The sequence below is a fragment of the Haliotis rubra genome, unplaced genomic scaffold (assembly GCF_003918875.1).
Source record: "Haliotis rubra isolate DU_JTF1 unplaced genomic scaffold, ASM391887v1 Scf445, whole genome shotgun sequence".
In the NCBI taxonomy this organism is placed as follows: Eukaryota; Metazoa; Mollusca; class Gastropoda; order Lepetellida; family Haliotidae; genus Haliotis; species Haliotis rubra.
In genome coordinates, this window is record NW_025767130.1 from 2013 (window position 1) to 74101 (window position 72089).

A 72089-nucleotide genomic window follows, 5' to 3' on the forward strand; every position below is an offset into this window, starting at 1 on the left:
TACGGCATAGGCCAGCTCAGTGGCAGTTTCCCTGAGACACTGTGACACACTACAACATAGACCAGCTCAGTGGTACTTTCCCTGAGACACTGTGACACACTACAACATAGGACAACATAGACCAGCTCAGTTGCAGTTTCCCTGAGACACTGTGACATACTATAACATAGGCCATCTCGGTTGTAGTTTCCAGGAGACACTGTGCGCACACTATAACATAAGACAAGCCTCTCAGTGGTAGTTTCTCTGAGGACACTGTGACGCACTACAGCATAGGTCAGCTCAGTAGTTTCCTGAGACACTGTGACACACTACACGCATAGTCCAGCTCTGTGGCAGTTTCCCTCAGACACTGTGACACACTACAACATAGTCCAGCTCAGTGGCAGTTTCCCTGAGACACTGTGACACACTACAACATAGTCCAGCTCAGTGGCAGTTTCCCTGAGACACTGTGACACACTACAACATAGTCCAGCTCAGTGGCAGTTTCCCTGAGACACTGTGACACACTACAACATAGTCCAGCTCAGTGGCAGTTTCCCTGAGACACTGTGACACACTACAACATAGGACAACATAGTCCAGCTCAGTGGCAGTTTCCCTGAGACACTGTGACACACTACAACATAGACCAGCTCTGTGGTAGTTTCCCTCAGACACTGTGACACACTACAACATAGTCCAGCTCAGTGGCAGTTTCCCTGAGACACTGTGACACACTACAACATAGTCCAGCTCAGTGGCAGTTTCCCTGAGACACTGTGACACACTACAACATAGTCCAGCTCCGTGGCAGTTTCCCTGAGACACTGTGACACACTACAACATAGGACAACATAGTCCAGCTCAGTGGCAGTTTCCCTGAGACACTGTGACACACTACAACATAGACCAGCTCAGTGGTAGTTTCCCTGAGACACTGCGACACACTACAACATAGGACAACATAGACCAGCTCAGTGGCAGTTTCCCTGAGACACTGTGACACACTATAACATAGGCCAGCTCTGTGGTAGTTTCCCTGAGACACTGTGACACACTACAGGATAGGCCAGCTCAGTGGTTCTTTCCCTGAGACACTGTGACACACTACAACATAGACCATCTCAGTTGTAGTTTCTCTGAGGCACTGTGACACACTACAACATAGTCCAGCTCTGTGGCAGTTTCCCTGAGACACTGTGACACACTACAACATAGTCCAGCTCAGTGGCAGTTTCCCTGAGACACTGTGACACACTACAACATAGTCCAGCTCTGTGGCAGTTTCCCTGAGACACTGTGACACACTACAACATAGTCCAGCTCAGTGGCAGTTTCCCTGAGACACTGTGACACACTACAACATAGTCCAGCTCGGTGGCAGTTTCCCTGAGACACTGTGACACACTACAACATAGTCCAGCTCTGTGGCAGTTTCCCTGAGACACTGTGACACACTACAACATAGGACAACATAGTCCAGCTCAGTGGCAGTTTCCTGAGGACACTGTGAGACACTGTGAGTTTCCCTGAGACACTTGTGACACACAACATAGACCAGCTCTGTGGTAGTTTCCCTGAGACACTGTGACACACTACAACATGGACCAGCTCAGTGGTACTTTCCCCTGAGACACTGTGACACACTACGGCACATAGGCCAGCTCAGTGGCAGTTTCCTGAGACACTGTGACACACTACAACATAGTCCAGCTCAGTGGCAGTTTCCCTGAGACACTGTGACACACTACAACATAGACCAGCTCAGTGGTAGTTTCCCTGAGACACTGTGACACACTACAACATAGACCAGCTCAGTGGCAGTTTCCCTGAGACACTGTGACACACTACAACATAGGACAACATAGACCAGCTCAGTGGTAGTTTCCCTGAGACACTGTGACACACTACAACATAGACCAGCTCAGTGGCAGTTTCCCTGAGACACTGTGACACACTACAACATATACCAGCTCAGTGGTACTTTCCCTGAGACACTGTGACACACTACAACATAGTCCAGCTCAGTGGCAGTTTCCCTGAGACACTGTGACACACTACAACATAGACCAGCTCTGTGGTAGTTTCCCTGAGACACTGTGACACACTACAACATAGACCAGCTCAGTGGCAGTTTCCCTGAGACACTGTGACACACTACAACATAGACCAGCTCAGTGGCAGTTTCCCTGAGACACTGTGACACACTACAACATAGTCCAGCTCAGTGGTAGTTTCCCTGAGACACTGTGACACACTACAACATAGTCCAGCTCAGTGGTAGTTTCCCTGAGACACTGTGACACACTACAACATAGGACAACATAGTCCAGCTCAGTGGCAGTTTCCCTGAGACACTGTGACACACTACAACATAGTCCAGCTCTGTGGTAGTTTCCCTGAGACACTGTGACACACTACAACATAGGCCAGCTCAGTGGCAGTTTCCTGAGACACTGTGACACACTACAACATAGACCAGCTCAGTGGCAGTTTCTGAGACACTGTGACACTACACTACAACATACACTGTGACAGCATAGTCCAGCTCTGTGGTAGTTTCCTGAGACACTGTGACACACTACAACATAGGACAACATAGACCAGCTCAGTGGCAGTTTCCCTGAGACACTGTGACACACTACAACATAGGCCAGCTCTGTGGTGGTTTCCCTGAGACACTGTGACACACTACAGGATAGGCCAGCTCAGTGGTTCTTTCCCTGAGACACTGTGACACACTACAACATAGGCCAGCTCAGTTGTAGTTTCTCTGAGACACTGTGACACACTACAACATAGTCCAGCTCAGTGGCAGTTTCCCTGAGACACTGTGACACACTACAACATAGTCCAGCTCAGTGGTGGTTTCCCTGAGACACTGTGACACACTACAACATAGTCCAGCTCAGTGGTAGTTTCCCTGAGACACTGTGACACACTACAACATAGTCCAGCTCAGTGGCAGTTTCCCTGAGACACTGTGACACACTACAACATAGGCCAGCTCTGTGGCAGTTTCCTGAGACACTGTGACACACTACAACATAGGACAACATAGTCCAGCTCAGTGGCAGTTTCCCTGAGACACTGTGACACACTACAACATAGACCAGCTCTGTGGTAGTTTCCCTGAGACACTGTGACACACTACAACATAGACCAGCTCAGTGGTAGTTTCCCTGAGACACTGTGACACACTACGGCATAGGCCAGCTCAGTGGCAGTTTCCCTGAGACACTGTGACACACTACAACATAGACCAGCTCAGTGGTACTTTCCCTGAGACACTGTGACACACTACGGCATAGGCCAGCTCTGTGGCAGTTTCCCTGAGACACTGTGACACACTACAACATAGGACAACATAGACCAGCTCAGTGGTAGTTTCCCTGAGACACTGTGACACACTACAACATAGACCAGCTCAGTGGTAGTTTCCCTGAGACACTGTGACACACTACAACATAGACCAGCTCAGTGGTAGTTTCCCTGAGACACTGTGACACACTACAGCATAGACCAGCTCAGTGGTACTTTCCCTGAGACACTGTGACACACTACAACATAGGACAACATAGACCAGCTCAGTTGTAGTTTCCCTGAGACACTGTGACACACTACAACATAGACCAGCTCAGTGGTAGTTTCCTGAGACACTGTGACACACTACAACATAGAAACCAGCTCAGTACCAGTTTCAGTGGTACACTGTGACACACTACAACATAGGCCAGCTCAGTGGTAGTTTCCCTGAGACACTGTGACACACTACAACATAGTCCAGCTCAGTGGCAGTTTCCCTGAGACACTGTGACACACTACAACATAGTCCAGCTCTGTGGTAGTTTCCCTGAGACACTGTGACACACTACAACATAGTCCAGCTCAGTGGCAGTTTCCCTGAGACACTGTGACACACTACAACATAGTCCAGCTCAGTGGCAGTTTCCCTGAGACACTGTGACACACTACAACATAGTCCAGCTCAGTGGCAGTTTCCCTGAGACACTGTGACACACTACAACATAGTCCAGCTCAGTGGTAGTTTCCCTGAGACACTGTGACACACTACAACATAGGACAACATAGTCCAGCTCAGTGGCAGTTTCCCTGAGACACTGTGACACACTACAACATAGACCAGCTCTGTGGTAGTTTCCCTGAGACACTGTGACACACTACGGCATAGGCCAGCTCAGTGGCAGTTTCCCTGAGACACTGTGACACACTACAACATAAACCAGCTCTGTGGTAGTTTCCCTGAGACACTGTGACACACTACAACATAGACCAGCTCAGTGGTACTTTCCCTGAGATACTGTGACACACTACGGCATAGGCCAGCTCAGTGGCAGTTTCCCTGAGACACTGTGACACACTACAACATAGACCAGCTCAGTGGTAGTTTCCCTGAGACACTGCGACACACTACAACATAGGACAACATAGACCAGCTCAGTGGCAGTTTCCCTGAGACACTGTGACACACTACAGCATAGGCCAGCTCAGTTGTAGTTTCCCTGAGACACTGTGACACACTATAACATAGACAAGCTCAGTGGTAGTTTCTCTGAGACACTGTGACACACTACAACATAGACCAGCTCAGTGGTACTTTCCCTGAGACACTGTGACACACTACAACATAGGACAACATAGACCAGCTCAGTGGCAGTTTCCCTGAGACACTGTGACACACTACAACATAGTCCAGCTCTGTGGTGGTTTCCCTGAGACACTGTGACACACTACAGGATAGGCCAGCTCAGTGGCAGTTTCCCTGAGACACTGTGACACACTACAACATAGTCCAGCTCAGTGGCAGTTTCCCTGAGACACTGTGACACACTACAACATAGTCCAGCTCAGTGGTAGTTTCCCTGAGACACTGTGACACACTACAACATATGACAACATAGTCCAGCTCAGTGGCAGTTTCCCTGAGACACTGTGACACACTACAACATAGTCCAGCTCTGTGGTAGTTTCCCTCGGAGACACTGTGACACACTACAACATAGTCCAGCTCAGTGGCAGTTTCCCTGAGACACTGTGACACACTACAACATAGTCCAGCTCAGTGGTAGTTTCCCTGAGACACTGTGACACACTACAACATAGTCCAGCTCAGTGGTACTTTCCTGAGACACTGTGACACACTACAACATAGGCCAGCTCAGTGGTAGTTTCCCCTGAGACACTGTGACACACTACAACATAGACCAGCTCTGTGGTAGTTTCCCTGAGACACTGTGACACACTACACTACAGCAGTGGTAGTTTTCCTGAGACACTGTGACACACTACAACATAGACCAGCTCAGTGGTAGTTTCCTGAGACACTGTGACACACTACAACATAGTCCAGCTCAGTGGTAGTTTCCCTGAGACACTGTGACACACTACAACATAGTCCAGCTCAGTGGCAGTTTCCTGAGACACTGTGACACACTACAACATAGACCAGCTCAGTGGCAGTTTCCCTGAGACACTGGACACTGTGACACACTACAACATAGACCAGCTCAGTGGTAGTTTCTCTGAGACCTGAGACACTGTGACACACTACGGCATAGGCCAGCTCAGTGGCAGTTTCCTGAGACACTGTGACACACTACAACATAGACCAGCTCAGTGGTAGTTTCCTGAGACACTGTGACACACTACAACATAGACCAGCTCAGTGGTAGTTTCCCTGAGACACTGTGACACACTACAACATAGACCAGCTCAGTGGTAGTTTCCCTGAGACACTGTGACACACTATAACATAGACAAGCTCAGTGGTAGTTTCTCTGAGACACTGTGACACACTACAGCATAGGCCAGCTCAGTGGTACTTTCCCTGAGACACTGTGACACACTACAACATAGGACAACATAGACCAGCTCAGTGGCAGTTTCCCTGAGACACTGTGACACACTACAACATAGTCCAGCTCTGTGGCAGTTTCCCTGAGACACTGTGACACACTACAACATAGGCCAGCTCAGTGGTAGTTTCCCTGAGACACTGTGACACACTACAACATAGACCAGCTCAGTGGCAACATAGTCCAGCTCTGAGACACTGTGACACACTACAACATAGTCCAGCTCAGTGGCAGTTTCCCTGAGACACTGTGACACACTACAACATAGGACAACATAGTCCAGCTCAGTGGCAGTTTCCCTGAGACACTGTGACACACTACAACATAGTCCAGCTCAGTGGCAGTTTCCCTGAGACACTGTGACACACTACAACATAGTCCAGCTCAGTGGCAGTTTCCCTGAGACACTGTGACACACTACAACATAGTCCAGCTCAGTGGTAGTTTCCCTGAGACACTGTGACACACTACAACATAGACCAGCTCAGTGGTACTTTCCCTGAGACACTGTGACACACTACAACATAGACCAGCTCAGTGGCAGTTTCCCTGAGACACTGTGACACACTACAACATAGTCCAGCTCAGTGGCAGTTTCCCTGAGACACTGTGACACACTACAACATAGACCAGCTCTGTGGTAGTTTCCCTGAGACACTGTGACACACTACAACATAGACCAGCTCAGTGGTACTTTCCCTGAGATACTGTGACACACTACGGCATAGGCCAGCTCAGTGGCAGTTTCCCTGAGACACTGTGACACACTACAACATAGACCAGCTCTGTGGTAGTTTCCCTGAGACACTGTGACACACTACAACATAGGACAACATAGACCAGCTCAGTGGCAGTTTCCCTGAGACACTGTGACACACTACAACATAGTCCAGCTCTGTGGTGGTTTCCCTGAGACACTGTGACACACTACAGGATAGGCCAGCTCCGTGGCAGTTTCCCTGAGACACTGTGACACACTACAACATAGGCCATCTCAGTTGTAGTTTCCCTGAGACACTGTCGCACACTATAACATAGACAAGCTCAGTGGTAGTTTCTCTGAGACACTGTGACACACTACAGCATAGGCCAGCTCAGTGGTACTTTCCCTGAGACACTGTGACACACTACAACATAGACCAGCTCAGTGGCAGTTTCCCTGAGACACTGTGACACACTACAACATAGACCAGCTCAGTGGTAGTTTCCCTGAGACACTGTGACACACAACAGGATAGTCCAGACCTGAGACACTGTGACACACTACAACATAGTCCAGCTCAGTGGTAGTTTCCCTGAGACACTGTGACACACTACAACATAGGCCAGCTCTGTGGCAGTTTCCCTGAGACACTGTGACACACTACAACATAGACCAGCTCAGTGGCAGTTTCCCTGAGACACTGTGACACACTACAACATAGGCCAGCTCAGTTGTAGTTTCCCTGAGACACTGTGACACACTACAACATAGACCAGCTCAGTGGTAGTTTCTCTGAGACACTGTGACACACTACAACATAGGTCCAGCTCAGTGGTACTTTCCCTGAGACACTGTGACACACTACAACATAGGACAACATAGTCCAGCTCAGTGGCAGTTTCCCTGAGACACTGTGACACACTACAACATAGTCCAGCTCTGTGGTGGTTTCCCTGAGACACTGTGACACACTACAACATAGTCCAGCTCAGTGGCAGTTTCCCTGAGACACTGTGACACACTACAACATAGTCCAGCTCAGTGGTAGTTTCCCTGAGACACTGTGACACACTACAACATAGTCCAGCTCAGTGGCAGTTTCCCTGAGACACTGTGACACACTACAACATAGTCCAGCTCAGTGGTAGTTTCCATCTGAGACACTGTGACACACTACAACATAGTCCAGCTCAGTGGCAGTTTCCCTGAGACACTGTGACACACTACAACATAGTCCAGCTCAGTGGCAGTTTCCCTGAGACACTGTGACACACTACAACATAGGACAACATAGTCCAGCTCAGTGGCAGTTTCCCCTGAGACACTGTGACACACTACAACATAGTCCAGCTCAGTGGTAGTTCCCTGAGACACTGTGACACACTACAACATAGACCAGCTCAGTGGTAGTTTCCCTGAGACACTGTGACACACTACAACATAGGCCAGCTCAGTGGCAGTTTCCCTGAGACACTGTGACACACTACAACATAGACCAGCTCAGTGGCAGTTTCCCTGAGACACTGTGACACACTACAACATAAACCAGCTCAGTGGTAGTTTCCTGAGACACTGTGACACACACTGTGACACACACAACATAGGACCAGCTCAGCTCAGTGGCAGTTTCCCTGAGACACTGTGACACACTACAACATAGTCCAGCTCTGTGGTAGTTTCCCTGAGACACTGTGACACACTACAACATAGGCCAGCTCAGTGGCAGTTTCCCTGAGACACTGTGACACACTACAACATAGGCCAGCTCAGTGGTAGTTTCCCTGAGACACTGTGACACACTACAACATAGACCAGCTCAGTGGTAGTTTCTCTGAGACACTGTGACACACTACAACATAGGCCAGCTCAGTGGTACTTTCCCTGAGACACTGTGACACACTACAACATAGGACAACATAGACCAGCTCAGTGGCAGTTTCCCTGAGACACTGTGACACACTACAACATAGTCCAGCTCTGTGGTAGTTTCCCTGAGACACTGTGACACACTACAACATAGTCCAGCTCAGTGGCAGTTTCCCTGAGACACTGTGACACACTACAACATAGTCCAGCTCAGTGGTAGTTTCCCTGAGACACTGTGACACACTACAACATAGTCCAGCTCTGTGGCGGTTTCCCTAGACCATAGTCCAGCTCAGTGGCAGTTTCCTGAGACACTGTGACACACTACAACATAGACCAGCTCAGTGGCAGTTTCCCTGAGAGACATGACACACACTACAACATAGACCAGCTCAGTGGCAGTTTCCCTGAGACACTGTGACACACTACAACATAGTCCAGCTCAGTGGCAGTTTCCCTGAGACACTGTGACACACTACAACATAGTCCAGCTCAGTGGCAGTTTCCCTGAGACACTGTGACACACTACAACATAGACCAGCTCAGTGGTAGTTTCCCTGAGACACTGTGACACACTACAACATAGACCAGCTCAGTGGTACTTTCCCTGAGACACTGTGACACACTACAACATAGACCAGCTCAGTGGCAGTTTCCCTGAGACACTGTGACACACTACAACATAGGACCAGTCCAGCTCAGTGGCAGTTTCCCTGAGACACTGTGACACACTACAACATAGACCAGCTCAGTGGCAGTTTCCCTGAGACACTGTGACACACTACAACATAGTCCAGCTCTGTGGCAGTTTCCCTGAGACACTGTGACACACACTACAACATAGGACCAGCTCAGTGGCAGTAGTTTCCTGAGACACTGTGACACACTACAACATAGTGACACCAGCTCCAGTGGTAGTTTCCCTGAGACACTGTGACACACTACAACATAGACCAGCTCAGTGGTAGTTTCCTGAGACACTGTGACACACTACAACATAGGCCAGCTCAGTGGCAGTTTCCCCTGAGACACTGTGACACACACACTACAACATAGACCAGCTCAGTGGTAGTTTCCCTGAGACACTGTGACACACTACAACCAGCTAGTGGTAGTTTCCTGAGACACTGTGACACACTGGCATACCAGCTCAGTGGTAGTTTCCCTGAGACACTGTGACACACTACAACATAGGACAACATAGACCAGCTCAGTGGTAGTTTCCCTGAGACACTGTGACACACTACAACATAGACCAGCTCAGTGGTACTTTCCCTGAGACACTGTGACACACTACAACATAGGACAACATAGACCAGCTCAGTGGCAGTTTCCCTGAGACACTGTGACACACTACAACATAGTCCAGCTCTGTGGTGGTTTCCCTGAGACACTGTGACACACTACAGGATAGACCAGCTCCGTGGCAGTTTCCCTGAGACACTGTGACACACTACAACATAGGCCAGCTCAGTGGTAGTTTCCCTGAGACACTGTGACACACTACAACATAGACCAGCTCAGTGGCAGTTTCCCTGAGACACTGTGACACACTACAACATAGACCAGCTCAGTGGTAGTTTCCCTGAGACACTTGACACACTACACAACATAGACCACAACATAGTTTCCAGCTCAGTGGCAGTTTCCCTGAGACACTGTGACACACTACAACATAGACCAGCTCTGTGGTAGTTTCCCCTGAGACACTGTGACACACTACAACATAGGCCAGCTCAGTGGTAGTTTCCCTGAGACACTGTGACACACTACAACATAGACCAGACCAGCTCAGTGGTAGTTTCCCTGAGACACTGTGACACACTACAACATAGACCAGCTCAGTGGCAGTTTCCCTGAGACACTGTGACACACTACAACATAGTCCAGCTCAGTGGTAGTTTTCCTGAGACACTGTGACACACTACAACATAACATAGACCAGCTCAGTGGCAGTTTCCCTGAGACACTGTGACACACTACAACATAGGCCAGCTCCAGCTCAGTGGCAGTTTCCCTGAGACACTGTGACACACTGTGGCACACTACAACATAGACCAGCTCAGTGGTAGTTTCCTGAGACACTGTGACACACTACAACATAGGACAACATAGACCAGCTCAGTGGTAGTTTCCCTGAGACACTGTGACACACTACAACATAGACCAGCTCAGTGGCAGTTTCCCTGAGACACTGTGACACACTACAACATAGGACAACATAGACCAGCTCAGTGGCAGTTTCCCTGAGACACTGTGACACACTACAACATAGACCAGCTCAGTGGTAGTTTCCCTGAGACACTGTGACACACTACAACATAGGCCAGCTCAGTGGTAGTTTCCCTGAGACACTGTGACACACTACAACATAGTCCAGCTCAGTGGCAGTTTCCCTGAGACACTGTGACACACTACAACATAGTCCAGCTCAGTGGCAGTTTCCCTGAGACACTGTGACACACTACAACATAGTCCAGCTCAGTGGCAGTTTCCCTGAGACACTGTGACACACTACAACATAGTCCAGCTCAGTGGCAGTTTCCCTGAGACACTGTGACACACTACAACATAGTCCAGCTCAGTGGCAGTTTCCCTGAGACACTGTGACACACTACAACATAGTCCAGCTCAGTGGCAGTTTCCCTGAGACACTGTGACACACTACAACATAGGACAACATAGTCCAGCTCAGTGGCAGTTTCCCTGAGACACTGTGACACACTACAACATAGTCCAGCTCAGTGGCAGTTTCCCTGAGACACTTGACACACTGAGACACTGTGACACACTACAACATAGACCAGCTCAGTGGCAGTTTCCCTGAGACACTGTGACACACTACAACATAGTCCAGCTCAGTGGCAGTTTCCCTGAGACACTGTGACACACTACAACATAGACCAGCTCAGTGGCAGTTTCCCTGAGACACTGTGACACACTACAACATAGACCAGCTCAGTGGTAGTTTCCCTGAGACACTGTGACACACTACAACATACTGTGACACACTACAACATAGACCAGCTCAGTGGTAGTTTCCCTGAGACACTGTGACACACTACAGCATAGACCAGCTCAGTGGCAGTTTCCCTGAGACACTGTGACACACTACAACATAGACCAGCTCAGTGGTAGTTTCCCTGAGACACTGTGACACACTACAACATAGGACAACATAGACCAGCTCAGTGGCAGTTTCCCTGAGACACTGTGACACACTACAACATAGTCCAGCTCAGTGGCAGTTTCCCTGAGACACTGTGACACACTACAACATAGGCCAGCTCAGTGGCAGTTTTCCTGAGACACTGTGACACACTACAACATAGACCAGCTCAGTGGTAGTTTCCCTGAGACACTGTGACACACTACAACATAGGACAACATAGACCAGCTCAGTGGTAGTTTCCCTGAGACACTGTGACACACTACAGCATAGTCCAGCTCAGTGGCAGTTTCCCTGAGACACTGTGACACACTACAACATAGACCAGCTCAGTGGCAGTTTCCCTGAGACACTGTGACACACTACAACATAGGCCAGCTCAGTGGTAGTTTCCCTGAGACACTGTGACACACTACAACATAGGACAACATAGACCAGCTCAGTGGTAGTTTCCCTGAGACACTGTGACACACTACAACATAGACCAGCTCAGTGGCAGTTTCCCTGAGACACTGTGACACACACTACAACATAGTCCAGCTCAGTGGCAGTTTCCTGAGACACTGTGACACACTACAACATAGACCAGCTCAGTGGTAGTTTCCTGAGACACTGTGACACACTACAACATAGACCAGCTCAGTGGTAGTTTTCCTGAGACACTGTGACACACTACAACATAGTCCAGCTCAGTGGTGGTGGTCCTGAGACACCTGAGACACTACAACACAGGACAACATAGACCAGCTCAGTGGTAGTTTCCTGAGACACTGTGACACACTACAAACATAGACCAGCTCAGTGGTAGTTTCCCTGAGACACTGTGACACACTACAACATAGGCCAGCTCAGTGGTAGTTTCCCTGAGACACTGTGACACACTACAACATAGACCAGCTCAGTGGCAGTTTCTCTGAGACACTGTGACACACTACAACATAGACCAGCTCAGTGGTAGTTTCCCTGAGACACTGTGACACACTACAACATAGGACAACATAGTCCAGCTCAGTGGCAGTTTCCCTGAGACACTGTGACACACTACAACATAGACCAGCTCTGTGGTAGTTTCCCTGAGACACTGTGACACACTACAACATAGTCCAGCTCAGTGGTAGTTTCCCTGAGACACTGTGACACACTACAACATAGTCCAGCTCAGTGGTAGTTTCCCTGAGACACTGTGACACACTACAACATAGACCAGCTCAGTGGTAGTTTCCCTGAGACACTGTGACACACAACATAACATAGACCAGCTCAGTGGTAGTTTCCCTGAGACACTGTGACACACATAGGACAACATAGACCAGCTCAGTGGTAGTTTCCCTGAGACACTGTGACACACTACAACATAGACCAGCTCAGTGGCAGTTTCCTGAGACACTGTGACACACTACAACATAGACCAGCTCAGTGGTAGTTTCCCCTGAGACACTGTGACACACTACAACATAGACCAGCTCAGTGGTAGTTTCCCTGAGACACTGTGACACACTACAGGACATAGACCAGCTCAGTGGCAGTTTCCTGAGACACTGTGACACACATACAGCTACAACATAGACCAGCATAGACCAGTGGCAGTTTCCCTGAGACACTGTGACACACTACAACATAGACCAGCTCAGTGGTAGTTTCCCTGAGACACTGTGACACACTACAACATAGACCAGCTCAGTGGTAGTTTCCCTGAGACACTGTGACACACTACAACATAGACCAGCTCAGTGGTAGTTTCCCTGAGACACTGTGACTACACTACAACATAGACCAGCTCAGTGGTAGTTTCCCTGAGACACTGTGACACACTACAACATAGGCCAGCTCTGTGGTAGTTTCCTGAGACACTGTGACACACTACAACATAGTCCAGCTCTGTGGTAGTTTCCCTGAGACACTGTGACACACTACAACATAGGCCAGCTCCGTGGCAGTTTCCCTGAGACACTGTGACACACTATAACATAGGCCAGCTCTGTGGTAGTTTCCCTGAGACACTGTGACACACTACAACACAGACCAGCTCCGTGGCAGTTCTCCTGACAAACTGTGACACATTACAACATAGGCCATCTCAGTTGTAGTTTCCCTGAGACACTGTGACACACTACAACATAGGACAACATAGACCAGCTCCGTGGCAGTTCTCCTGACACACTGTGACACACTACAACACAGACCAGCTCAGTTGTAGTTTCCCTGACACACTGTGACACACTACAACACAGACCAGCTCCGTGGCAGTTCTCCTGACAAACTGTGACACATTACAACACAGACCAGTGGCAGTTCTCCTGACAAACTGTGACACACTACAACACAGACCAGCTCAGTGGCAGTTCTCCTGACACACTGTGACACACTACAACACAGACCAGCTCCGTGGCAGTTCTCCTGACAAACTGTGACACATTACAACACAGACCAGTGGCAGTTCTCCTGACACACTGTGACACATTACAACACAGACCAGCTCCGTGGCAGTTCTCCTGACGAACTGTGACACATTACAACACAGACCAGTGGCAGTTCTCCTGACAAGCTGTAACACATTACAACACAGACCAGCTCCGTTGCAGTTCTCCTGACACACTGTGACACACTACAACACAGACCAGCTCTGTGGCAGTTCTCCTGACAAACTGTGACACACTACAACACAGACCAGTGGCAGTTCTCCTGACAAACTGTGACACATTACAGCATAGTAATCTGTACACCTGTAATCATCACAATTTGATTCTGATTAATAAACACATTTTCATATTTTATTCGAATCCTCGAGTCTGCTTTTCTTTAAGCTGGGACTTATAATCTTTTCCACTTCTATGTATTGATTGAGAAATACAAATTGGTATGTTGTGCAATTATTCTGTTCCATTCTTTAACAATTTCATCCTCTTTTCGAAGCCAATTTTAAAGTGCAAAACAGCAAACGTCTAAAAATCATCTTCAATGTACGGTTTAGACTTGTCATTAGCATGTTTTATTAATCACTATAAAATAGTGATGATGTCAGGAGGAAAGTTGGTTATGTTTAGGGTTTGAAGGTTGGTGCAATGATAAAACACCAACATGAAACCCAGTGTTACCATGAGAACGCTCCAACAGATGTTGCTGCACCTGGTATAAAGGAACTTTACAGTTAAAGATCGTCATTTAGATAATCGTATTAATGTCATAGCATTCTATTTCAATAATGCATCCTTCCATAACTCTTATCTTAGGTTTGGAAATAACTTAAAGGAGAATACGAGTGAATTGCAATACTTTTATGGGTGAAAGATAAAGTCATCAGAAACATATTCCCAAATTTTCAATTAAGAATTATGTATAATTATGTTTTAATCGCGAAAACAGTTTCTGTAAATCTCACCTTCGGCCATTATGCATATTTCGCTGGAACCCACGTGACCTTTCCGCTCGTGACGTCAAATGTGCCTGGAACGGCATATTGCCAAAGACCAAGCGCTACAGTAGTACAAATCGTGTTGTTTCTATCGTTTTTTTAAATGGTACGATAGTGTTTGCGTTGCCTGGTGATGCACGGCATCATCGAACATGGGAAAGAACCACCATTTCTCCCGTTTTCCAAGTGAAATGAGTCGGATGCATATGAAAGAGACATGCACGCATGGGATATGGAAATCCCCAAGCTGGGCTGAAGAATGAAAAAGTACCCACGAGATTCATTAATTATACTCCATCATTCCCTGTAACAACTTACTGCCAGTGGTATTTTTAACATAAATTAAAGCAAGTCCGATTGCCAGTCGAATTGCCCCCGCTATAAAATGACCCAGCAAATTTGGTCAAATTGCCCCAGTGGGGTAGTCCAAATGCATAAATTTATTTAAAATGAATAAATATAGGCCATAAATGCATAGTTTTGTCAACTTTGATATTACGTTCTTCATATATAAGTATATACATAGTTATGAGTTTACTGATGAAACATTCATCAGAAATATTACTTCCTAATATCTTTTATATGAAGAACATAATATCATAATAAGTTGACAAAAACTGTGCATATACGGCATATATTCAATCATTGTACATAAATTTGAACAAATTAGAATGAATGACCAAATTTGCTGGGGCATTTTGTATCTGGGGCAGTTCGACTGGTACACATGAGATATATTTTATCAAAATCAGTAAGAGATTTCACATGAGCTTGAAAATGTTTCGCTATAACGTTCTTTTCGGTTTGGAGCCCTAAATGATGCAGTCAACTTGAAACATTGCCGAATACAACGTCAAATCATGAAGTACTTGTTGCTTTTCATTGTTTTCCATTTTGTCCAATTACGCACATCGGCATCAGACTCGCTATTTGTCAGTAGTGTGTGCCGTGAAAGTTGTTCTGTATTCTCATTGGCTGAAAGGATGTCATTCTAAGGCTATGACCAAGAACCATAACTATTTCCATAACCAAACAATGGGGAAACATACGTTCTCTGCTCGACCAGGCTGGGATGTTGTATAGAGACTTGATGCGTTATTAATGAGGACTAGGATCCTAATTTTTTTCAACAAAATAATTCCAGTGTAATTTTTTAAGCAGATAATTTTTATTTTCCCTCGTCTGAAGCATAATTATTTTGTATGTATATCCCAGACATCCTACAGTCACCCATTTGACACAAAATGAACTGTAATCACATTTATTTATTTTTATAATTCTTAGTGACTGGTCATATATTTATAGGGGTGAGTTTACTGGCTGGAACTGTATGACATTTTGCTGACAAATAGTAATCGTGTTAAATTATATGGTCTATTTTTAAATTTATTTTGACTTCAAGCGGTGCCTCCGTTTCGCTTGATTCTTCTTCTTCATCTTCACTGGAAGATTGTCTTGCAAGATGTAAAACCGGATCGTATTGATACGGTCTAACATCCATTTCAGAAATGACATCAGGAACATCTTTTACTGCTTCAGAATCCACGGACACTGTTAAGTTGTGAGGTAAAATCAAAGAGGAAGCCATCAGCAATAGGCACTTATGACGTCATGTCACGTGATACCCCCTCGGCTCATTAACTGTCGGGTGTTTCCGTAATAGGCGGAAATACGAGTACGTTTTTGTGTTTTTATTGCTATTTTACAAACTTTTTGTTCAATTTTAATTACGGAATGAGACTTTTAGAACATCCTTTACAATATATCAAAAGTTTTGTTTTCGTTCGTATTCTCCTTTAACAATTGACAGTTTCTTTCAACAGCGGATGAGACGGTCTTCTCAGCCCCCAGCCGTAACGGGTCGTCGACCGCGACTGTCAAAGAAGACGTCAGCATCGGGACGGTTGTATATAAAATCGTAATCACACCTATGTCCGACACTGTCTTGGCAACAAACACACCCTTCTTCGAGCTGAATGGAAATGAACTGGTTACATCATCCCAGCTGGACTTTGAAACAGAAAGGATTTTCTTCCTACATTTCAGGTATTCAAAAAATGTGATGGTGTAAAATATTAGAACTGGGCCGCGAGTAGAATGTTGTTGAGTGTCGTGCAAATAAATAAAACGCTTTTCATAATCAGAAGACTGTCTGCATAATCATATCTATGACAAACAGCCAAACAGCCAAACAGTCAAACAGTCAAACAGTCAAACAGCCAAACAGTCAAACAGCCAAACAGCCAAACAGTCAAACAGTCAAACAGTCAAACAGCCAAACAGCCAAACAGTCAAACAGTCAAACAGCCAAACAGCCAAACAGTCAAACAGCCAAACAGCCAAACAGTCAAACAGCCAAACAGCCAAACAGTCAAACAGTCAAACAGCCAAACAGTCAAACAGCCAAACAGTCAAACAGTCAAACAGCCAAACAGTCAAACAGCCAAACAGTCAAACAGTCAAACAGTCAAACAGCCAAACAGTCAAACAGTCAAACAGCCAAACAGTCAAACAGCCAAACAGTCAAACAGCCAAACAGTCAAACAGTCAAACAGTCAAACAGTCAAACAGCCAAACAGTCATGGTCTCACCAGTCTACCCTGCCCAACACACAAAGGCATGTCAAGTGTTCAGTGGTTCGAAATAGCGATGTCTATACAGTTTGGCCCTCACATCAATTAGGTTTCATATTGCAATGAATGCATGTAAAGTTACAACTAGGTAGGTCGTACAACAGCCATATAGCTAGGTATATCACAGGACAATGAGACTTGAAAACAAGCGAAGACATGTGCATGTATGATCAAATTAGTCTGCATTAAATTGTTATAATTAAGTTGAAACAAATGGACTTGAAAACCAAAACGTCTTGAAATAGGAAAAGGTTATTAAAAACGATCTTTAAGAGAGTTATAGTTACCGCTCATTTACACGAAGCACAGGGCCAGTTAGTGACTGTTGGAGACTGTAAATAGGGTGAGTGAGTATGGTTTAACGCCGCTGTTAGCAATATTCCAGCAATATCACGACGGAGAACAAGAGAAGTGGGCTTCACACATTGTACCCATGTGGGGGATCGAACCCGGGTCTTCGGCGTGACAAGCCAACGCGACAGAACTATTTTCGTAGAATTTTGTGGAATGTTTGGAAAGCTAGATTTGCATTTGTTAGGTTTTTCCCCCTCGAATAGATTGTTGAGAGAGGGTGTGCAAGTTATCCGTCAAGACTTGGATTTGGAGAATCTACCGCTCCTCTGTGTGAAGGTGTTCTGGCAAGTAACAGTCACTCGTTCGTCCAATGGAAGAGCGGTATATTGTGCAAAGGTCACAAAACACAATGAGTCAAGGGAGACAGAAAGTATTGCTCCTTAACCATCTGAATGCTGATTCGGTGCACAGGGTGAATATATACCCTACTCCTGTGTGTGTGTGTGTGTGTGTGTGTGTGTGTGTCTGTGTGTGTGCGTGTGTGTGTGTGTGTGTGTGTCTGTCTGTGTGTGTGTGTCTCTGTGTGTCTCTGTGTGTGTGTCTCTGTGTGTCTCTGTGTGTGTGTGTCTGTGTGTGTGTGTCTGTGTGTATGTGTGTCTGTGTGTGTGTGTGTGTCTGTGTGTGTGTCTCTGTCTGTGCGTGTGTCTGTGTGTGTGTCTGCGTGTGTGTCTGTGTGTGTGTCTGTGTGTGTGTGTGTCTGTGTGTGTGTGTCTGTGTGTGTCTTTCTCTGTGTGTGTGTGTCTGTGTGTGTGTGTGTGTGTGTGTGTGTGTCTGTGTGTGTGTGTGTGTGTGTGTGTGTGTGTGTGTGTGTGTGTCCTGTGTGTCTGTAGTGTGTGTGTCTGTGTGTCTGTGTGTCTCTGTGTGTATGTGTGTCTCTCTGTGTGTGTGTGTCTCTGTGTGTCTCTGTGTGTGTGTGTGTGTGTCTGTGTGTGTGTGTCTGTGTCTGTGTGTGTGTGTGTCTTGTGTGTGTGTGTGTCTCTGTGTGTATATATGTAGTGAGAGTCTGAGGAGAGAGAGAGAGGGAGAGGGGAGAGAGAGAGAGAGAGAGAGGGAGGGAGAGGAGAGAGAGAGGGGAGAGAGAGAGTGGAGAGAGAGAGAGGGAGAGAGAGAGAGAGAGAGGAGAGAGAGAGGGGGAGAGAGGAGGGGAGAGAGAGAGAGAGAAAGAGAGAGGGGGGAGAGAGAGAGAGGGAGAGGAGAGAGAGAGAGAGAGAGAGGGGGAGAGAGGGAGAACATCTTTACGCAAGGCAAGGTGGGAGAATGTACGTACATAACACCATAATGCCAGAGCCTAGAAGATGTAGGTGGGTGGGTGTTAATGTAGGAAGCTAACTATATCATAGATATAACAATATAGAGATGAGTAAATTATTTAATAAGATATTAAAGTAAAGACGAAGCCAAAGCGATTAACGGTATAACAATGTAAGACGAAGCCAGTGATTATAGCACAATGGAGTACATAGAGAATACTACACTCGAAGGTGTACCATAGGAAGGTCACGAGTTTCGTATAATTCGTATGTAATGAGACCGAGTATGGTATTTATTTATTACCCACATGCATTAAATTGACAAAATAGCGTAGTTTTTTGTTATTTTTATGGTTTCAAACCGAAACCGGTTTCATAAAGAGGTTGCGGAAGAGTTTTGTACTGTAGTACATTATTTGCATGACGTCACACTGTAATGACGTCACAGCTGTGGTAACGGACGTCACGATGCATGTCAGTTGTCATCGCCTCGTACAGCCTCCTACAGTAAACTACTCCGTAGCACCCCGTTTCTTGGTTTGCAGTTGCTTCATTCGGCTAAGATCACTGGTGGAAACATTGCGTTGATGTTTTTCGACTGATATAAAGTCTCAGTTCGACTCACAATTAAACAGCGACACGGCAAACGTTCGCAATGTTGACATTCCCACAATGCATTTAAGTTGTAGAATGAATGAATTCACGTGTTTGTTATGAATGAAAAAATAGTTACGTCAGAATGTGACCTAATTGAGAGGTCATCGGTTATCCAATCAAATCGTTAGAATCTCAGGTCAAGTCGTTACGACACAGGTCAACGCGATACGACACTCGTGTGAAGTGGGTAATAAACACTGGGAAGGTAGATGCCTTCGATGCTTTCCTGAAGTTTTCTCTTCCAGTGTTGGTATGGAGAATCTTGGTTGGTGCCAGGAAATATGGTTGTCGGGATTTATTATGAGGTGTTCTGAAGAGGCACATCATCTGGGGTTTGGGATGGGCTGGGTAGGACATTTTACCATTGGTTTGTAACATCTCGTGTTCGAGCTGAAGTGAAAGTAACGTCTATTTTGGCAGTTCTAGTGAGCAGTCTGCTGATCTGGTGACTGGTTCGACCTTTGTCTGCTGACGAGGATGCGTGTTGGGGTTGGTTTGGGCTTGGGGCAGGGTCGTTTTGCTAGAAACCAAATGTTTAGGGTCTATCTTGAGGGCGATAAAGGTGTGTTTGAGGTGATGGATGTCTTTGCTGAGGCTGTCCGACTGCAGATGGCAATGGCTCGTCAGGTGAGGGTGGCAATGGTAGCTTGTTTGATCTGAGGGTGGTGACAGGTAGTGAATAAACTGGTCCGTGTGAGTAGGTTTGCGGTAGACGGAGGTGTGGATGTTGTCTTGACTGTTGTCGAGTTGTACATCGAGGAAGGCTAATTGGTGGTGGTTTTCTGTTTCAAAAGTGAATTTGATTCTGTGGTGGTTTAGGCTGAGGTGGTCCAGTAGGGCTTCGGGGTCTGGTTTTGTTTTGTCTGGGATGGTGAAGGTGTCATCGTATTTTCTGTGAAACAGGGGTTTGAAAGGGTGGAGATGTAAACGCGCCGATATACCAGTAGTGACACCAGATAACATGGCACGCCACTGTAAACGGGTGTTAACAGTCACGATCACTACATTGTACCAACAGCAGGCCACCAGTTAGCAACACTCACTAAATAGTCCCAACAGCAGGTCACCAGTTAGCAACACTCACTAAATAGTCCCAACAGCAGGTCACCAGTTAGCAACACTCACTAAATAGTCCCAACAGCAGGTCACCAGTTAGCAACACTCACTAAATAGTCCCAACAGCAGGTCACCAGTTAGCAACACTCACTAAATAGTCCCAAGAGAATGTTACTGACACCTAAGTAGCCCTGACACAAAACCTTTACCCCCGTATATCTATACTCTCCCCAAAGAGAAATGCATATAGGAATTTCAACTGTATTTTTATGTTTATTTTGAAACATCTTGTAGGCTTTATGAGTCAATGAAATATAGCGAAATTGCACACTGGGAATGCAGACTTAACCGTCTTTGGCACCAACTCGAGGAAAGTCAGTTTGATTGTCACATGGAGACGTGTGGTGGCGCTGAAGTCAATACCTCGTGTGACCACCGTGGGCATCCAGAACTGCACGGCATCGCCTCGGCATCAAACGAATAAGTCTCAGAATCTCGTGTTGCCCAATCGCAGCCCACTCTGCCTGTAGTGCCTGTGCGAGTTGCTGAAGTGTCTGGGGCTGAGGGTTACGGCGTCGCACTCGTCTGTCCAGGGCATCCCACAGATGTTCGATCGGGTTTAAGTCCGGTGATCTTGAGGGCCAGGGGAGCACATTGATGTTGTGGTTCTGGAGAAAGTCTCTAGTGTGACGTGCTGTGTGGGGCCTGGCATTGTCCTGTTGAAACAACTCCCTCTGGCGATCAATGATTGGAAGGAGGTGTGGGCGTAGGATTTCGTCACAGTACCGTTGAGCTGTCAGGTTGCCCTGGATCATCACCAAATAACTTCTCCTACGGCAGGTGATCGCTCCCCACATCATAACACTGTCCCGGCCATATCTGTCCACCTGGGGAACGCAAGCGTCGGCGAAACGTTCACGTCGACGTCTGTACACCCGCATTCTTCCATCGCGTCGTTCCAATACAAATCGTGATTCATCACTGAACCAGATTCTACGCCAATTCGGTAGGTTCCAGGCCTGAACGTTGGTGCACCATTGAACTTGATGTCGACGATGTTGTTGTCGAAGCATAGGGCCAAAATAAGGTCTTCTGGCGCGTAAACCAGCCTCTCTCAACCTTTTCCTGTGCAGAAAGCCTCCTCAATCCGGGTATTTGTCGAGCGGTACTGGTCGCCGTAGCTGTTCGATGACGCAGGTGATGTACCCGGATGTAGCGATCCTGCGCCGCAGTGGTCGCTCGAGGTCGCCCACTACGAGGGGCATCTGCTACCGCATTCTGCCGGCGATATCTCTCCCAGAGCCGTGAAATTGTGCTTTGGTGAACATTCATGCGTCGGGCAACTGCACGTTGAGACTGACCAGCTTCAAGCAAACCAATGGCGATATGACGGTTGGCTTCACTTAGACGTGGCATTTTGCGTTCGTCAACAATATTCCAAATACAGTGAATAATCGACAGACAGCGATCAACCTTTTATAGCCATCATTGAGACTATCTGATCCCCAACTTTCACGTGCATTGCATGTGAATTGTGTATTCTGTGACACTACACGCCGAAATTGAAAATCATGCTGTTAAATACGGGTATTTTACGGATGGTGCGTTTTGTTGTGATGTTTCAAAACATAAACACCATAGGACTCATAAACAGAGCAAAACCTTTTGTAAAATGAATCACGTTTTAATTCATTGCTATTTTCGTTATGCGTTTCTTTTTTGGGGAGAGTATATATTCCCCGTTATGTTGGCAGATCTACATTGATCCTAGTCAAATAGTATTAAAGTATTTGTTGTTGTTGTTTCTCTTTCAGGGCAGTAGAACTGGACGTCAACTTGACCTTGACTTTACTGATCGAGGATGTGAATGACGAGACCCCGGATGTCGTCCTTGGGGAAAGCGTCCATATACCGGAGGAACTTCCGGTGGGCTTCATCATAGGTGGAGTGTTCACTGCCACGGACAGGGACGCCAACGATAATCTGACTTACAGTCTAGAAGGTGATATATAAAGGAACATACACTGTGGTTTCATCCCTGATTGGATGACAAATTAAACTTGTTTTGTTCATGTCATGTCCTTAAATAATTGCAAATGCTCTAAAAGCCATTAGCATATATACTAAGTCACTTAGCTTTTGATGACCCTACTGCCCACTATAAGGTATCAGTTAGCTACTGATGACCCTGCTGTCTCCTAAAACAGATCCTGCAGCTACTGATGACCTTGCTGTCTACTATAACATACCCGTTAGCTACTGATGACCCTGCTGTCTACTAAAACATACCAGTTAGCTACTGATGACCTTGCTGTCTACTATAACATACCCGTTAGCTACTGATGACCCTTCTGTCTCCTAAAACAGATCATGCAGCTACTGATGACCTTGCTGTCTACTATAACATACCCGTTAGCTACTGATGACCCTTCTGTCTCCTAAAACAGATCATGCAGCTACTGATGACCTTGCTGTCTACTATAACATACCCGTTAGCTACTGATGACCTTGCTGTCTACTATAACATACCCGTCAGCTACTGATGACCTTGCTGTCTACTATAACATACCCGTTAGCTACTGATGACCTTGCTGTCTACTATAACATACCCGTTAGCTACTGATGACCCTGCTGTCTACTATAACATACCCGTTAGCTACTGATGACCCTTCTGTCTCCTAAAACAGATCATGCAGCTACTGATGACCTTGCTGTCTACTATAACATACCCGTTAGCTACTGATGACCTTGCTGTCTACTATAACATACCCGTTAGCTACTGATGACCTTGCTGTCTACTATAACATACCCGTTAGCTACTGATGACCCTGCTGTCCACTATAACATACCTGTTAGCTACTGATGACCCTCCTGTCTACTATAACATACGCGTTAGCTACTGATGACCCTGCTGTCCACTACAACATACCTGTTAGCTACTGATGACCCTGCTGTCTACTATAACATACCCGTTAGCTACTGATGACCCTTCTGTCTTCTGTAACAGACCATTTAGCTACTGATGACCCTGCTGTCTACTATAACATACCCGTTAGCTACTGATGACCCTGCTGTCTACTATAACATACCCGTTAGCTACTGATGACCCTGCTGTCTACTATAACATACCCGTTAGCTACTGATGACCCTGCTGTCTACTATAACATACCCGTTAGCTACTGATGACCCTGCTGTCTACTATAACATACCCGTTAGCTACTGATGACCCTGCTGTCTACTATAACATACCCGTTAGCTACTGATGACCTTGCTGTCTACTATAACATACCCGTTAGCTACTGATGACCCTGCTGTCTACTATAACATACCCGTTAGCTACTGATGACCCTGCTGTCTACTATAACATACCCGTTAGCTACTGATGACCTTGCTGTCTACTATAACAGCTACCGTTAGCTACTGATGACCCTGCTGTCTACTATAACATACCTGTTAGCTACTGATGACCCTGCTGTCTACTATAACATACCCGTTAGCTACTGATGACCCTGCTGTCTACTATAACATACCCGTTAGCTACTGATGACCCTGCTGTCTACTATAACTGACCATTTGGCTACTGATGACCCTGTTGTCTACTGTAACTGACCATTTAGCTACTGATGACCCTGTTGTCTACTGTAACTGACCCGTTAGCTACTGATGACCCTGTTGTCTACTGTAACTGACCATTTAGATACTGATGACCCTGTTGTCTACAACAACGGATCATTTAGCTACTGATGACCCTGTTGTCTACTGTAACTGACCATTTAGCTACTGATGACCCTGTTGTCTACTGTAACTGACCATTTAGCTACTGATGACCCTGCTGTCTACTATAACATACCCGTTAGCTACTGATGACCCTTCTGTCTCCTAAAACAGATCATGCAGCTACTGATGACCTTGCTGTCTACTATAACATACCCGTTAGCTACTGATGACCCTTCTGTCTCCTAAAACAGATCATGCAGCTACTGATGACCTTGCTGTCTACTATAACATACCCGTTAGCTACTGATGACCATGCTGTCTACTATAACATACCCGTTAGCTACTGATGACTATGCTGTCTACTATAACATACCCGTTAGCTACTGATGACCCTGCTGTCTACTATAACATACCCGTTAGCTACTGATGACCTTGCTGTCTACTATAACATACCCGTTAGCTACTGATGACCTTGCTGTCTACTATAACATACCCGTTAGCTACTGATGACCTTGCTGTCTACTATAACATACCCGTTAGCTACTGATGACCTTGCTGTCCACTATAACATACCCGTTAGCTACTGATGACTCTGTTGTCTACTATAACATACCCGTTAGCTACTGATGACCCTGCTGTCTACTATAACATACCCGTTAGCTACTGATGACCCTGCTGTCTACTTTAACATATCCTTTAGCTACTGATGACCCTGTTGTCTACTATAACATACCCGTTAGCTACATATGACCCTGCTGTCTACTGTAACTGACCCGTTGGGCTACTGATGACCCTGCTGTCTAATGTAACTGACCATTTAGCTACTGATGACCCTGTTGTCTACTGTAACTGACCATTTAGCTACTGATGACCCTGTTGTCTACTGTAACTGACCCGTTAGCTACTGATGACCCTGTTGTCTACTGTAACTGACCATTTAGATACTGATGACCCTGTTGTCTACAACAACGGATCATTTAGCTACTGATGACCCTGTTGTCTACTGTAACTGACCATTTAGCTACTGATGACCCTGTTGTCTACTGTAACTGACCATTTAGCTACTGATGACCCTGTTGTCGAATGTAACGTGTCGCCAGTTTCCCGCTAGACGAGTTATCAAGCTACTTATTCCCTAGATGCCCAATGTAACGTGTCACCCAGTTTCCCGCTAGACGAGTTATCAAGCTACTTATTCCCTGGATGCCCAATGTAACGTGTCACCCAGTTTCCCGCTAGACGAGTTATCAAGCTACTTATTCCCTGGATGCCCAATGTAACATGTCCCCCAGTTTCCCGCTAGACGAGTTATCAAGCTACTTATTCCCTAGGTGCCCAATATAACGTGTCCCTTAGCTGTTTTAGTACGTCTCACAAACCTTACCGGTTTTTGTAAGTTACAACAATATCGGTTGAATTATGAACAATGAATTTGAAAAATATTTAAAAAGATATTTAACGATCCTTATTCTGGCATTTGGCTTGAAAAACAAAAAGTGATGTTCTTTAGCAGTATTAAATAATAAATATATACCATTCCTGGATTCAGCTTCATCAGTTATAAACTACCGGGCAAAATAAAGTTATCGCTTTGAAAGTAATTGTATAAAAAACAAAAACGCTGGTAGAGGCTTGAACCCAAGCTGAAAACATTCGCCAACACGCAACAGGGTCCCGATAACAACCAACTCTACGAATCCTTCATTTTTCAAGCCGTGCAAAACACAATTGTGGGACATTACACAGTACCGATGTTTATGGCACAGTACCGATGTTGGAAAGAACAAGCATGCAGTGACCACAAAACACAACGAATATGCCAAGACGCAAACAACGAGACAGGGCGATCGGTATGGGCAATATGGGGGCTTCACAAAGTCAGCTGGTAAGAACCTTCAACTGCAGCAGGCTACCATCAGGAAACTGATAAACCGCTACCAGCAAGAAGGCCAGACCCAAATCCGCCCAAGATCGGGAAGATCAAGAGTCACGACACCGGCCGAAGACCGATACATCCGTCAGATTCACCTACGGAACAGATTTGTGACGGCGACGTCAACGGCGGCGACAGCACCAAGACACGTCATCAGCAGACAACCAGTCCTTCGAACACATACGACTGCAGACTGCAATGGGCACGAACTGTACGTCGGTGGCAGCGACAGCGTCTAGGAGAGAGTGCTCTTTACAGATGAAAGTCGTTTCAGTCCGTTCAGAAACGATGGCAGAGTTCGAGTTTTTCGACGTAAAGGAGAGCGACTTGTGCCAAACTGCGCTCAAGGGGAGGCGTCTTGGTATTGGGCGGTATTTGTGACCACTGTACGAGACTGGTTATCATCCGAGGAAATCTGAATGCCCAGCGATACAAGGATACAACGCAAGGCCTCATACCGTCAGAATTATTCGAGAATACCTGCGCAACGTTAACGTCTACGTATTGGCCTGTGCGTCCCCCAGATCTGGAGGATCAACTTGATCGTCAGCTGAGACAGCGTTCACCACCTCCAGCGAACCGGCAGGAATTTGGACAGACTCTCTCAGGATTCTTGCCGACTGTGTATGATGGCGTGTATGGCTGCCCAGTGTGGTCACACTCGTTACTGATGACGCGTCCATTGACTCCTGTCTTATTGTGTGACTCTGCGCTTTTTGAATGTATTTGTGTATTTTGTGTATTTTTTTTTTTTAAGTTTGACCGCTTGACTCTTTTTTGATGAACTGCGGCAAATACAAGACCAGCATTACAATGAAATGTCAGTCATATTATTGGAAACTGATTTTTCTTTGTAAAGTAATTATAATTGTTCCTTTGTTTCTATTATTGGTCAGGCGAAGTCGGTGATAACTAGTTTTGCCCGGTAGTTTGTGATTTGCTGCACTGAGTGAGAAATGTTAGTTTTATCCAACCTTCTGAAAAATCCAAAAGAAGGACAGGTAGGTGATTATATTTGCGAGCAGGGCTACGTTAGTAAAGAAAAAGGAATCAGAGCCAATATAAGAATCGATCCCGCGACAATAAGGTAGCCGGACGCTTTAGGCGCGTAACTCTGCTGACCTTGACAACCGAAGATGATACATATGGACGGCGACGTATATGTTCGGAACACTATAGAACCTATGTAAAGTACATTAACCTATAACACATGGTTACCTGAGTAAAATGTTGGAACACAATAGAGGTAGAAACTGCATCTAGAGTTACAGTATCGGGTTACTTTTAGAGCGGCTCGTGTATACTGACTGGGGGTAAACACCCAACATACCGCTGTGTGTTCAGAGTGTAGTCTTCCACCAGGATATACTGACCTTCGTATATGGGCAAACTATTCTCAGTAGATTGGCTTACCCATCATAGGTATCTTGGTATACCGTCCTTGGTGTTAGGTAGATTTTGCAGTTGAGCATGCTGTTATTCATTCATTCATTGGGGTGGGAGTAGCCTAATGGTTAAAATGCAGTAAATGGAACGAAACCACTGACAATGTTCCGCAAAAACGACATATCAGTCAAGCAGCATTTTGCAAGTGGAACTACCACAACGAAAATACCATTCATAAATTGTCTGTGATTAGCAGTGTTAGTCACTATCTGTCTCACAGGGACACGACGACAAGTCACCGAGCCTTATCACACCACATGATATTCGCCACGACATTGGTGTTTTATTGGGATCTTCAATATCTCTGCTCTCAGAGAAAGTCTAGAGGTTCTATAAGCAACACAATAGCGACAATAACGTATGATTTTGATTTTGAACATTGCACTCTCAATTCAACAGGTGATGACAGTAAATATCTAAGCGTCCTTCATACGGGGCTGATGAGAGTTGAACGCCGGATCGACCGCGATGGGCCGAACGGCCGGAAGAAGCTGGACAAACTGACCCTGGGTGTGGAGGATGCAGCTCACCACAAATCGACCTTCTCCCTGACAATCATCGTGACGGACATCAACGACAACGTGCCGACCTGTGCGTCTGGTTTCTTCTCCAAGATAATCAACAGGACTACCAGTAGTGGTGGGTACCGTATGTACATCCACGTATAGACCCCCGAACATGCATATTGATTGAAGCCATAGGGAAAATAACACGACAAGTCGAGAGGATGTGAGCTGTTGATTGCCAGGATAGGACCAATGATGTCTGTCCGGTGTCTTCCCATTATGACTACTCCCCAGTACGACTACTCCTCCAATTACTGATTTGTACTGCAATATCACGTGTATACTAAACATAGCATGATTCGCATTAGATGAGTAACTCATTCATTATCAGTGTTTTAATTCACAAGTAACACAGAAATATTCAGTCCAACTTGAGCAGCCTTCCTGCAGCATCTAGGAACTCCAGTGGTCACTTCTGGTTGTTCTGCAGCTGGGTCTTCAGGTTCTGCAGACGGGTGTATTTCTATTGTAGTCAAGTTGGCATGTAGTCATACTTGGGCGTAGTCATAATGGGAGAGAACCGTCTGTCCTTGCAGTGCACGAATGAACACGTTGTCTACTTCATCCATGGATGCACTGCACGTGTAGAACTAGCCGCGTATCCGTTAGACAAGTGAGGTACATAGTCTGAACTTTGAAATGTCACTTAAATGGTTTCCTTAAGGCCCTCTGTTCGTCTATACGTCGAGCCTAAGCTTGTTAGTAATGGTATTCATGCCTGGATATCCTTGGACTGTATGAACCTGTTTACATTATTTTCGGTGTATGAAGGACAACGTGTGGTTTTACTTGCAGATGCCTCCGTTATAAATATCCCTTGCACGGATGACGATGATGGAAGCAATGGACAGTTTTCACTGCGGATAGTTCCAAGGTCACAAAGCAAAGATCATCGGAAACGGTTCAGACTTAAAGCATTCGACCTGTTTGCTGATGTGGATACTCTCCGGAGGGAATCGTCCGGGAAGGAGAGCAGTGTGTACATCCTCACCATCCTGGCAGTAGACACGCCCAAACAAGGCCGAGCAAACACCGGTACAGCTGTTGTTGTCGTCAACGTAAGTTTTGGTACTATCTTAGATGAGAAAGCCGAACAGTTATAATCCCGTTCATCGGTAAGCCCTGCGATTAACTTGAGATACTAATTATTGCGTTCAAGGTAACATTACTGCATTCATCATTTGTTAATTCCGATAAATGCCGCGAGAAATGTACCGTCTGGACTAACAAAGTGTGTTTGTAGGTGTGTGTAGGTCTCGAGTCTCTGGTACACCTTGACATTCACATCCTCTATGTTACACCTGCACATTCTCGCTCTCTCGCGCACACCTGGACGCTCCACTCTCATACACCAGGACACTGACGCCGTCTCTCATACACTGCATTCACATACACTCACGTACATCTGGACCTTCACATACACTCTGATACAGATGGACACTCATACCCGCTCTTATACACCTGGACACACTCTCACCCATCTTTATACACCTGGACACACTCTCACCCATCTTTATACACCTGGACACACTCTCACCCATCTTTATACACCTGGACACACTCTCACCCATCTTTATATACCTGGACACACTCTTACCCATCTTTATACTCCTGGACACACTCTCACCCATCTTTATATACCTGGACACACTCTCACCCATCTTTATACACCCGGACATTCCTCGTCAGATATATCCCAAGATCGTCAGACACGTGACTATCTAGGCACATTGTGTCCATAGCAGATTGTTAGTCGTGCATCTACCTTTAAAAGTAGGCAGGATATGGGAGCCGGCAGACAACGGGAAGAGCACTGACAGACCAGCAGATGGATGCCAGGACAAGGAGGCACGACCACTGACTAGCATGTTTAGCACATCTGTTGCCCAAGTGTCAGTCTGATTTCGCCGCTTGTCCTTTGTAGTGTCTCTGAGAATATTCGCCCGGTTGTACTGCGAGGATGAAACTCCAACACACACACACACACACACACACACACACACACACACACACACACACACACACACACACACACACGCGCACACACACACACACACACACACACACACACACACACACACACACACACACACACACACACACATTCATTGAGCTCTACTACGTTGTTTAAAGATTGCCAGTAGAATACAACAGCATTCACTCATATCACTCAGTAGTATCCATTGTATCGACAGTTCACACATCTGAATGAGTACACGCCACAGTGGAAGTCCCCCGTCCCCGACATCAACCACAACTTCCCCAGTGTGGCGCTACCAGAATCTACGTCCCCGGGGACGGTGGTCAACACCTTAGTGGCTGACGATAAGGACCCGGAGACAGTGGTGACATATACGATAGCCTCTGTAACAGATGGTAGGTACGGCGTTATGCATGTCAAGCCGGTCAGTTAGTGTGTTTGACCAGCAATGTTTGATCACCAGGTATCGTCCTCGTTGCAGTAATACCGTATTCTCTGTAATAATCCCCTGGAAGGTATAGCGGGCTCACAGGTAACTGATTATTAGAGTAATCTGAGAATTGGTATCTGGGAATAGAGTACAAACGCTATTGTTTCAGGCAAATTTTGATAACATGTCCTATAAGGCCTTTATATTCTCAAAATACCCAGTATGTTTTAGACTGTTCAATATTAGTTTTTTTTCACCTTAACATCCATACCGTGTGTTAGACATAGCAACAACGGGTGCCTCGTGACTTTCAATTTTATCTTAACTGGACGCAGTTGTGTCGAGACTAGTCTAACTCAGTGAGCATCACTTTACATTGAAAACCTACCCGTCATTTCAGATAACAGCAACAATATCACCGGACTCTTCACAATCAACTCCAACTCGGGTGAGCTGACATCTACAGGCAAGTTAGACTGTGATCCACAGACGGGAGGGGCAGAATATTATACCATTCTTGTAATGGCGACAGATGGAAAGCACAATATCAGTGGAAACGTCAAAATAATTGTGAAAAATACGAACGATAACGTACCAGTGTTTAACAAATCGGTACAGACGATCAGTGTTAAAGCAGTCAAGAGTGTTGCAGTACCGTTCGTGGACTTTGATGTTTACGACCAAGATAAGTCATCAGATGTTACTTTAGATTTAGAAAAGGGTGACCGTCAGTACTTCCAGTTATCGAAGGAGTCAGCAAAGTGGCAGCTGAAGTTTCAACCAGGAATAGACCCTCAGAAAAACCCCGACATTCCGCCGGTAATCAGGGTGACGGCGAACGACAACGGCGATCCTCCCCTCACCAGTGAAGCTACAGTAGTACTTACAGACCTCCCATGTCACGTGACCACACCCTCCCCGTCATCAGCAGGTACAGTTATAATACAGCTGATTGCGTACACTGACGGAAAAAGGGAAGTATATATTAGAATTAGAAAATGAAACTAGCCTGAAACAGCCTCCGAAAGCTGCAAGTAGTTCTTAGACATATATTTATATATATGTTGTAGCTGAAGTAATCAGCGTGTTAGCCATATATTTATAAATGTTGTTAGCCATATATATTCTGAGTGAGAAATATATATATATATATATGTTTGAATGCACAGCCTAAGGTTTGTTTTTGGTTAACTCCGCACTCAGCAATATTCCAGCCATATGGCGGCGGGCTGTAAATAATAGACTCTGGACCAAACAACCCAGTGATCAACAGCATGAACACCCATCTATTGGGATACGATGACATCTGTCAACCAAATGAGCAGGTCTGACCACCCGATCCCGTTAGTTCCCCCTTACAAGCATGAGTTACTGAATGGGATCTTCACGGGTGACAGATGGATGAAACATCGTCTGTTGCAATAAGAAGAAATGTCAAAGTTAAAATAAATGTATGAAGTTGGGTATTTGTTTCACCAGTTCCTCCGTTACGAAGAAGACGATGTTCCTGGCCATCAACACTGCCGATGACGTCCACACCGCAGATGGTTGCCGGGAAAACAGACAGCAGCAGCAGTTTGTTTGGATCACCAGGTGAGCTAAATGTGCAGTGATACCACAAATAGATGCATGCGTGCGTGCAGGAATTTACAATACACACACACACACACACACACACACACACACACACACACACACACACACACACACACACACACACACACACACACACACACACACACACACATACACACACAGTGCCGATATCCAGTACAACTGCTCAAAGGCGCTTTGTTTTCCCTCGATCATTGGATGTCCATCACAACGGCTCATCGTATTTTTCAATCTCAACTCCCTGCGGAGCATACAACTCTTGCTGCTTACTTTTCGCACCGAGTTAATGTGGCTTTTCCATCCTTACGAAGTACCCATTCAAAGCTGTGTGGACTGGGACGCATAGTCACAGTACTTTGTCCAAGGTTACTGCACGTTGCTGTACCCGCTACTAGGTGTTTGTACGTATACATGTGGCCACCATCTGGTCATATACCAACGGATTCCTGGGTTCTTTTAAGTGCACAGGGTTGTGTACTGTACACTAGGGGTTGTGACAACACTGAAAGAGTCTGCACACAAAGTTGACTCCAAGGATTTTTACACCCGGTCACAGGTGGGCTCGATCCCGGCACCTCCAAGCTCGCTGGATTACTAGCCTGGCGCCTTAGACAGCTCGTCCACCGCTGTAGCATACGCAATATCACACAGTGCATATTTGCTCTATGTTTTGTCAAAACTGTTTTGCATTTGCAACTCCTTGTGGCCTTGGTAAATAAGTAATGGGTATCACACTGTAGCTTATCGCGAAACTGACAATAGAAAGTTTACTTTTGTGTGACAAACATGTTGATTCTAATATGACATATCTAATATGTGTGTCAGGCAATGTCGGTTATCAAGTAGGTAGGTAGGTAGGTAGGTATATACAGTATATGTGTACATCAGCGTACATTGTAAGGATTTTCCTGAATTTACAATGTATGCATCCATTACAGTTTGCCAGCCCTCCAGTGCCTCCCAAGAGGACTCGAAAACTGGACTCTACCTGAAGATTGCCTGTGCTGCAGAAGGTGTCATCATCGTCATGGCAACTCTTTTCATTATGGCCAAGAAGTGTGGCTGGTACGTGGAACACTCCTCCCTCCACCCTCATCAGTACATTATTCTGTTTAAATCTAGAGTCAAAGGTATCTCTTCCCATGCTACAAGGGAATCAGGCAGGAATACTGATGAGGCAGGCCTTTGTGAAATGTGTTCCTCTGTGTGTGTACAATTACATTACAGGTAGCAGGCTCTGATTCGTATAGCTTACAATAGCAGTGAATCTGTACACATCCTATCTAGTTTCTGCTCACGTTATGTCCTCTGTGTATGTACATTCTCTACCGCCATCTCTGTTGTATAACTTAGTTTCCGTTCTTGTGGAAACCTAATGGATACTGGGTAATGTAGGTTTCCGCTAGGTTTCAGTATCCAGAAACAGACAATGCGAATTTCCGCATAGTTTACAAAACTGAAACTTACAAATCTAGGTTTCCGTCAAGTTTCTACAACTGAAGCTATTATTATGCGTTTCCATTTAGTTTCAGTTCGCTGAAACATTCATAGCAAAATGACTTAGTTTCCGCTATTGCGATATACTATTGGATACTGGGTAATGTAGGTTTCCGCTAGGTTTCTGTTGGTTTCAGCTTAGATGAAATGGCAAACTTAGCTTTGTGCTGTTCCATTGGGGACTATAATTACTTACTGTTACATTTGCAAGATAATTTCTATATACAGAATCCAGCTAGGGTCTATGCAGGAAGCAAAAGTGCTGTACGTTCCCGTAGTCCCTAGTATGTTGATCAACCTTCAGGTGTTGGCAATCTATAGCCCATTTTTATACTGTACCGTTAAAGTGGTTATGGTTACATGCCAGTTTTAGTGTGCATTTGTGATAGACTAGTTATTTTACTGTCCTTCGAAGACAGGTAAGTATATAAGTTTGTTTTTATTTCATGTACACATTTACAAATTGCAATTTACGACTTTCATAGTCACTATATGGCTGCCGATGTGACTTTGTAACTCACTCACATACCATGTATGTATGTATGTATGTATGTATGTATGTATGTATGTATGTATGTATGTATGTATGTATGTATGTATGTATGTATGTATGTATGTATGTATGTATGTATGTATGTATGTATGTATGTATGTATGCATGCATGCATGCATGCATGCATGCATGCATGTATGTGAAAAGCCACATCAAGAGGGAATCTTCAGCATTTGAGAACACAACTTCTGTATGAATATCCAAATAATCAATATGTCAAAACACTACAACATTTTATGCATATGATGAAATGAGGTCTACTAGTGCAGGCATAACATACTTGCTGTGGTATTTATTAAACAGATTTCAAATTCAAATTCAATGTTTATTGTATGAAAGGTCATGGGCCCATATACATGAAGTGTACATTTGAAGCTGCCTCAATGTATCTTAACATATACACACTAACAATGTCACATAGTAAAGGCCTGGCAACTTGCTGACAATCATGAAGTTGCACTCATACTGAGCAGACAGCAATCCTCTGATCTGGTACATATGAAGCAGAGCCTGAGTTGAGACATTTGTTTTGCCACACAGAGAAAAGGGAAATATAACCAAGTTGATTAAAACAAGGCTTGAACCAGTCCACAACCGCTAACAGGTGGTGTATGCTCTACTTAAGATCTGTGGGTGAACATGAAGAGTCCTGGTTGATGTCTGGCACAACATCGTTGCCATCCTCATCGTCCCGCACAGACTCTTCATCATCCTGCAAATACAATACATACAATGCTTAGTAAAACTACAAAAACAGCCAAAGTAACACATGTATACATATTCAAAAACATGCACATGGTACATCTGATGACAATGAAATTATAAAATTAGAACGACTAATTTGTAGATGTAACCAAAAGATATTTTTCACAATCACAAAGGAAAGATCTGTAGTATACATGTATTTTGTATTTTCCATTGGACATGTCACTTATTTGATTGATTGGTACCAGAAAATAGTAGCCAACACAGTATTCTGAAGCAAATTGTGGTAATAATAACTACTGTTACTGTACTCATATTCAAGGTAACATCTACTACCAAATCACCAATTGAAATCTAAGCATAGGTAAAACGGTACATACATATTTTAAATAGATAGGAATCATGTTTAAACACTGAATGTAACACCTGGTTATATATGTGATCTTATTCGTATAAAATTGAAATAACCAACTCAACTGAGAAAAGCATACAAAACCTAACATTTCCCATAAATGAAAAATCGTGGGTATTTCTTAGTTTTATCAACCCTCTAAGGAAACATTCACAGCAATATAATAACATAAAATATTATTTTTTAATATGACCTTTACTTTAATTTAAACACAACTTCTGTATGAATATCCAAATAATCAATATGTCAAAACACTACAACATTTTATGCATATGATGAAATGAGGTCTACTAGTGCAGGCATAACATACTTGCTGTGGTATTTATTAAACAGATTTCAAATTCAAATTCAATGTTTATTGTATGAAAGGTCATGGGCCCATATACATGAAGTGTACATTTGAAGCTGCCTCAATGTATCTTAACATATACACACTAACAATGTCACATAGTAAAGGCCTGGCAACTTGCTGACAATCATGAAGTTGCACGCATACTGAGCAGACAGCAATCCTCTGATGTGTAATACAACTTATTCGCTTACAGTTACATATCTGATATACAATAATTAAATATATTCATTATTGATATATGATAGCTAGCAAAGGGACAGATCAAACTGAAGTCGTTAAGTGAAACCTATGAAGTGAAGTATCTTTGACGACTAACCTGATGAGAAACTGCCGTCCATTCCAGACGGATTCCTTGTTTCCTTGAAACAAACGACTGTCAGTGCAGACAGAAAACTGTGTCTTTTTCTTGGAACTGAAAAACATATCAACTTATAATTACACTGGAATCCACGCACTGTTACATTTTGAGTGATTATATTTTTCACAAAGATAAAGAAATTTATTCTATGTATCTATTTAGTGTTTACTTGTTTTTGACTAAATGCTGATGAATAAAAAAAATTGTTTTAAGATTTCGTTTCATGAAATTAGGAGCATGGTATGGCGTAACTATAAATCATTACCAAGCCAAGCCTCTTGTCAATCTCCAACAAGTCAGTGGATCCACAATACGTATCTGTAAATCCAATAATTGAAACAATGATTCTTTTAGAAATGTTATGCGTGACTTGTGTCAATGCATTGTAAGGCTAAGAGGTTTAATAATTGACTACACAAATAATTACACAAAGCTATGAGTGTAAAGTATATGTATGATGGTTTTAATGGTTATAAAATGATAAAATAGATGAACTTAAGTAAACTTATAATACATGAGAATAGTATACGTAGAACTGAAAAGAATGAACATGATATAAGCATGTCTAATACACTTGCATGTTTTGAGCTCAATACGTAAATTACTTATATGATGAAGTTTTACGTCCAGTAGAAATATTTTCGTATATTGCCTACTCCTGACAGGGTTTTGAAAAATCACCTATTTGCCACTAACACAAGTTCTCATGAAGCTCGACCAGGACTTTTAAAGTAACGTGAATATGTTTTCAGAGTTATTCACTGTTAATTATCTCTAGGCCTACATGTTGATGCTTGACACTGAGGAGGAGCAATTAGTGCCCATAATGCGATGAAAAGACCCTTAAGCCCATAACAGCCCACTGTTGTCACTTTGGGTACTCACATTCAATCTGCTCATTTCCGCCTTTCACGGCCCCCTTGATGTCGGCAATGTAAACAAATAAAAAAATGGCGACCGCATCACGTCCACGCGAGACTACCTAAATCATTATAAAAACACACAGCTGACATTTTATGTATATAGTGTATGTTTATTTTGTTGTATAACGCGGAAAGATATTGTCAAACTGTAATGTTAGATTTAGAAAAACAACAAAGTGTTTTTCCCGTGAGTCTTTGCGAGACGCCATTTTCATCACCGCCTCAGTTTCCCTCAAAGCACTGGAAGTGAGAATTCGCGACCTGGAAAAGAAAGATGGAAATGGCTGCGAAAAACTCGCAGTACCACGACCCTGTCAGGTAAGACCAATTTATTTTGTTGTCAAATAACGTTTAATGAATTTTTTACTTTACGTACAGAAATCCGGATTAGTAAACAAGCTAATCTATCGAATTACAGTCACTGGCCATAGGTATTCGTCACTATGCATTGTTTCCATAGACTTACATGTTAATTTGGTGCAGCTAAAAAAATGTCTTGAATTCATATTTTGCACATGGGTCATGAATCATCTCAGCTACAAAGACATAATTTCCGTTTTATTTTCAACTCAGTATTTCAAGAATGACCACACTTTGATTGATGCGTGTCATGGTTATGGCAAATTTTAACATTGCGATCTATTTGGAAAGAATACGCAATGTTGTATATGTGTTGCTCATGTAACTACAATGCGGAACATACTTGAAGGAAATTATGTATCTGTGACCAAGATGATTTCCTAACAACTTGCACAATTTGACAACCAAATATGAAAAACTGAATTAATGAAAATTACACAGCTACACTAAAATAACTTGCAAGTCTATGAGAATTTTGCCGACTGACGTATACTTAAGTCCCATGACTGTATAAACAGTTTTGCTCGAACTATTTTCAAAGGTTGGTGAAGTAAAATAAGTCTATTTAAAAATATACTACAACTTTGAAAAATATAGCAAATAGATTATATATTAATGGATTTGTTCTATTCATTTAGGCTGTTGTGATGAAACACATGTCACGACTACTCCTGGAGGAAAAGATCACCCTCTCTTACTGAAGGTATGTGTTTATGGTACTACGAAGCATAGACATAATTTGACTTTGAATATTTTATTATTATGCTTCCCTAGATACATTTTCACAAAATGAACCATACTAAAGTTACAATTGCAAATGGATTTGAATAATCGGTAACTTAATCATGATTTCAGATTGGACCAAATAAATCTTAACTTCACACCTGTGTGAAATTGCAATCAAACTGACCCCTTGATTTTACAATACCGTAATTACTCCAAGGTTATGTCACATGAGATAACTAAACTTCATTCATCAGGATGTTTATGTCAGGCCGTTCACTTACTGATTGCATACCCTGAAGTGATAAATCTGTAGTTTGCTTGATGGTATAAATGTCGCTGCAATTGTTTAGGTTTTTTAAAACTCGAATGAATGAATGAGGAAATGCAAAGAAAAGTAACGTGTTATTGTTTATTTTCTTCAGCAAAGCTGATGATGAGTCTGGAGACTGTATAATGAATGACCAAGGATGGTCAGCAGGAACATGTGAAGGTAATTTTGACCTATCTGTAGTGACTTTCATTATAAATAGTAAATAATTTCCAATTAATAGTGTAGAGACAAGGTTTATGGATGTCAACTCCTTTATTATGTGAAAACATGTTTCAGAGTGAATGCTTACCCCTTCGTCAGGTGTAAGCATTCACTCCAAACATTGTGTTTTCACATAATAAAGACCTTGACATCTGTAAACATTCATGTCTTGTATTATTCACTTCTAAATACACCTTAAAGACTTAATGGTGTAAACATACAGTCTCTACTGGGTGAATATACTTGTGCCTTCAACAATACGACTGACTGAGTTTGGTTTTACGCCGCTCTTAGCAATATTCCAGCAACATCACGGCGGGGGACACCAAAAATAGGCTCAACAATACGAACTGTAAGAGATTGAATATAGCAATTTGATGAAAATCTATTACTAGTACCATTATAACTATATAGAAAAAGCAATAAATGTTCAGATATATATAACGTATTACTACCTCTGGTCTGGGAAGTAAGTAACTCCAGAGCAAATTTGTATAGATTGTGTGTCCTCTTTAGAAAATAAGATATTTCATTCGGTCAATAAAGTGTGATGAATTGCATAATTTGAGTTTTGAGAAAACCAGTGCAAAGTGTGATTGTTCAATTTAGTTCTCCTTTATTCAAACTTCCTTTTGGATTACTCATTTTAAATCATCCTTGGCATTGTCAGTTTCTGGTTGATTGATGTTTGTGTAATGTATCAAAATAACCTAGTAATTCGTTATTACCTGCCATTTTCAGACACTTGCACAACGCCTAAACAGACTTGCATCTATCGATTCGCCAGATAGACGAAAGAAAAGGTATCGACAACACTCACCATAGACATGACATCACCAGTCGTGAGTGACGAAGATGACGTCAATTAGTTGCATTCCGTCCCCTTTGTCTGGGAGTCCAGCAAGCTTAGGGCATACACGACGACACTGGACTTGGAAAGAATCTACACCTCCACTGCTCTTGTCAAGGCCAACATGAGGACGAGGATGCGGCATCCAACCAAAGTAACAGAGGGATCTCCGCCCAGGGATGCCCCTAATCGGGCTAACTGACCAACTCTTGCAATTTAATTGAATTTATTTTCAATTTCATAATGTAATTTTTATTTTATTTTATTTTTGTATTGCAAGCTGTATGCTGTGTTATTGCATGATGTATATCATAGTGGATGTTTGGCGATAGTTGTGACATAGAGTGTGTGGCTGAATGCCAAGGCATGCAAATAAATGTCCGATGCAGCTATGTTTTATTACTGTGATAAGTTGTGTGTTATTGTTATTTTTCACCATTAGCATGATTTTAGAAATAAAATTCATATCTAAAATGCCATTTCAAGATAATAAGTGAATGAAAATTTAACTGATGAAAAATTACTACTTTTTTATAAATGATATATGATTTCTTAAACTGGATTGAATTATGCCAAAATGTTTTGCCCTGTTCTTTAGTGCTATATTACTAGTTATGTGTATGATCTTTATTTGCCTTAAATGCTAATTCATTTTCATGTTGAGAAAATAAAACAATGAATCTTATTATATATTCTGTTGTTCTTTAAGTAAACGTCATGATAATAACAAATTGCTTATATTGGTTTTAACACGAGTTTATGATATGAATAAAGAAGAATGTTTAAATTTGGCTCTTTGAAACGCATATGAAAACCTGTGAACCTGAAACCGGTAACTGAAACTATGCGGAAACCTGTTGGAGTCTTAAATTGTTGGAAAATAAATTTGTTCTCTCTTGATGATCCCTTCCCACAGTAGAGGCAAATGTAAAAGTCAGCTCCTGGGACGACATCGAAGCGATTCGAGGGATATTCTTTGAAACAGGTAGGACAGATAATCAGTCGCCATTTTGACGACCATTTTGGTAATGTTTTCGATGTGGCTGCCGTCGTTGGTGGTGGTGATGGTGGTGGGGCTACCGTGTCTGCTGTCGTTGGTGGTGGTGGGGCTGCCGCTGCTTCTGTTGCCGTTGTTGGTATCAGTACCGGTTCTGCAGGTGTTGTTGCTGCCTCTTCTATTTTGATACCAGCCTTCACTTCAACGCGGGTTGAATGACTTCCACTTTTCTTGTGTCCATGTTGCATCGAGATAGCCCTCACTGACCAATGTAGCTGCAATATTATCAAAGATGTCGAAGTCATCGATCGCCAGATGTCTGACCACTTCAATGTCTTCTTTGCTATTGACTTAATTAAGCCAAACAACAAGCATTCAATCTTGATGTGTCGAAACATCAAGAAGATTCAGCCAGATAGTTTCAGACTTGACTTGGTTAATTCAAACCTCCTCACTGATCCTCCCCCTGATGTTGAGGACCATGTTGAGCTCTTCCATGACACCCTCACATCTCTTCTAGACAAACATGCTCCGGCAGTTGAGAAGAATGTGATACTCCGTCCTCATGCTCCATGGTATGACGAGTCCATTCGTCGCTCTAAGACACAACGGCGCAGAGCAGAACGTCAGTGGCGTAAGACACGCCTGGAAATTCACAGGCAGATATATCAACAGTGCCGAAATGCTACCACCTCTTTAATCATCTCCGCTAAAAGGAAATATTGTCTTCTAAGTATACTGAATAGTATGGGGAAACCTGCTTCCCTTTATGAATAAACTGCTTGGTAAAGGAGGTGATGGTGATAGAGTACCTCCCGGACAAAGTCACATGGAACTCGCAGACTCCTTCAACTCATTTTTTCATTTCAAAGATTGATACCATCTCGACAAGGACTTTCAGCCAAGGAAGTTGATAGGTGTTTCAGTGAACCTCTCTTCACAGGCGATCCACTAACACAGTTTGCGCCCTTCACTCCCAAGGACATTGAATCAATTATCCGCTCTTCAAAGCCTACCGCTTGCGACTCCGACCCCATACCAACTAAACTTCTGTTTCAATATCTTGACTTGTTGCTGCCAAGCATTACCAAAATTGTCAACTCAAGTTTGAGAGTAGTGTATTTCCATCCAGATTCAAACATGCTGTAGTCAAACCTCTGCTAAAGAAACCTGATCTTGACTCTCAGAATCTTCAGAACTTTCGACCTGTCCCAAATTTATCCTTCATTTCCAAGATAACTGAGAAGGCCGTGCATGTCAGACTCAAAGACCATCTCTCTAAACATCTTCGCTTGATGAATTTGGCTCCCTCCTACTTGTCTGAACTCCTACATCCGTATGTCCCCGCACGCAACTTGCGCTCAAAACACACAAAACCGACTGGTCATCCTACAAACTGAAATCCTTCGGACACCGATCATTCACTTACTCCGCGCCTGTGCTTTGAACTCTCTCCCATGTGCCCTTAAAAGCTCTGCCACAATTGACATTTTTAAGTCCAGACTTAATACCCACCTTTTCTCAGTATATTATGTATAACTTCATCTGTAAATACTCCAGTGTAAATATTCTGTAGCGCTTTGAGCATGCCTTAGGGTGTGGAAGGGGCGCATTATAAATGTGCATTTATTATTATTATTATTATAATGCTGGAGTTTATATACAGGCGACGAGACATCGATGACTATAATCAATGACGTCATGGTCGCGCATGAGGGTGGTGACGTGGCACCAGTGACGTCACCGTGAGGTGGTGGCGCCGTCATGGACTTTGATTGGATTAGCTCTCCTATATATCATGAGAGTGGTGGCCGAAGCAGTGTTACAATGGACAGGATGGAGAACTGGGACTTAGAGTTAATGTCTTTGGAGGCACCCTCGTCCTCGCCACCCTTACCGGCATGGCAGTGCCACCAATGCCATGGCTGCCTGCCCGTCTATGTCAACGGTAGCATAGATTATAACGGAACATTTCAGTGCGTGTACTGTGGTACTGTCTTGAAGGATACCTACATCCGTCGCCTCACTCATGGGAGCAAGTGCCCAGTGAAACAGAAACTGGCCATCCAGCCGTGTCAGTGCAGGTGCCAGCTTTTGGTCCCTCTCTCAAAAGAGTGAGGTACACTCCAACAATAATAAAAACGGCCCATTTTCAGGGCTACCCATCTCTCTCAAAAAAGAAGGCTGCATTTCAATGTCGGTACAATAATAACAACACTAGGTTGACATTTTCCTTTCAAGGGTATCGTAGGGATCAAACTGTTCCATCACTTCGTCAAAAGACCATCCACGGGCACGATGAGCCAGCACATACAAACAGTACATGAGCCCACAAGAGGCACTGAACCAGGGTTGAAGTCACTGACCATTCCACTGTTGTTGGAGCCATCCGGTGAAGGTCATGACATTCCGAAAGTCTGGATGCTGTTGGTAGGGATGGAGTCCATAACTGTCAAAGTAGTCAATGGCACCTGGTGCTGGGCGATACACGCACACCCAGTGTTGTCCTGGGAGATGGCTGGGGTCCGTGTTGACAATGTAGGCTTTAGGATAATGTCCCTCCTGCTGTTCACACAGCACGTTTGTGGCAAAGTGATGTCGGGCAAAGGTACGTTGGTAGAGGGTCGCAGCAGGGGATCCTGTTGTACGTAGGCGTTCAAGTGTTTGGTGTCAAACCACTGTCGTCCAAACCAGCGTTGCGGAACCGATCAATTTCCAAAACGCTTTCGTATTCCTCGTAGCAGACCAGCGTGATTGGGCGTGGTAGGGTTCTGCAAACTGAAGTTCAAGTCCCAACTTGCCCGTCTGTCGTGGGTAGTTATACCCTTCATCTGCACCCAGATCCGCAGTCAGATCCACTACCCACACGGTGAATCCGTTCCTGAATTCGTCCAGGGTGAGGTTGCAGGGATGTTCTTGCCACAGGTGTCCCGTGTTGCGGAACAGGTTCATGTACAGCTGTTTGAGCGAGGCACTGTTGTTCTGAAAGTCGCTTTTGATTTCAGTGCCATGTACTTCTTGCCCATTGAGTTTCAGCTTGAGGCTGGTCACGTTGTTGTGCTTGAAATGGTAGGGGTTCTTTTCCTTGCTGCCAGCAAAAGCATCATTGTCCACCAATCCCAACACCACTCGTTTGGGCAGTTGGCCTCCAATCAGTTGATCTTTGTGGAAATCGCGTCCTCCTCCTGAAATGTCGTGGGCTGTGACTTGGACTCGGGTCAAAGGATATTTGGCCGTGACTCCTGGTGACATGTGTTTCACATGTGTTCAATGTTGACTCGGCTTTGGTCAGTTCAAATCGACACTCGGCATCTCCAGCACTCATCAAGTAGAAATCACTCGGGCTGCGAATCAGTTCTAGTTTCATGGGGACTCCATCCACCAGGTACCGGTCTTGGAGAAACAGGTCACAGTGGAGACGTCCTGTCAGTTCCACGTCTCGGGTGGGTAGAATGACCCCTCGTCGTGCGACAAGTCCTGCGTTGGCATTCGGGGTGACAGCATTAAAGTGATCCATTTTTCCAGCTTCATCTGTGTACCATCCTGGACACTGGAGATGGGTCCCTTTGGCTGCCTTCCCATAACTCAGCAACGTTTCCAAATAGGCTCGGTAGGGATAGGTACCCATGGAAGAAGTAATTTCCAGCTGGTTGTGTCCCACTTGCACACGCACTTCACGAAAGAGGGAATGCATCATGTTGTTCACCGTGGACACGGCGAGTGCGTGATCGCCATCATGAACTGCATCCGTACCATCTGTATTCTTGATTTTGAGGCAGATGCGGAGGTACCACTGGCTCAAATCGATGTAGGCATTGACAGGGTTAGCAATGTTAAATTGGAGGGGACCCGCGACCGAAGGGGGGGCCAGAGGACTGTATCGAATCCACTGACCTTCTTGGACCGAGGTCACCACAGGGGGCACAGAAAAGAGATCCAGTTGTGCCTTGGAACATTTGCAGGCATCCCTGCGCATCATCTTGACAGCTGAGAACAGGTCTGCACAACAGGTCTTGACCGTACGGTGTCTGGTGTTGAGCTGAACTCCTTTCCCATCGGGGTGGGGCTTTATCTCTCTCTCAAAAAGAGAAAGTTTCTTGGTGAATCCCGGGGCCTGTTTCCGTTTTCTTTTGCGCGTGGGTGATCCTGGAGCATGCTGTCGCAAGGTGGCGAGTAAGGCTTGTTTCCCATGATGTTTCAAACTGTCCCCCACACTACGGTGTCCTGAACTGATATCTTGCACTAATCCCGGCAGCATCTTGACGCCTGTTTTGAGAGCTGATTTTCCCACCGTCTTGAGGATGGAGAGAGCTGAACGTCCCAAGTTTCCCAAGATGTTACCGAGACCTCTCCCTTGTTGATGAATGCGTCCTTGGTACACAGTTAAGCCGCCTCCTCGCTGTTGTCCACCCAAGCCGCTGCCGCCGCGGTGTCTGATACACTGGTGTCCTACGATGCTGATTCTCAGTACGTACCCAGACGACGGGGACGGAAATGAAGTGTCACGATGGTCTTCCCACTCTGGAATGGCACGAGACGTTGATCCGTTAAATAGATTCGAATGGCATCCGTGGTTCCCTGACGCAATCCCATGACAAACCAGTTGAAGGGGAACGACACATTGTACCATGTCATGGGGAAATGAAGTTCACTGACGCCGACTTCCCACTCCTGGCGATTCACTTGAATGGGAAAGGGTAGTTTGACTTCGTAATGATTCACTCTGTTGTTGGGATGAACATCCATGGAAGCATCGCTGGGTAAGGTCACGTAAAAGTAACATTGGAATTCTCGGGTCCAGCGATGATTTTTAGGGGTGCTGTATCCTTGGTCACAAGTTTGACAGTAGTAGGGATAACCTGTAAAAGCTGGCATGGATGTAATGACATCGTAATGCTGATGGTGATGATACAGGTGAAGGATCTTGGTGGGTTTAGACACTTCACTCTTGTACAGGAGCCGATTCATGACATCTTGGGAGTAGATTTTGAGCTGATAGTAAGGTGTCAAATGTTGAGTGAACAACTCCCACGTGGCACGTCGTGTACAAGGGCCTTCGGGAATCTTGAGTTGCCGAAATAAGCCCTTGGCGGCCTTCAGTTGAACTGGACTGCGACTATCGTCCATTCCTTGGTCACAGGATCGGGTTTGTGTGCATGGTGACTGGCCACGACCAGGTCACGGGCAAAGCAGAGCTGATCCTCATTCTTGATTTGAACGATGCATTGTTTCTTTTCCAGGAAAGTGTTTAAGCCGACGAGGTGCCTTGACCTGGCCGTGTCCATGGCCTATACACTCAGGATCTTCTAAATGCAGTAAGCGTATATCCATGGTCTCATTGATATTCAAGTCGCGGTTACTTTGCTGTACTTTTTCCACTTTGGTCAGGATGTGTTCCCCCTGGAGGTCCTCCATGCGCTGTAACGTGATGGGGATGGGTGAATCCAGGGCTGGATGATCCAGGATCAATCCCACGCGATCACCATCCTGGCCGTTCACATGGTTTCTCTGGTCTAACAAGACAGCATCAAACTGTTCTCTGAGAATGACAGGGAGGTCTTCAGGTTGTTGACGCTGCAACCAAGCTGAATTTAACTTCAGCTTATAGCGATGAGTGTTGCCCCGGAACTTCTTGTGTGTAATTTGGGTTGTCGGCTCCAACTGGTAGGGCACGGGCGCCTCTTAGGTTCATTCGTGGTGACGGCATGGTGAGAACTGTCACCCACGCTGAGCGTGGTTTATATAGGCCACGTCACCCTATGACGTCACAATAGGTCGTCCTAAGCGTGGCAGGATGAATGACGTCACAGGTGTTAACCATGGGCATGCCCATGGGTTTTTCCCTTGGGTTTGCCCATGGGTTTTGCCCATGACGTCACACACACCCTATGACGTCATCAACGTCAGCTATAAAAACTCGAGGTTTACCAGCTCTCCGCATCAGTTGCTCACTGAAACTGGAAGCATGCAGTCGTCTCCCGACTCCGCCTACTTCCGTTGCCACCTGTGCGAAACAGATGACCACAGTTATCTGCACTGCCCCAAGGTGACCTGTACCGAGTGTGGTGCTCAAGGCCATCGCCATTACATATGCCCCAAGAAGGGCAACAGCAACAACAAGCACGATAACAACACCTGCTACAACTGTGGAAAAAACGAAGGTCATCTCAGTTACGACTGTCCACATCCCTGTCGTCACTGTGGTAAAGAGGACCATAAGAGTATGAACTGCACCAACAAGCCCCAGAAACGCGCTGCTCCAGTCAACCATCCAAGTCAACCGCCAAAGAAAGTGGCTAAACTTGAAAAGCTACTGACTCGTCTACTGACTCATACTCCATAGCATAGACACCATGCACTCTCTACTTCAACGCATCTTGGAGTTTGTCGAACCCATGGACGATTCCAGCAGCACCGCCTCCAGTGGGCCACCATCACCACCCCGACAATAAATGCCATGGTGTCTCCCCAGCGCATGCCAACGGCCCTTTTCAAGGCCACCCACCTCGCTCGAAAGAAAACCTGAGTGACAAAAGCTTTAACCACACACTTCTCTAGCCATGCCATCGTCCCCCTCACCACCCTCCCTCCCTCCCCATCCTTCCCTTTCCCTCCCTCTCCGTCCCTCTCCGTCCCGTCCCGCTCGTCCGTTCCGTTCGCGATACGCTCGCGAGAGTCCACGAGATCCCGCGAGATCCCACCGGATGGGACGCCATCTTGAAACGCGTCCGCCATCTTGGCCCGGAGATGACGTCATCGCAATGCGCGCGCACACACCGGAACCGGACGTGACGTCATCTTGGGTCACGTGACCGGATGTGTCGCCATCATGAAAATCCCGCCAGGGCGACGCTGTACACTACTGTAGTAGTGTCGGCGCAAACCTTTCGTAATCGTTTACGAGAAGCTGGATTTCAAGCCAGAAGAATCTATCGACTTCGACGGGTCCAGTGGTGCAATAATGTTCGATTCTGGAATCTACAAAACTTGCGACATGTATGATTCAGTGACGAATCACCCTTCCTGCTTCAGTGCCGTGACGGAAGAGTTGGTGAGAAGCCCATGAACGTTTTGCCCAGGATTGTGTCGCCCGTGGTTGACCGATAAAGTGGTGGTAGTGTCATGATGTGGCGAGCCATGTCCTACACGCAGCAATCTAACTTTGTGCACCTTCAGGGCAATTTAACTGCTGTTCGGTACACATGATTCACTGGGCTCAGATCATTGACCGCCACAGGAAGTTGTTCCAGCAAGATACTGCCAGGCCTCAAACAGCACATGCCACTGTTCAGTATCTTCAGAATGAGAACAGTGCTTCCATAACCTTCCAAATTGGCCGACCTCAACCCCATCGAACCGACGCGTCCGTGAACGTCAACCGGCGCCCAAGACGTTAGTTCAGCTGTCGCATGGATTGCAAGAGGAATGGGCCAGAATTCTACAAGGTCGAATTCAAAGACTCATCAAGTCCATACCGAGACCACAACAGATATTGAAGACAACTCCCAACTGGGAACGGAATTCCTTATATATTGTGAAAATTTGCTGCAACTTATCCTGAATTAAATGTGTTCTCGCACTTTAAAGTTTAAATCGTGAAATACACATGAGTTTCTTTTTGGGAGAGTATATGTTTATTATCCTCTTTTCCCGTCTTTGTTGTTTATATGTTTATTATGCTACTGTCCCATGTCTGTTGCATATAAATATTATCCTACTGTCTCCTCTCAGAACAGTCCTCTTCTCTCTATGTGGTTTATTCTTTACAACATCAGCACTGAACACAGTGTACAATAAATTAATTATTTCCTTTTGATTTCTTTGTTACAGTTTTAAGAAATCATCTCCTGCTGAACAACGCCGTGAACGCAAGGAGCCGGTGGGGTGTGAAACCGGTAAAGTAATCTTGATATATTCCACACACAGTACAGCAATTGTAGTTTAGTCTAATGTATTGTCTCTGGAACTTAACAATTAATATGAGTTAAAATATTAAACACAGCAGGAGAATGTGAGGCCGGCTCAAATATCCGCAAAAGATCGATTTAATGTCATCTTGTTCCAATACATTCTCGGATTTAAAGCTTTTTTGCCAGGATCTTAAAACGATCTTAAAACTGATACCACTGAAGGATACCCACAGGCGAATCCAGAAGGAGGGTGCGCACCCCTGCACCCCACCAAACCCTTTTGTCCTGAAAGTTTATTAACTAACCATTGAAACTCTTGTGAAAATTAAGTGTGCAACCCCAACTCCCACCACCACCCCCCACCCCATTTCTCAAGAATGTGCACCCCCTTTCTCAAAAAGCTGTACCCGCCCTTGTACACGTGCCAATTTGTCGTTAAATATGTCATGAACGTATCTGCTTTATTTTATCCTGGCTCAGATGGAGGTGATGTTCAGTGACGTTAGTGGTGATTGATGTACAATGATGTTCAGTGATGTTGATGGGAGATTTCCCTTTCATTTGATTACACGCATGATACGTTGAAGATGTATGTGTACTCTGATAAAACCTGCAAAGGAAGACAAATTGGGAATATCTGACTGACCCTTGCTGATATTCATACAATATAAATACCATATGGATTTCTCATGTCTGCATGCATCGGGAGTGACTATAATATAATACATAAAAATATACCGGCAAAAAGTGGGGAAAACGTAAAAACCTAAACACGTGGGAGCGTGGCAGCTAAACAAACCAACATGAACTGAACGTGCATCATGAGTTGTTTCGCTGTGCAAGCGATGGGTTTTCAGTTGTCAGACATCCAAATTGTACAGCAAGTGAAAGCTTCTCACGACTGACTGAAGCTCCACGAAACTACGCCATCGGCCGACTGCAGACATTCACCTTGGCTTCGGGCTCAGCCAGGTTTTACCAAGAAATCATGATTACAAGACGATGGAACCGTTATCAAATGCCGGGGTTAGCACGTGACCTACCCAGTTCGGTTGACCACGTGTCACAACTGCAGCACAGGACAGGCTCGTCACTTACCTCGGCCACCTCTACAGCTGTAGCAATACCAGGGTTGTGTAGGATTATAGCCCAGACAGTGAGGAACTGTCTGCGTGCCTGGCTCAGACAACCAGTTCGAGACGTCATTTTGACTGACCAGCATTCGTCCGCTGTGACGTTGATTATTTATACAATACATAATGTAAAGCCCATCTGCGTTGGTGTCCTTTTTTGGCTGAGTATAGGTATAACATTATCCGTTTAATGTCTGTTAATTACAACGATTGGTATATTTACATCCACTATGTGTTAATTTGCTTTCTTGACAAATCTTCTTTCACATTTCAGCTTTGTATGGAAGTGCGAAAGAAAAGAGCAAGGAACAGCCCACTTCCGACCCTCCCCCACACAGTCAGCTTGACGTGGTCAATGAGGTGCCCCACCAACAACTCAGTGCCACTGATGACGGTCCGGCTAGTGCCGCCTTTCCGCTAGGTCTGGGTTTCAAGACAGCCCAAAAGACATTTGATGCAAAGAACAGGTTCCTTGGACTACGACGAAAGGAAACCGTTCCTCCAGTTCAGATATATTCAGACCCCTCTGGTGTAACCCTGTTTGACAAGGATATTGTATCTATGGCCAAACCTAAATTTGTTGATATGTTGAAGGCGCCATCTCCAGTGGCTGACGGTGACACTGGCGTGATGGTTTATGTATGCAAGCATGAACTTTTTGCCTTTCTTAAATTAAGTCTTTTGGAAGCACCAGAGGAATTATTGAATCACTTGGATTCACAGAATTCAGACTTTCTTGCATTTGCAAAAGAGAAATTCCGCGGCCTCATTACAAATCACACAGAATTGGATCTATCTACGGAGGCCCCTCCTTTGGATGTTACGACGCTTCTTGATGGAAGTTGTTTCAACTGCAGTGAAGAAGCTATGGTTGCAGTGGATAAGAACACATTTCTGGATATGTTGAAGGAAAGCCAGACACAAAACACCGTTCTCACCAGTAATGATGCAATACTCGCAAATGTGTCAGGATTTGATCCTGGAACGAATATTGTGTATATTGCCAAAGAAAAGTTCTTTAATCTGGTGAAGAATTGGGAACAAGAAGATGAATCACAAGAGATGTTAGTTTTGTCCAGGAATAATGTGATGGAACTAATACAAAGTAAGATAGATCCATGGGCTGAACAGAAGAGTGCTATCATGCAGTTTGTATCTGGTATTGATGGTGAAAGTGGAGCAACGTTCATGACCAAGAAAACCTTTCTTGACCTTGTCAAAAGTAACAATGAATATGACATCAAGAATGATGATATGGTTGCTGTCACCAAAGCCAAACTTGCAGAATTGTTGCAGAAGAACTCTGAAAATCCCAAATGCAACGAAACCCTCAACTACTATGTAAAGGCTGTTTCCCCTGCCTCTGGAATCGTCTACATGGCTAAGAAAAAGTTCCTGGATCTTTCCAAACCTGAAGAAGGACCTGGTAGTTCTGATGATGTATTGGAAGTTGAGAAGGACCATCTGGGCGCATTAATGGCATCCAATGGTGCAGACCCAGCCAGCGTAGAGACTGCGTTGAAACTACACTCCCTTGGCTTCTTGCCTGGGACGAGACGTGTATACGTTGCAAAAAGCAGATTCCTAAAACTGACATCTACATCTGGTAAGGGATCAGGCATTGATGTAGAGGAAAATGAGATGCTTGAAGTATCAAAGGACACTATTGATGACATGTCTGAAAGTGCGGGTAACACCAATGTGCAAGTGATAGCTTTCAACCAAGAGAAAGGAAATGTGTTCATAGCTAAGAAATCCTTTCTTGAACTGTCAGCTGGTGATAGTGAAGGAAGTGACATGATTGTGTTGACAAAAGAAAAAGCCGCAGAAATTGCTGATCCAGACGAAGACAAGGAGACCTTTTTAAAGAAGCATGCTCTTGCCTTTACACCCGCCACTGGCAAAGTTTATGTTGCTAGAGCAAAGTTCGTCAATATGATGAAGGAAAAACAGTTAAAGTCACAGACCGGTGATCCAGAAGGTGATGAATTAGTATCAGTTCCTCGAGAACAACTAACAGAGATGTTAACCACAACGGGCAGTCAAAGGGCAAGCAGTTTCATACGTGCACACGCAGAAGCATTCAATCCAGCAACTGGTGCAGTATTTATGGCAAGAAGGAAGTTTCTGGACGTTGCTAGTAAACAGAACGCTTTTGTATCTGGTAGACAAGACGACGAAGTTATTGCTGTCACGAAAGATGAGCTTACGAAGATAGTACATGATACTGGAGAGTCCCAGCATGACCTATCTAAATTTGCGATGGCATTTTCAGGTGATACCAGTACAGCATTCATTGCTAAAAGTAAATTTCTGAAATTGTGTAAGCCCGCTGAGTCTAGGATCGATGGTGGAGTTTGTGAAGATGTGTTAAGACCTATTCCTGAGGAAACTTTGACTCATGAAGACAACGCAGCAGAAAACTGCAATAAGTATCGAAATGTAGGCAACTCGACAATAAGACAGGCAAAAAATCTGTTCATGAACAAGACAGGCGTTAAACGCGGCACAACAGCATTACCTGGTGGGGAAACAGACCCTCCGGCAGGTATAGATTCGGGAGGTGAGAGCGAGGCAGTAAGTGACTCCAACCATATTTACCATGCTAAAAATCAATTTCTGAACTGTATCCAAGATAAAAATGCAGGATCCTCCTTGGTTACAGGCAGGGCAGAACATGATTTAGTGTGTGAATCACAGGCTCACCTTGATGATAACATACCTACAGCCGATTGTGTCCAGTCCAGCAGAGGAACAGCTTTTCCGTCCGCCCACTTTGCTACTAACACGGACACCCATGTAAGAAAGACATTTTCTGATATGGCCAGAAAATCAGTGAATTTTGCTGGCTGCAACAGCAATGAAAGTGATATAGTGGCCGTAAATGAGTCGCAAGTTGCAGAAATTCTCAACCAAGATGGCGACAAAGGAAACACGTCACAGCTGCTACAGAAACATGCTTTGGCTGTTAACAAAACCGATGGAAAAGTGTACTTTCTGAAACAGAAGTTTCAAGAACTTTCATTAAATGCAAGGAAAGAAAACAGTGAGTCTTTCATTTCAGCTACAAATGGCCACAGTGTCACCAAAGCTGGTTCTGTTGGTCAGAGATCACGTCCAGTTGTAGTATCAGATGGTTCAACTGCGCCAAATGATGTTTCGGATGTCAAGAAGAGAGTGAATGCTGAAAGCAAGACACCCGCGTCCTACTGGAACCACCCTATGTTGCTCGGAATCGCGTTGGATGACAAGCAGGAGGATGTTAGAAGGATACCATGTGGCTATGAGGTTGACACCGGAAGTGATGACTCCGACGACACGTATACGGAGTCAAGTGGGGATAATCAATTGGATACAGACACCGGGTGGCCACAAGTCTCTGTTCCAGATCGAGGGAACGATGAGTATGCGTCTGAAGATGTTCAGGTACCTCCGAACACCCACAACAATGGAGCGTGGCCTGGGAAGTGTGAAATAAAAGCCAAGGAGAGTGACGCACGGCATGGACGCCATGCTAAAGGTAAGAAGAGAACAACTAACGAATGTACAGGACATAGTAAAAGAAAGAAGAAGCATAAAAGAAAGAGTAAAATAGCTCCGGAAATGGACAAATCTGCTTCTGAGATGTCCGATCAGGATGAAGCAGCAGGCTGCAAAAGGGCAAAGAAGAAGTGTCGCAAAGGTGGGCAAATCCACCCAGAGATGGACACGCTGACGTCAGAAGCAGAAGATAGACTAGTCAGCACGCACAGACAGAAGACCCAGCGCAAGAAGTACAAGCGTTCAAAGCGGAAGTGACGTGTATGTACAGACCAGCAAATAGGACACTTTATCTGCCCTCTGCATGACCTAATTATCAAAAGTGGAATAATATACGAGGGATGTGTGTTTGGCTTTTCTTTAAGCGGAATATATGATGTAAATATATTTTCGACATATTTAAACTACTATATCTATCAACGAATTTACCTTGATGACAATGTTTTACTTTAATTGTTCTTATTCCGCTAAACTAAAGGGCGTATCTACTAGATTGTAACACTTCAAGCAGTTTCAAGTTTGGATAAGGAATCAATATCCCTCTTTCCTATGCCAACTTGACAAATGAGCATCATATTGTTCCTGTATGTATCATTAAGTCTGTTGGTTGTGGCCAATATGTGGCAATATGATATACGCCTGGCGGAGGCGGCATGACCAATGGGTTTTACGTTGGTGTGGTTCACTGCAAACATAATACACGATTCCTTGATTTATGGCGTTGCAAAATATGTAACAAAGAAAATATCTGCTAACGCTCCGATATGGCTCATGTTATGTGAATATTTGCTCGCTTAATGGATTTCCTTTATAATGTACGTGTTCTCGTACCATATGTCAATGTGTGAGGATAGATATGCTTTTAATGCAACCATATATCATAGCCACCGACACATATTGATGGGAATAACTGTCATATGTAACCTACATGTGCCAAGTTGAACGATCGTTGTGATATATTGTTAGTGTAAATGCATGTTCGGGTATTAAAATTTAAACAAATGTAATAATCGGTGATCAAACGCCGCACGGTTACCCGAGAACATGTTTTGCACGTGCGACGTGAACGACCACAATGTGGCGATATTGAACAGCGTGATGTATTGTATACAGTAGCGGGGTCGTTTGGAGCTGGAGATTAAAACGAAAAAGCTCTGCTCGATTAGTACGCCACCCATATCACGCTGGTCAGCTAATGTTGGAGAGTGAGTGAGTGAGTTTTACGCCGCTTTTAGCAATATTCCAGCAATATTACGGCGGGGGACACCACAAAATTAGCTTCACACATTGTACCCATGTGGGGAATCGAATGCGGGTCTTCGGCGTGACGACCGAACACCTCAACCACTAGGCTACCGCGCCACCCCTAACGTTGGAGAAAAGCTCGAAGTAGTGCAGGTGTTTGGTGAACACCAGGTGCTTGAAACAGAATAAAGATGAACAAGGATTCGAACCAAGTAATACTAGTTGTATGTCCCAGGGACACTATTCCGCAAAGTCATTTGCGACACCTTAGACAACTGGGCACCCCGTCCACCCACCCCTCCGTTTCAGGAGATACTATGCTTTCCCTTGTCACAGAACTGCCACAACTTGAATGTGTTGATGAAATATTGAGGAACTACCATTGACGCAACCCATTAAGCAGCAACCCTCTTCTGTCATCAGTGATCCATAGGGCCTCGGAAAGTGCATAGTGAGAGAAGACAGCTCTCAACGGAACTGTGACCTTTGGAAAGTGGCAATCGATATGCTGGGGAAACGCGATACCAGCTATTACAATTCATCCTAAACCACCCGCCTTTTATGGTATCTGATTCAAACAAGAGATATTGACAAAAGTATGAAGAAATATACTCTCCCAAAAAAAGAAACGCATCATGAAAATAGCAATTTCATGTAGCAATGAATTAAAACGTGATTAATTTTACAATAGGTTTGGCTCTGTTTATGAGTCCTATGGTGTTTATGTTTTGAAATATCACAACAAAACGCACCATCGGTAAAATACCCGTATTTAACAGCATGATTTTCAATTTCGGCGTGTAGTGTCACAGAATACACAATTCACATGCAATGCACGTGAAAGTTGGGGATCAGATAGTCTCAATGATGGGTATAAAAGGTTGATCGCTGTCTGTCGATTATTCACTGTATGTGGAATATTGTTGACGAACGCAAAATGCCACGTCTAAGTGAAGCCAACCGTCATATCGCCATTGGTTTGCTTGAAGCTGGTCAGTCTCAACGTGCAGTTGCCCGACGCATGAATGTTCACCAAAGCACCATTTCACGGCTCTGGGAGAGATATCGCCGGCAGAATTCGGTAGCAGATGCCCCTCGTAGTGGGCGACCTCGAGCGACCACTGCGGCGCAGGATCGCTACATCCGGGTATATCACCTGCGTCATCGAACAGTTACGGCGACCAGTACCGCTCGACAAATACCCGGATTGAGAAGGCTTTCTGCACAGACCGTCAGGAACAGGTTGAGAGAGGCTGGTTTACGTACCTTATTTTGGCCCTGTGCTTCGACAACAACATCGTCGACATCGAGTTCAATGGTGCACCAACGTTCAGGCCTGGAACCTACCGAATAGGCGTAGAATCTGGTTCAGTGATGAATCACGATTTGTATTGGAACGACGCGATGGAAGAATGCGGGTGTACAGACGTCGACGTGAACGTTTCGCCGACGCTTGCGTTCCCCAGGTGGACAGATTCGGCCGGGAAAGTGTTATGATGTGGGGAGCGATCACCTGCCGTAGGAGAAGTGATTTGGTGATGATCCAGGGCAACCTGACAGCTCAATGGTACTGTGACGAAATCCTACGCCCACACCTCCTTCCAATCATTGATCGCCAGAGGGAGTTGTTTCAACAGGACAATGCCAGGCCCCCACACAGCACGTCACACTAGAGACTTCCTCCAGAACCACAACATCAATGTGCTCCCCTGGCCCTCAAGATCACCGGACTTAAACCCGATCGAACATCTGTGGGATGCCCTGGACAGACGAGTGCGACGCCGTAACCCTCAGCCCCAGACACTTCAGCAACTCGCACAGGCACTACAGGCAGAGTGGGCTGCGATTGGGCAACACGAGATTCTGAGACTTATTCGTTTGATGCCGAGGCGATGCCGTGCAGTTCTGGATGCCCGTGGTGGACACACGAGGTATTGACTTCAGCGCCACCACACGTCTCCATGTGATTCTCAAACTGACTTTCCTCGAGTTGGTGCCAAAGACGGATAAGTCTGCATTCCCAGTGTGCAATTTCGCTATATTTCATTGACTCATAAAGCCTACAAGATGTTTCAAAATAAACAGTTGAAATCCCTATATGCGTTTCTTTTTTGGGAGAGTATATTTTAGTGAAAACCAGGAACGCAAATAAAGTACTGACAGGCGGGTGTTTGCTGTAAGGGATTCGGATTGTCAAGCTTGCAAATGCATTTCTGCACTTTGCAAAAATTTATGTTTAGTTGGCAAACGCAAAATTAAGATAAATTAGCCTGAGGATCACTCTTGAAGCATGACACAAATTTACCCAAATTAACCCCAGTTCTTCGGATCGTTGTCACCTTAGACCCATTGACTAGGTCGCCGTGGAACCGTGTGTGATGCTTGTTTTCTCCATCATATAGCAGTATGAATGTGACAGTCACCATATAGCAGTATGAATGTGACAGTCACCATATAGCAGTATGAATGTGACAGTCACCATATAGCAGTATGAATGTGACAGTCACCATATAGCAGTATGAATATGACAGTCACCATATAGCAGTATGAATGTGACAGTCACCATATAGCAGTATGAATGTGACAGTCACCATATAGCAGTATGAATGTGACAGTCACCATATAGCAGCATGAATGTGACAGTCACCATATAGTAGTATGAATGTGACAGTCACCATATAGCAGTATGAATGTGACAGTCACCATATAGCATATATGAATGTGACAGTCACCATATAGCAGTATGAATGTGACGGTCACCATATAGCAGACGGTCATGAATGTGACAGTCACCATATAGCAGTATGAATGTGACAGTCACCATATAGCAGTATGAATGTGACAGTCACCATATATGTGCACCATGAATGTGACAGTCACCATATAGCAGTATGAATGTGACAGTCACCATATAGCAGTATGAATGTGACAGTCACCATATAGCAGTATGAATGTGACAGTCACCATATAGCAGTATGAATGTGACAGTCACCATATAGCAGTATGAATGTGACAGTCACCATATAGCAGTATGAATGTGACAGTCACCATATAGCAGTATGAATGTGACAGTCACCATATAGCAGTATGAATGTGACAGTCACCATATAGCAGTATGAATGTGACAGTCACCATATAGCAGTCACCATATGAATGTGACAGTCACCATATAGCAGTATGAATGTGACAGTCACCATATAGCAGTATGAATGTGACAGTCACCATATAGCAGTATGAATGTGTCACCATATAGCAGTATGAATGTGACAGTCACCATATAGCGGTATGAAGTATGAATCACCATATAATGAATGTGACAGTCACCATATATGCAGTATGAATGATATAGCAGTATGATGTGAGTCACCATATAGCAGTATGAATGTGACAGTCACCATATAGCAGTATGAATGTGACAGTCACCATGTGACAGTCACCATATAGCAGTATGAATGTGACGGTCACCATATAGCAGTATGAATGTGACAGTTACCATATAGCAGTATGAATGTGACGGTCACCATATAGCAGTATGAATGTGACAGTCACCATATAGCAGTATGAATGTGACAGTCACCATATAGCAGTATGAATGTGACGGTCACCATATAGCAGTATGAATGTGACAGTCACCATATAGCAGTATGAATGTGACGGTCACCATATAGCAGTATGAATGTGACAGTCACCATATAGCAGTATGAATGTGACAGTTACCATATAGCAGTATGAATGTGACGAATAGCACTATGCTCTGAGACGTCCTTCATATTACAGAAGTTGACATCAAGACTGCCTGGGACACATGGCATCGTGGTCTGAAGTGTAGACTGTGGAAACATGGCATCAAAGTGTGGTGGTAGTTTAGACTGCCTGGGACACATGGCATCAATGTGTGGTGGTCGAGTTAGACTGACACATGGCACACATGGCAGACAATGGCATCAATGTATGGTGGTAGTTTAGACTGCCTGGGACACATGGCATCAATGTGTGGTGGTAGTTTAGACTGCCTGGGACACATGGCATCAATGTATGGTGGTAGTTTAGACTGCCTGGGACACATGACGTCAATGTGTGGTGGTAGATAAGACTGCCTGGGACACATGGCAACAATGTGTGGTGGTAGTTTAGACTGCCTGGGACACATGGCAACAATGTATGGTGGTAGATAAGACTGCCTGGGACACATGGCAACAATGTATGGTGGTAGTTTAGACTGCCTGGGACACATGGCATCAATGTGTGGTGGTAGATAAGACTGCCTGGGACACATGGCAACAATGTGTGGTGGTAGATAAGACTGCCTGGGACACATGGCAACAATGTATGGTGGTAGATAAGACTGCCTGGGACACATGGCATCAATGTATGGTGGTAGTTTAGACTGCCTGGGACACATGGCAACAATGTATGGTGGTAGTTTAGACTGCCTGGGACACATGGCAACAATGTGTGGTGGTAGTTTAGACTGCCTGGGACACATGGCATCAATGTATGGTGGTAGATTAGACTGCCTGGGACACATGGCATCAATGTATGGTGGTAGTTTAGACTGCCTGGGACACATGGCAACAATGTATGGTGGTAGATAAGACTGCCTGGGACACATGGCAACAATGTATGGTGGTAGATAAGACTGCCTGGGACACATGGCAACAATGTATGGTGGTAGATAAGACTGCCTGGGACACATGGCAACAAATGTAGTTTGGTGGTAGCAACAATGTATGGTGGTAGACTGCCTGGGACACATGGCAACAATGTATGGTGGTAGTTTAAGACTGCCTGGGACACATGGCAACAATGTATGGTGGTAGATAAGACTGCCTGGGACACATGGCAACAATGTATGGTGGTAGTTTAGACTGCCTGGGACACATGGCAACAATGTATGGTGGTAGATAAGACTGCCTGGGACACATGGCAACAATGTATGGTGGTAGATAAGACTGCCTGGGACACATGGCAACAATGTATGGTGGTAGATAAGACTGCCAGGGACACATGGCAACAATGTATGGTGGTAGATAAGACTGCCTGGGACACATGGCAACAATGTATGGTGGTAGTTTAGACTGCCTGGGACACATGGCAACAATGTATGGTGGTAGATAAGACTGCCTGGGACACATGGCAACAATGTATGGTGGTAGATAAGACTGCCTGGGACACATGGCAACAAATGATAATGGACACATGGTGGTAGATAAGACTGCCTGGGACACATGGCAACAATGTATGGTGGTAGATAAGACTGCCTGGGACACATGGCATCAATGTGTGGTGGTAGTTTAGACTGCCTGGGACACATGGCATCAATGTATGGTGGTAGATAAGACTGCCTGGGACACATGGCAACAATGTATGGTGGTAGATAAGACTGCCTGGGACACATGGCAACAATGTATGGTGGTAGATAGAGACTGCCTGGTGGGGACACATGGCAACAATGTATGGTGGTGGTAGATAAGACTGCCTGCCTGGGACACATGGCAACAATGTATGGTGGTAGTTTAGACTGCCTGGGACACATGGCAACAATGTATGGTGGTAGTTTAGACTGCCTGGGACACATGGCAACAACTGTATGGTGGTAGTTTAAGACTGCCTGGGACACATGGCAACAACGTATGGTGGTAGTTTAGACTGCCTGGGACACATGGCAACAATGTATGGTGGTAGTAGACACATTCAACGTATGGTGGTAGTTTAGACTGCCTGGGACACATGGCAACAACGTATGGTGGTAGTTTAGAGACTGCACTGGGCAACAATGTATGGTGGTATAGACTGCCAACAATGGCAACAATGGTGGTGGTAGTTTAGACTGCCTGGGACACATGGCAACAACGTATGGTGGTAGTTTAGACTGCCTGGGACACAATAGTTTAGACTGCCTGGGACAACAACGTATGGTGGTAGTTTAGACTGCCTGGGACACATGGCAACAACGTATGGTGGTAGTTTAGACTGCCTGGGACACATGGCAACAATGTATGGTGGTAGTTTAGACTGCCTGGGACACATGGCAACAATGTATGGTGGTAGTTTAGACTGCCTGGGACACATGGCAACAACGTATGGTGGTAGTTTAGACTGCCTGGGACACATGGCAACAATGTATGGTGGTAGTTTAGACTGCCTGGGACACATGGCAACAATGTATGGTGGTAGTTTAGACTGCCTGGGACACATGGCAACAATGTATGGTGGTAGTTTAGACTGCCTGGGACACATGGCAACAATGTATGGTGGTAGTTTAGACTGCCTGGGACACATGGCAACAATGTATGGTGGTAGTTTAGACTGCCTGGGACACATGGCAACAATGTATGGTGGTAGTTTAGACTGCCTGGGACACATGGCAACAATGTATGGTGGTAGTTTAGACTGCCTGGGACACATGGCGTATGGTGGTAGGACACATGGGACACAACAATGTATGGTGGTAGATTAGACTGCCTGGGACACACATGGCAACAATCCTCTTTGATTGTATCAGGATGGTATTTCATGTTAAGACATGTGTTTTTTTAGACTGCCTGGTGTTCAGTGACACACCACAGACTGTAACAGACCATCTACTCATTAGTGTAAAGTTTTACTCCATCAATGTACACTCAGACATAACAAGTGACACACCACAGACACAGACTCCATATCACGTGCTGTTCAGTGACACACCACAGACTGTAACAGACCATCTACTCACTAGTGTAAAGTTTTACTCCATCAATGTACACACAGACATATCACGTGCTGTTCAGTGACACACCACAGACTGTAACAGACCATCTACTCACTAGTGTAAAGTTTTACTCCTTTCACTCCATCAATGTACACACAGACATATCACGTGCTGTTCAGTGACACACCACAGACTGTAACAGACCATCTACTCACTAGTGTAAAGTTTTACTCCTTTCACTCCATCAATGTACACACAGATAATTCTGATAGCTGCTCAAGATCAAGACATCATTATTAACGGTTGTGTCAGTTACATTTCATTTTTGTAGATGGCGTTGGTTCGCACAGGGCACCACTTTCACGTGAAATACAGTCCGTTTGAATTCATTAGAACAGTCAGGAATCAACATGCCTGTGTAGTGAAATTTCAATTTCATACATGCAACTCGCACACCCTCGTACAAAGTAGCGAAAAGTTACAACAAAATAACGATCGTTTGTTAAACAACTTTTGTATTCGGGTGTCCAATATTATGAGACAAATCATCAGAGTTAGTCAGTCGATTTCATGTGACTTTGCAAAATTTGGTTTTGTAGCAATTATTAGATTTCGTGTTAGTGAGCCATATTCTTAAATGAAATCAAACGAACTGTACTCGGGGCACCAATTTTGGCATAAGTGTATAAAATCAACATAGCGAATTGTCATATTCAACATTTCAACGTTTGAGAAAGTATGTATATTCTGGTTGATTGGTACTTGTATAACACCGATTTAAAACCTAAACTAAATACACTGATTTCTTTTTTCAGACATGTACAACCTTCATTTCTTGTTGGTTGTAAAAACGTTTGGTGAATATTTTACGGGCGTTTCAGTTACTGTTGTTAGGCGTTATAAAGTTATAAGGAAGGTAAGTTTACCGTTTTTCTTGGTTGTTTAACGCCGTTCTATCCAATAGGAATATTTTGCCGATCTGCAAGTAGTCGGGTCTGGGCCAAATAAGCCAGAGATTTACATTATGAGCATTGATCTAAAATTGGGAAACAAAGTGAACGACCCTGACCTCTCGATCCTGTTTGTCACCCTAACCACATGCATGGGGTGTTAAAGATCGGTCATGGTTTTATAGGAGTTGAACATGTGAACGTATTAGTCTGTCTCACAGTCTCTGAACCACATTATTTTCCCTACAGCCTAGCCCTCCCTGCATTGTAGTATGCCTCACAGTCTCTGAATAACATTATTTTCCCTACTGCCTAGCCCTGTTAAAGCCCTAAATGAAGCAAGTCTAGATTTTTCCAGGTTCTGAATCACTGGTCTCCCTGGGTCTCCTTTTCAATTTAAATGAGTTTATTTGTTTCAATCACCATTCGATATATTCAGAGACTAAGCGTTAGTCTAGTGAACGTATGCCTAGTGCCGGACATTCACCCAGCCTTCCACACAGTACACCATCAAACACTCGGATATAGATGGAAATAATACTGATAAAAGGGTATGGTATTCCAGAAGTTTAGAAGCTGAATATTTGTCAGTTAGTTTGGGTCACTGAAACTCTTCACAGTAATTCTTTTATCGAAAATTGTTCTCTTTACACCAAAAGATCACTTGAGCTTCTATCCGCGTTATAGCGGATGTGTTTCTATAACGAGACTGAATGAAGCGATGTATAAATATAGCTGACATCGATTGCCAACTCCGGTAAACACGCCCCGCCTGTCTGGGTCATGGCTGTTTACATTGGTAGCTTCTCGGCCGTTCTATGTCTATAATTATAGTTATTCATTATGCAACAAAGACCAATTTTACTCAGTGCAATAAACAGCTTATTTCTTACAAAATGTAATATATCTTCAATAAAATAATGTGCTGGGAAATATGAAAATGTCCTGAATAGTTCAACTGCGCTGTGCACTGTGTGAGTGTTTTGCAATTACGCTCACGAAGCAATTTGATACACGTGACATAGTATATAACACCCTGGATAGCCAGCCAGCCGGTATTTAGTACTGGGTCGACATCGATTGAACATCACATCAAAGTGCCTGGAGTTTTCAGAATCAATATGAGTTTGCAGTCGAAAACCACCAGTTCCGTTTCAAGGTAAGTCACGCCACGTGTTTTTGTGGTTTAATTAGCGAGTGTCCCTGTCAACTGGGTTGAAGGACATTTAGCGCCTCGGAAATATGACATATTCAAATTAGAATGCATATGTTTAGAATAAATATCGTGACATGACTCGAGCTCCTTCTGACTCGGGATTTCCAGATACATCATCCAGAGAGACTTATGTTTACCCCCACTTTCAGCTGTATCCCAGGTCTGTGACGTCACTTTGGCGTGGGAGACAAGCCCGAAATAATGCTGGTATGACGTCAACGTCTATGCCAGCCTCCGAACCTTGAAACCTTGATTGCACGTTCATTGTCGGCGTAAAACAAACGTTATTCATGTTGAGTTGGTTGTTGTTTAACGCCGCACTCAGCAATATTGCAGCTAAATGGCGAGTTTATATCATATATGTTTCCCCTCCAATAGTACATTGCATCTTATTCGTCGTGTAATTTCAATTATCGGCTACCGATCTGTCGGGTACATTAATTATAAAGAATTATTCTTATTTATTCTCTGTTCCTTTATGTTTGTTTGTTAGTGTGTTGTTGTTGTTTAGTTTTGTTTTGTTATTTAGAAGTTGGAGCAGTAAAGAAGGATAACAACATATGGGTGAACAGCTTCCCAGTCTTTATTTCAGTGAGAGCGACGATGTTTCGGTGTAGGTTCTAACACGGTTATCAACAGATATGAACAGAATGGGGAATGAGAGACATATACTGAGGGAAACAAATAAGGGAATACCACTTCATAGCAGTGTTCCTTTATTTGTTCTCAGATTGTTCACCCACGGTATACAAAGCTGGTGAAGAAACCTGGACAAATATTAAGGAACACTTGTACTTTCATTTGTTTCCCCCAGTATATATACAAGTGTGCGAAGATGTTTGTTCTAATCCCCATTGTACTGTACAAGCATCTCCTCACACTTGTATAAATGATATGTCTCTCATGTCTCTCATTCCTCATTCTGTTCATCACTTGCTTGATAACCGTGTTAGGACCTACACCGAAACGTCGCTCTCACTCTAATAAAGATGTTGTTCATCCATATATTGTTATCTATCCATCGTATTTGTCATGTTTCTCTTGAGCATTTTGTTTGTCAATGATTTGTCTCTATCACTCAGCAGTGTGCGTCTGCTGATCAAACCACTGGCGGAGACATTGGACCATGCATTGTCGGGAGTCATCCCGGGTGTATATACGCCCCCGGTGAAGGTCTGAAAAACAGGGTCGAGGTGTACATCGCCGAGTCTCACCCAGGGTGTAGATACGCCTCAAATGAGGATCCAAACACTTTTTCTGGGAGGATGGTCGCTGAGTCTCACCCAGGGTGTAGGATGGTCCGTACATTGCAGGGTCTCACCCAGGGTGTAGATACGCCCCTTACAAAGGTCAAGCAAACTAAGCACCTTTACAAATCTGACTTCTTTCATGCCGGTCATATGAATTTGATTACGTGGCTACGCAACTTTTTACAAATTGACATTTAAACAAAACCTATTTCCATGGACACTTATAATTTCGCCGACGTGAACACCTTATTCCACGAGTAAACTATATGTCTTGATAAGTGGCTGTATTGAACGATTACCGAAAACCACTGCATTTGAACTGATATATTAACTGATATATTAACTGATATATTATCAGAACATGAGAATTATACACGAACAAATAATTGTAAAGTATATAATAAATTGGAGTCTTCATTATGTGTTTAGAATGACACGGCGTGTCTCATGCCCACTGCACGTTAACGTCACATGAACGTCATCCAACGGGGACCTGTGAGTTATTTATTTAGTACTCACGTAGAGTTGAGGGTCTTTGGACAGTATCTAAATGGTTAGTTTGTAGAGCCCTTCAACCTTCAGTAGGCTTGAGTGCACTGACATGAGTGGGCGTTGCTAATATGAAATAATGTGTCCATTTATATATCGCCAAACTCCACACCAGGTATACTCATTGCGCTAACAGTGAATAGCACAGCACATTCTTAACCTGGATAACCCATGTTGCCAGTTAGGCGCTAAAAGGTTAAAGTCACATGACTTATCCCACCGTGTACCCATTTTCTGCTGGGTGAACCAAGTGACACCTTGTACATACTGTTCCTGACATGAACACGGAAGTGCATGATTGCGATAAGTGTGATGATACGGGAACCTAATGTGAATGCGCATATGGCTTTAAGTACCAGAATACTTCAGATTTAATCTTCCGCATTACATAGATCTTGTATCAACAATTTACCCAGCTCACATTTACATCTGTTATGTTATACTGTATATCAGAATAGGTCCAGGATGATCAGCATGGTCAGTAATTAGTATCAGCAATGTGTGGGCTATGTTGGTGAGAAATATACGTCGGAAGTACTCCCAGGAATCCACTATTATTGTAGCTGCGCCCGTTTGTTTACTAATGATGCCCCGACCCTTCTTCATCTAGACATGCTTGCAATACTGCGATACTCCCTCTCTCCGACCCTTCTTCATCTAGACATGCTTGCAATACTGTGATACTCCCTCTCTCCTACCCTTGTTGGGGAGTCGTGCAATAGACCATGCATTCATCTGTAAAGTCTCCCGGCCAAATACAAAGTGTGTCAGCGACTGTTGAGATGCGTGTATGTTGTGTCTACGCATCAGGGGGGTTGTGTGTGGAAATAGAAACATCCCCTCGGAGGTGATTGTCCGTCTGGGAGTGAACAGAGTGAACGTTTGTACACTGTTATGTCCAGGCACAAACGTATTGGGTACAACTGTTATCGGTGTCATGGACAACTGACATCGCCTATCTGAAGTTATCGAGCGTCACAAACAAGTGGAACTATCAGTCCAGTCCTTTTAATCTTCATATTCGTGTTATGCAACTCTCCTTCTGAAAGCATAATTCAGAAAACACAGCTCTTGTCAGGATCTGCCACTCAACTGAGTTACCTCCCCTTTTCATAAAATTTAACGCATTGGTCTTTTTGACTAAAAACTTGTTTATTGAGAAAAAATAGTTCAAAATATACACAAAGAGTAAACACATAAAACAGCAATTTGCATCATTAATTAGTTATGGTTATATATCATATATACACATTAAAACACCTCAAGGTGGTGTCCAGCAGTCATTATCACACGATGCGGTTATGTAAATAGGAAGTGTATGGAGACTTCTTTACGATAGTCCGCTACTCTAAACACACCGGTGTTTGTGGTTTGGTCGGATCAAAGACTGGATAACGATGGACAACGTAGAATCCTAGCACTTTGGTGTATGCATGACGTAATGTATTATGCATTCGGGACAACAGGAAGACATTTGTCAGTACATCATGTACAAGAGATATATGTGGCAGAAAGGTCCAGCTATATTGCAGCAATAATATATATGTACATACAACCGTGGAACAGTAACTAACGTTAGGAAATCAAACAGTAGCAGGTGAGTTGTGTATGTTCCGGTGTTAGCCATGCTATCATGGTGATCCCAAAACTAGGTCTAAAACTAAACAAAAAATGTCGTGAATCGTGACATCGTTGTTTGGATATATTTATGTGGAGAAGACTGAACGCAGAATTTCATAAGAGAGACCAAACAAAAACTTTCCTGATTCGTATCTTTTTTGTTCCAGTATATAATGTCCTTTTCCAGCAATCAGAAAGCGCCATTTCTGTTTAATATGACAGGTTAAACCATTTTCTAGGACAGCCAGTAGACCTTTAGAATTGCTGATGGCAATGGTTCTCTAAAACACAGTGACGTTGTTCACCGGGAGTTGTCTCCCCTCGCTGCAGTCTCAAGTCGGTGAATACTAGTATAGTGCGAGGGCAGCACAACATGACACAACATCAACACTCCAGATCCAATCTCTGTAACAAAAGAAATAACGTCAAGCGCGAAAATGAAGTATGTCAAATACAATAAGACACTACCGACTATATATATTATTTCACGAAGTTGTAAAATAAAGTTTCACTAATATTTGTAACAACTAACAACGAATAACATCTGATATATCACGTTACTGATATTCCAACCTACTGATATATCAATGAACTTATATTCGGATCTACAATTACTATCTGTTTCTAAAGATCCCATCCAGCCCATTATTTGCATACAGGCTGAGGCAATATATTAAAATGTGATAAAACAGGTCAAAGTTATTTGCGTTTGCTTTAAGTTCTTCAAAACGATTCCTTCATTTAACACATCACAGACAAACATGGACGTGTATGTCAAGGAGGGACAATGTTGTATCGTTACTGTTGCTATCAGCATTACGACGATAGCACTATGTAAGACGAAAGGTTTCCCGGTACGCATGAACTGAACACATGGGAACCAAGAAACACAGCAACGTCTGTGAAGCGCCCGTACAACACTTCCTGAGCACGAGGCATCTTCGATTTGGTACGCGAAGTCGTCGTGGAACTCTGTGTAGTACTGTGTCTGTATTTGTCTGGATGTCTTGGTGTGTCTGTACGTGTCCGTGTGTCCGTGTGTCTGGGTGTTGTTTAACGCCTCAGGTATGAGAAGGCTGTTTGGGCCTGAAAAAAGCATGTTATTGTGTCTCTGTATGTATCTGTATGTGCTTGTGTGTTTGTATGTGTATGCGTCGGTGTGTTTGAACGTCGTGTGTTTGTGTTTTTGTGCATGCATGTTGCTTAACGCATCAGGTATCGGACCTGAAAAAACCCATTGTTTGATATGTGAGCCAAGATCTGTTTTGCCGGGTACCACGTCACGAACAAAACCCCTTGACAAACTCCCATATCAATTTGGTGTTGGTGAGTATGTATACGTATGTATACGTAGTAGTAGCAGAAGAAGTAGTAGTAGTAGTAGTGGCAGCAGCAGCAGCAGCAGTAGTAGTAGTAGTAGTAGTAGTAGTAGTAGTAGTAGTAGTAGTAGTAGTAGTATGTAATGGCTGTGGCGTTTTGAAACTGATATCCTTCTCACCTCAGACAGTGATCTTCTCTTCATACATGGCGATGAGCAGCATGACGAGGAAACCAGTCAGTATCCCAATGTTGTGCATGACAAACAACAACTTCCGGTGTGTGGTGACGGTGTTGATAAGAGACGGCAACTGTTAATTAATACACGATATTAGTCATGAATATATTAACTACCACATATAGATAATAACGATAACACAGATATCACAGATCAAAGTTGTGTAAATGCTGTAGTCAAACCCCAGTCAGACATCCAAACCAAACCTCCCCTAACCTACAGCTTCTATGTATACATCCAGCGGTGTTCCACACACGTACAGTTTCACAGGTGAGACTTTGCAAGGTCTGGCAGGGTGGTGAAAATGACATGGGAGACAAACCTGCTGTGTTCTAACAGATCTTTATTTAATTGTGTAACTTAGCGCAAAAAACACCTCCTAAATAGTCCACATTTCTGTCACCTCTACCTGGCGGACACATCAAAGTATATATACTCATGCCAACAATGATCGTCACCCCCTTCAATTTTTTTAATTGGAGAGGGGTAGTGGGATGGGGGTGTGAGGTGTGTGTGGGGTTGGGATGGGGAGGGGATGACAACCATTTTTGGCATGAGTATATAAAGTATATATCATACAGTGGGTCAGGTGTTATGTTGAGATGGTAACATGAACTGACATTTGAGTGAGTGAGTGAGGATGTGGTTAAATGGGGTTTAACGTCGTACTTCAGAATATTTCGCTCAAATGAGGACGTGGACGTGTATGTGTATGTGCGGCTGCTTGTACTAGCCCAGACCTAAGCTGGTTTTATAGTGCTAGCCCACTGAGATACCATGCCGCAGTTAAGCATGAATACCCCACTCATTATACTGACTCCGAGCCGACCAGGCATTGTTGTACCCATTAATGCCGAGTGCCAGGCAGGGAACAACAAGTACCATATTTTAACGTTTTGGGAACGAATGATGGAGTAAGTGAGGTGGGTTTAACGCAGCTTCAGAAAGCCCAAAGCCGCAGTTCTTACCGCCCCCTCAATATGATACCATGACCAGCCACTGGGCCTCATATCCACTACACGGGAAGTTCGAACATCGTAGTAAACAATAAGTAGTTACTTACCAGGTCGACTAGGGCGATGTAGATGAACATCCCCGCAGTGACGGCAAATATCCACCGTCGGACCAACGGGTCTGTGGAGATTGAGAGTCCAATGTAGAGTCCTATAAACGCCGTCAGGGCAGACACGAAGTTCCAACACAGCGCCCTCGTGAACGACATCCCGCTCGTCATCAGCACCGCGAAGTCGCCTACGACAGAATGATGCCAACATTATAACTCTGACACTAAGCAGGGTTACACCAAGTCAAGCGCGCCAAGCAGGAGAGACGTTCAATATTCGTATCGGTGTTGGTTATGTCTGTTAGTCAGCTCTTGATTCCCATTACTACCGGTGCTTGACTAGGAATGGAACTAACCCTTCCAGCAAAACTAAACAAAGCACATATTTTCATCATTTGGCTTTCTCTCTGTTCCCTGTATCAGCTATACTATTTACACTTTGATAAGGATCAAATCATTGATTCATCAGAAAACTATGATGTGGGGTCAAATTTGGTAAATTTAAGTAAAGGTGCGAAATTTTGTGATCCTTAGCAAATTGTGAGTAGTATATTTCAGCATTCAGAGCAAACACCTGATGAGGATACTGCTATCGTGATGTGTCACTGCTGTAGAAATCGTGGTACTAACCCAGCTCGTGCGGCAGTTCGTGGCAGAACACGGCGATGCTCGTGGTGATGCCGCTAGTGACGCTCAGGCTGAAGGCGGCACCTACAGCCAGACCGTCGGCGAAGTTGTGAATTGCGTCCCCCACTATCACCATAAAGGCAAGTGTCGAGAATTCTGTAGAAACGTGAAAGGAGGCATCTTCAAAACACGGGAGTGTCGTTAGCTTTTGTCACGGTGTATTACTACCTTCATTTCACTGGACAGCGTTGGGGTGGGGGTGGGGAAGGTGGGAGTTGGGGAAGAGGGTGTTTAGTAGAGCACAAGCAATATCACGCAGGACAGCAGAAATGATATTCAAATCTTGTTCCCATTTGGAGCGTGAAACCGAATTTCAGCTGTGACAACCGACTTGACCAGTAGGCTGCCGTTAGTGATATAGAAAAGCTTACATTGGAAAGTTTCACACTGTGCAGTACGTGACAGTGTACCAGTATTGCAGGAAGCAATATCAGATCTTTCATCAAATAACCTTAAATGTCAGGCCAAGTCTTAATTTTCCAAACAATAACAGTGTGGCACTGTGTACTAATAACTGTAAGTAAGTTGGTTGCATTGTTGTTGCTCATTCCTGATATTCAAGTCGCATAAATCAATACGAAACGTGATGACCAGTGGCATCTTGTCTGGTTACGTCTACCCACCCGACTTTTTCTCCTTCTCTTCCATGACCAAGCCACCAGACTGTTTTGTCTGAAATGAAATGTTACATCTGTACACAATGTACCCTCGGTATACCAAATATGACATTCGAGCAGAAGGTTTGTCTTCACATGCTCTGCCCTAGCGACCAAAACATGGATGGTAGGTGAGGCGAGGTTTTAACGTTGGGACTACTTTATGTCCGCTTCCTTGGAAGGTTTAGTTTCAGCGTCATATCTTCCAGTTCTACCCAACTATTTAACTATTCTAGCTCACTCATCCGTCGATAATTTAGTTACTGTTATTTCCATGTTAGACATCCTATCAACATCAGCTTGTCACTCACGACGTATCCGGAACCGTCCAACCCCCCGAGCTCAACAGACGAGTTCCCGTGAGAGTGCTGCAACAACAACGACACACAATGTAGGCATTCCGCAACGTCGCACACCATGTAATGACTGGCAGTGCTCTTTTTCAAACGAAATTCGTCAACTTTCGTCACTAAGTAACGGGGATCAGACCATATAAGGTTTAGTCTCCATTCGCCTACATCTCATTTCGCCTACATCCCATTTCGCATACCAAAGCAATGTAGGCTAATTGGGATTAGAAAATGCACCCCTACTCTTATAATGAACCTGACTCACTGGTCAGTGCCATACTAATTAGGTAAATCTTCCAAATTATCCTTACTCATGTCTGAATTACTTTTTAACGACACACATTTGGAAAAAGTAAGCATAAAAGGATAATGAATATTAAAAACAAAAATCCGTCACAGAGCACAAGCACCCTCCTCTGATGAATGAAGAAGAGACCTCACCAGACCGAGACAATGTGTTCGTGATGAAGTGAGAATGGACATCCGCACAAGTAAACTTCCTTAACACTAAGCATATGTAATATGATGTTATATGATGTGAAAACCATTGTGATCGGAAAATGGACAATTAACAGTGTAAATAAATAACAGACAAATAACAGAATAAATTCTTTAAAAATGTCTTTTTGTCCTTTAACTACTTCAACTTGAAGAGTCCACCTTTAGATCATAGGGGGGACACTAGTTTACCATTGCGTAATCAACAGTCAACAGACCATGAAATGTTGTTTTAAGACTGTAGGCGAATTGGGATGTAGGCG

The 72089-nt window shown here is 44.3% G+C and overlaps 2 protein-coding genes and 2 long non-coding RNA genes across 4 annotated transcripts in view; 2 read left to right on the plus strand and 2 right to left on the minus strand.

The window, feature by feature from the left end:
* The first annotated feature begins 20436 nt into the window (after positions 1 to 20436).
* LOC124289631 (protocadherin Fat 2-like) lies at positions 20437 to 33889 on the plus strand. The gene is made up of 10 exons (XM_046726236.1): positions 20437 to 20532; positions 20725 to 20738; positions 22776 to 22963; positions 28457 to 28696; positions 29419 to 29681; positions 30819 to 30999; positions 31435 to 31965; positions 32514 to 32627; positions 33587 to 33778; positions 33876 to 33889. The coding sequence occupies exons 1-10, from the start codon at positions 20437 to 20439 to the stop codon at positions 33887 to 33889; spliced, it is 1833 nt and encodes a 610-aa protein (XP_046582192.1).
* A 1498-nt stretch (positions 33890 to 35387) lies between these two features.
* On the minus strand, positions 35388 to 36835 carry LOC124289627. Its single transcript, XR_006901716.1, has 3 exons — positions 36791 to 36835; positions 36484 to 36579; positions 35388 to 35410 (listed from the first exon to the last, which is right to left on the minus strand). It is a non-coding gene; the product is annotated as an uncharacterized LOC124289627 (long non-coding RNA).
* A 26409-nt stretch (positions 36836 to 63244) lies between these two features.
* LOC124289619 lies at positions 63245 to 65265 on the plus strand. The gene is made up of 2 exons (XR_006901714.1): positions 63245 to 63545; positions 64684 to 65265. It is a non-coding gene; the product is annotated as an uncharacterized LOC124289619 (long non-coding RNA).
* A 1263-nt stretch (positions 65266 to 66528) lies between these two features.
* The window catches only part of LOC124289618 (zinc transporter ZIP4-like), a 21035-nt gene continuing 15474 nt past the window's right edge, over positions 66529 to 72089 (minus strand). The window contains exons 9-14 of the mRNA XM_046726222.1: positions 71290 to 71346; positions 70946 to 70994; positions 70266 to 70418; positions 69636 to 69823; positions 68516 to 68645; positions 66529 to 67422 (exon numbers count right to left, since the gene is read on the minus strand). Of these exons, the coding sequence (XP_046582178.1) occupies positions 68517 to 68645; positions 69636 to 69823; positions 70266 to 70418; positions 70946 to 70994; positions 71290 to 71346 (576 nt within the window). The 3' untranslated portion in view covers positions 66529 to 67422; position 68516. The remainder of the gene's footprint in view (positions 67423 to 68515; positions 68646 to 69635; positions 69824 to 70265; positions 70419 to 70945; positions 70995 to 71289; positions 71347 to 72089) is intronic.

What these genes read in the sequence shown, in the direction of transcription:
- LOC124289631 (XM_046726236.1), top strand. Translation starts at nt 20,437, where the DNA reads ATGTTTAGGGTCTATCTTGAGGGCGATAAAGGTGTGTTTGAGGTGATG. An exon ending in TCTGACTTACAGTCTAGAAG is followed by an intron (nt 22,964 to 28,456) that starts GTGATATATAAA and finishes TCAATTCAACAG; the next exon opens with GTGATGACAGTAAATATCTA. An exon ending in GATAGCCTCTGTAACAGATG is followed by an intron (nt 31,000 to 31,434) that starts GTAGGTACGGCG and finishes CCGTCATTTCAG; the next exon opens with ATAACAGCAACAATATCACC.